Raw genomic sequence first — 72,089 nt, 5'->3', positions numbered from 1 at the left:
ATAATCCAAGAGGTAAAATGTAACACCCACAGTTTTCGCATGACGCGTGCTCAAAGATACGTCTTTGAATGAGATGAAGCTTTATCTCAAAGCTTGTGTTGCAAGTGCATGGCGTGTTGGATCATTACATAAGTTGCACCACAATAGTACATCACGCCAGTGTGAGGCTGGCCAAGAGCGATATTTCATCACTCTGGTGCAATACTTAATTTGGGCATCGGGCCAGAATTTGTTATGTACCACTATGATGCAATTTTCGGAACTTGTTATCGTGAAAGCAGGTGAACTTGGTACATGTCCATTCGATCCCTTTTTTCTAGTTGCAAAAATGTCAATAAGACATACGAGTATATATGGTAAGGGGTGTTGGTTGAAGGTACATTAATCGGAGATGCATTCTTAAGCAAAAATCTTGGACGTTAGAGAATACTTGATGCGAAAATATCACTATGCAGTGTTACTAAACCAAGATTGCATCAGAATGATGCAAAATGAAAGAAAGGTGAACGTTGCAGTAATTTTCATGACCAGAGCTAGAAAACGCATACTTACGAACTAAGTGACCCAATAATGCACATTGTGTATCATTTGCGAATGACCCTTTGGTCTAAGAACTATGCTTTGTTTAGTTTTAGCATTGCAACATAAGTTAGCTTTAGTGGTTAGTCTCGTTGACGATGAATTATGGTCAGTGTTTGATCCCTTTAAGGTATGTAAAAGGGTATGTAGGTAGACACAACGGGTTGCAGCATTGGCGGTCCAACACTTTGTCGCTTATATCATCTAATTACTATGTGATTGTGATATTATGGTAACTCATATCATCTGGATATGCAAAGCAAGGAAAGAGATGATTGTAGTCATACTTGATGATGTAAGTTACAATCCATTCTTTGGATGCTCATACTTCCTATCAAGTAATTCGAGGTAGGCATGCAACAATTGTGAATTGGTCATTGCAAAGGAAAAGAATCCAAATCGGTACGCAAGTTAGGGGAGCTTTCATAAGCCACTTGTATCACAAAGAATGATGCAAGGCATGAACGACATGAGACTGACTGATGTACCCATGGCACGAGCAAGATCAGTGCATGCTTTCAGCTTAATATCAAATCTAGGTAAGGAAGCTGGGAACATGCTTGAAATGACATATGTTTGAGCCCAAGGCATGCTTATGTCTAGACAGGACTCGGAAGTTAGGGATGCATGCATGGTACATCAGCATTAGCCTTTATGGCCTTGTACTCTTCGCATAACAAGGGTGAATAGGAAAGGTGTGAAAGATACATTTAAGGCATCACGCTTGCAAACATGCTTTCAGTGGTAAATGAACATGCATTTTTAAAGCGAGACTTGAAATTTTAAGCCCGATCACTACGTTACAAGTAACACACCGTAAAGTTTTGACCTGCCGTGTATTATACCGGAGGTGTAATATTCAAGTCCGCCACATAAAAGGTTTAATTTTTCTTTTCTATCAATTATACACTTCAAGCCAAAAAAATCAATTTTGGGATAGGTAGCATTTAGGAAATCACAGCTCGGAATGTTAATTGTGATACAAGCGCTAAGACTCTATCTCCCAAACGTTTGTTATAGATATTAATAATATCGCTAAGACTTTATACAGTTTAAAAATCAGTAATGTCACCAAGTAAAATTATATATTTTTCAAAGTTAATAGCCAGAGTCTCAAGTTAATGGCCGATATAGTTCCAAACTTTATCGAGTTCAATGTAGTTAATATCGCGTATCAGACTCATATAGGTAAGGTGGGATACACCTAGACATGAGATTATCGGTTTTTATTGAGGATATTTATAATTTAGAGGTATTTATGTATTTCTACTCAAAAGTTTCAGTATAAGGTATTAAAATGACGAAGGTACCGAGTACACTACAATCTTTTCGATATCAACCTAACCAGACACACCTCGTATAATCTTACAAAAATAATAACTTCCAAAAGATTGATTCAATAAGGTGTAACTTGGTAAATAGTCAGAGTTCAAGACGAACTGACTATGAGATCGTTACCATATGGATTAATGTACAAGTCACCTTAACAATAAGTACAATGCAAAAAGTAAAGTAATGGCAAGACACACAATATTTCGTTGACGAGGAAAACTGCCTGAAATAAAAACCCAAACACCTAGTCCAGTTTTGCATAATCTCATAATTAAGTCGCCATACAAATTGACTATCGATTTAATATAGTTGAGACCAAGTAAACACTTCTCCGTTACTTATTTCCTTAAGTATCCCTACGTCTACAACCAATTTGGTCTACACACTTAAATTCCAAGACAAAGTCCGCTATCTTGAGTTGCTTCACCACTATGAAGACTTCCGATCTCAAATCTTTTGGATCATAACCCTAAATAACAAAGGACTAAACATATTTACGTAACCAACTCATTTATTAATCTTCCAAATCAATTTTTAGATCAGAGATAAAATAGAGTAAAGGATATTTAGTTTAATTAATATAAACTAATTTAGTCAAAGATCAAATCAAGACTAAGATTATCAAAATAATCAAGTCGTGTTTTTCTCCTCGTGGGAAAGAATATGTTTCTTCTGTTTGATTTTTTCTTGCAACTCTCAAAGCCTTGACGGTTACAATGTTGAAGTCGGAGGTTGCGTCAATCAGCGTGCTGTCAAACTCGACATCCTTCAAGTGAACAGTGGTTAGGAGTCCCCAGTTCCATCTATCAATCGTGTTTTCCAGGAGAGGTTGGGGTTTGGGAACGGCTTCCCTGGATGGAAAAAGCTGCTTTCCTGATGCAGTGCGGTTGAGGGCTGCAAATATGTCTTAACACTGCTCCTTGGAGAAATACAGAATCTCACATAAATGTTTCATCATGGACTGCACGATTTTGTGGGTGAAGTGCCCAGAAATCATCCAGCTCCTGACGGGAAGAGGGTCTCTGTGAACTCAGGAGGTTTGCTGATTTTCTTTGCCTCGATTTTGGAGAAGTCGTTCCCGATCTTCACGTCTGATGATTGTTGATTCCCTTCTACTTGGAGTTCAAGAGCAACGCGAGCCTCTTCATCTATAAACGCGCATCCTGCTGAAGTGCCCGTGCTGGATGTTAAAAGTAATCCTTGTCAGCTCCATCTGGGGTTGACGTGACTCTTGTGGTGGCTGTTCTGTTAGTGTCTTAAGGAAAATAGGTATTTCTTTCTGAGTTGTAGCTATCTCTGTCTGATCCTTACGAGAACATTTTGTCTTTCCATCAAATCAACAGTGGTAAGAGGAGATCGACTTCTTCTGGATCCTCCAGTTTCTCGTCCTGACGGTGGAGTAGCAGCGGCTCTGGTGACGGTTGGAGCTGTCATACTTGAAGAAACGTTGGGGGTGGCGGCAACAGCTCTGGCTCTGGTGATCGTAGGTGTAACGCCTGAAGGAACACTTTCCGCGCCACTGGTGTTGGTAGGTGGCGTATTAATGCCACTGGAAGGAGTGTTAGTACTGGGGATGATTTCAGTGCTAGCATTCTCAGGGTTTGTTGCTGATCCGGACCTGAGTTCTACCATCTTAAGATCGGGGTTAAAAAATGAAATTGGAAATTGATATTGTAACCGAGATATTAACCTCCCACTGTGGTCGCCAATTGTTTGTGGGTGAAAACGGTTTCTGCTGGTTTTGGTAAATTCGTGTGTGTGGATGAGAAAGGAGTCTATATCCTAAACAATGTACTGCACGGGAGTACTTTTTATTTGAGAGATTAATCTGTACAACCCTAGCCTAAACCAAGAAATGTCCGTTCCAGGCTTGCTTCGGTCACAAAGTGAAGGAGAAGGGTTGTCCTAGGGAGGGAAGCGAAGAAAGTGTTGAGACCATAATAGTTGATTCTGAAGGTGTGGTTGTTTACAACTTGTATCAGAAAGTAGAACTGGATAGCAGAATGGAAAGCTACCAGGTGATTTCTGGATACTGTGTTGTTCTCTGACCAAAACTTGTTGTTTGGTGGAAATAGGTGAGACCTATTTATACAAGTCGTAATAAAACGTACCCTGGTCTCGTAGGAAGTGGAAACGACTGAGTAATGGAAGAGTGGATTATATGTGGAACACCAGGATTTTATGTTTTCATAATGAAGGATCCATTTACACCATTACTTCTTTCCATTACTAACCGCCCCGCTTTATGACACTTTCTTGTAACGGGCGTATTGCACGCCGCACGCTGTAAACCGCCAGACCAATACCCTGATGAGTATCCCCCGGTTTGTGACATGTTTGATGTCTCGAGTGTTTTTGTGGAAAACATGTAGCGCTTTGCTACGTGTGGCAAGTTAAAATCAAGAGGCTTGCCGCAGGTAAGTAGCATGTGGTGCTAGTAGGCTCGCCTTGGTTGGTCGCCTGGAACTTGCCACAATCCTACCTGCTCGGTGGCGAGCTTTGATGGCTGAGATTGCATCTCATAATGAATGGTAGCCGTTGATTGTTGCTATCTTGTGTTGGCGCCTGATAATGGCGCAGTGGCGTTTTGGTGTACGCCAGTGGCATTGCGGCATGGCTGGCATGGCTCGTGCATGCCAGTGGCACGGTGGTACAAGTGGCACCTGGCGTAGCCATGACCACTGGATTTAGGCGGCTGGTTTCCTAAAAATTGCCACAAGTCTGTCAGTTCGGTGGCAAACTTGGATGGATGAGATCGCATCTCATGAGGAAGGGTAGCCTTTGATTATGGCTACCTTCTGTTGGCGCCAGGTAATGGAGCAGTGGCACCTTTGGTGTATGCCGGTGGCGTTGCAGCATAGATGGCATGGCTCGTGCATGCCAGTGGCGCGGTGGTACAAGTGGCGCCTGGCATAGCCATGTCCAATGGATTTAGGCGGTTGGTCGCCTAAAAGTTGCCACAATTCTGTCAGTTCGGTGGCAAACTTGGATGGATAAGATCGCATCTCATGAGGAAGGGTAGTCGTTGATTATGGCTACCTTCTGTTGGCGCCTGGTAATGGCGCAGTGGCGCCTTTGGTGTATGCCAGTGGCATTGCAGCATGGCTGGCATGGCTCGTGCATTCCAATGGCACGGTGGTGCAAGTGGCGCCTGACGTAGACATGTCCACTGGACTTAGGCGGCTGGTCGCCTAAAATTTGCCACAAGTCTGTCAGTTCTGTGACAAACTTGGATGGCTGAGATCACATATCATGAGGAAGGGTAGCGGTTGATTATGGCTACCTTATGTTGGCACCTGGTAATGGCGCAATGTCACCTTTAGTGCATGCCACCGACATTGCAGCATGGCTGGCATGGCTCGTGCATGCCAGTGGTACGGTGGTGCAGGTGGCGCCTGGCGTAGCCATGACCACTAAATTTTTGGCACGTTGGTGTTAGACTCGAACGTGGTGTGGCAACATTGGTTTCAATGGCATATTGATCCCAGTGTTCTGTGGAACATTGTTTGGCTCGGTTGGTGCGGCAACTTTGCCTAAATTAGGGTTTGGCATGTCGAAACCCTAATTAGCATATATGACATATAGCATTCGGCATGTTTGGCATGTGCGATTGGCATGCTTTTCGCATGTTTGGCATCCCGTTTGGCATGCGCGTTTTGGCATGTTTGGCATGCCGTTTGGGAAGCCAACTTAGTATGATAACCTATTGACACAATTTCGACCATTTTTAGAGCCGTGGCAGGTTTAGAGCAACCTGATTGGTCAATGAAAGTAGGGAGCCGGCCAAGCATGGGCGTGGCTACCCTTTTGGTGCGCGTGGCAGGTTTAATGCGACCTGATTGGTCGATGGGGAATAGGGCCGAAAAGTGTGGGCCCAGCCACAATTCATGGGAGTGTGGCAGGTTTAAGGCGACCTGATTGGTCGGCAAAGGAGTAGGGCCAGTTAGGCAACATGGGGGCGTGGCCAAGTGGCGTCGGCGGCCTGTGGCATGCCATGCTTCATTGTTAGTCCTTCTCTGCGGCTCCGCTACTTTTTTCTGATTTTGGGCAGGACTCTGCACCTATTAATCCGTGGTGGATCAATTGCTTAGTTTCTTAAGCGTAATTTCGACCAACAGGGTCTAATATACTGCGCAGGGCGCAAAACCCTAATTTTGCAAACTAGTGAGGTTCATGAGTTTTTTTGTGAGTTATCACAATAATTGATTGGATTTTGCGTGCTGCCACAAAATTCCTTATTTACAGAGTGCAGTGTGCTTTCTGTCTGAGCGTTTTGTGCAATGGCCTTAACTTTGGTACTTGGAGATTCGTGCTACTCTGCTGCGAGTGAACACAAATCCGTAATGCCATATCGATATTAAGGGATCTGTCGGGGAACATAGCACGGGAAAAGCACTCAGTGAGTCTTATATAGGCGAGGCACCGAAATTTACAGAGTGTTTGGGATGGTTGCTACATCCGCCAGCCTGGGTAAATTTCATGTATATATATTGAACGGCTCAATAAATATGATAGTGGAGAGGTTTACACTCATGGTTCTGTTTCCTTGCAGAGTGACGTCATATCCGATGCAAGGTTTTACAACTTTAACCCTAAGATAAAAACCACCATCAACAGCCTTATATCAGAAAAGAATGATAAGAGAATAAACAAGTTTGATTCAATAATAATTATATTGTTACCTCTTAATCAGATCAATTAATCATAAAACTAAGATAACAACACGATTTAATTTCCCACTAACGGTACTACTTAAAGCTTTTTGTGTTGCACTGTACTCTACGCTAATTTGAGTGATATTGGTACATGGGATGATGGTTTAACCTACATTTGAGGATGAAAGGTTAGGTATACATTTGCATGATTTGGGTGTCCTAAAACTTACTTAGGTTGTTCTTGAGACATTGGATTTGGAATGAATCCATGGCTTACTTCGATGATTTATGATACTCGTTTGAGTTGAACGATGATATAGAAGAATCATTTTTGATTAACTGTTATGTATATATTTATTTACTGCGGAAGTGTGGTTTATGTTCTTTTGTGTCGATCTGTGTTGAGTTTATTGTAACTAAGTCGATGCTAAGTATTCTCTTTTTTATATACGGAGATGTCTGAGGTTTAGTTTGGGAGAACGACGAGGATTTAATGGGTTTAATCTGTTTCTAGTAAGGCTAGTCGTTGTTATGTTTGACCTACTCATCAATAAAAACAATAATGATAGGAATGATTTGTTAAAATGTGTGATCGTAATCGTTGGAGAAAATGTTATCTTGGAATGATATAGTATAGATATTTTAACGAGGTCATCTTTTCCCCTTATATATTAGATAGATTATTTGGATAGTAATTGTGTTAGTCACTTTGTTTTTCCTTTGTTTTTTACACCCTACATGTCGGAAACAAGAATTTTGAAATGTCAAGCCCATCAATAACCTGGTGGGAAGGGATTAGACAACACTGTGTTTGACCAAATTTATTGCATCAGGTGCACAGTCAGAGACATCGCGAGGGGGTGAAGTCCAGGTATATTCTGAATGCTACCAGTACATGTAGAACCCACAAAGGTGTTTGTGGCTCCTGGTTTTGACAGACTTGCTTAGAAGAATCCTCTGCAGTAATGTTTAATTTGTTGTTGCTTTTCCAGCCAACCAATTCATCCTCACGTTTGTTAATTAACAAAGGATGCATATTACGAACTCTAATGTTATAGAAAATAAACTCAATCAATTTAATGTAAGTTATGCAATTGCCTTAATTCAAAAGGATTGGAATTTATTTTTCTTCCATTTTACTCAAGTTGTTCAATTTTACTAGAATTCATTAAAATTTGTTCATTACGTATATTACAAGAATATCTTGTGAATGATTATATTGTTAGCCGCTTTTGTGTACTGATAGAATGAGTGAACCAAGCAAAAACGTAAGTAGTCGAAGTAACAATCTTCGAGTAGTGTAAATATGGTACTACTCCAGCACCAGCTCTATAGAACATTGATGAAAGAAAATCCATCGTAAAAGTTCACTGTAAGATATGATCTTTTGGAATAAATTCACTTCTTCTATCAAAAATTAGATTATTTTGTAGATATATCATAGGTGCATATGCTCATCGCTCCCAACCAGATTTCCCTATTTTAAATTCTAGATTCTTTATCTTGGAATGAATTATTTTTCTGTCCACCGATCTCTATAAGTCACGTACACTTTAGGGTTTTTGTGATTTGGAAACTGGGTTTGCAAAATAGGAAAGTTCAAGATGTCGACATGATGAGTAATCTGAATATGTGATGAAATCTTATTTCTTAATTGTCCAAAGATATTCCTTGATACTCAAGGTGGGATCCCAAACCGAAAGTAGTAGAGAATCTTTTTGAGATTTTCGAAGTTAATACGTTTTGTTTTACTAACAACCAAAATATATATCTGGAAATATATATTAGTTAATTGTTGGCTAATATTGAGTTTTCCATTGAGATTTCAGTTATATAGTTGGATATTGGTTGGAATTCCTAAAATCGATTTTAGGTGCTTTATTGGATATATTTTGAATATATCCGGTTATGAAAATTCCCTGGTGTCCAAACTACCTTGGTCTATAAATAGTGAATTTTTTTCTTCTTACAGACTTATCCTGAGCCAGGCAGATTTCATATTTGATTTTTTCATGTGTAGCCGACTAATAATATTCTTGTAATACTATCTTGAAGAGGAGAGTAACCTAATTAAGCGAAATATCTTATGTTCGCTAGTTTAAAGACTTCTTTGGGATCAAGAAGCGTCTACTAGTACCGTTGGTGGGAAACTAGAATCGTATTGTTATTTTAGTTTCCGACTTTGATTTGATTGACTAACGGTAGTTATATCTTGATTTGCACCTAGTTTGATTATTCTTGAGAGCCTTCTCTTCTGACATAAGGTCACTCAAACTAGATCAAGAGTTTAACATTTGAATTGTGATCATCCATTGTTAACAGACAACGTTCTGTGCGTGATCGATCATAAGTCAGGAATCAAGTTTGTTATTTTGAAGGTACAGAAGACTATTGAATACTGAATACAATAAGATTTTTCTTATTGGTTCTGTATCTTCGTAATTTGCTTCGTGCACAAACTTGATCGACTGGGATCCGACTAGATCTGGTTTTTCTTTGATAGACTGATTATTGGCTAGTCGTATTAAGATCAAACAAGTTATCATTTATTAGTACTCTTTAGTATCTGAATCTGGTAGTTCAGTTTGACTTGATCTGGTTAACTTGTTTAATCCAGATCTTGGAAGATCTAAAACCCGACAAAGGAGTTTAATCATTTTAAACAGAAAAGCCTTTGTCATACTCAACAAGATATATCTATGCTTTACTTCTTGAGATAGAAGAGTGGTTACCTAACAAATTAGTCCCTTACTGTTTGGAATATGATCCAAAGGGTTGAGTGCTTAAAGTCTTCAGAGAGACCGCATAAAATTAAGATATGGATTATATCTTAGGACTCACGTGTGTTGGCCAGATTGGTTGTAGGCGCAGGGATACTGAGGAAACTAGGTAACTGGGGGTAGTTTACTTGGTATCAACTATACGAAGTTGGCAGTGTCTTTGTATATCGGCTTAATTATAGAAGTATTCAAAACTGGACTAGGTCACAGGGTTTTCTGCATTTTCGATTTCCTCGTTAATAAAATCTTGTTGTGTCTTTACTTTTACTTTCCGCAATTATAATTATTGGTTTAGTTATGGTTAAAAGTAAATACATTGTACGTTAATCCGAAGAACTTGGTATTGATCCTATAGTATATCGGTCTTGTACCATAACTATTACTAAGTGATTACCTTGTTGTTGTATTGTCTCAACCTTTTCCATAGACGATTACACATGTATCATGCTTATAGGTTGATATCGAGAATATTTTGGTGTACTTGGTACCCTCGTCATTTCACTATACTTCGTAATTCCACATATTCAAGTTGTAGAACTACTTAATCATAGTGAAATGACCAAGTCATCAATACTGAAGTCATTGTAAAAATTTTACTTCGTATGTTATGTTTTCAATAAATATTGACTTGAAAAAACAAATGATATAAATGGAACAAGCCAAATCTGTGATTAGTAACCTCAAACTGAAGGATGATGTCTTCCTCGTTGCCGATACATCTTGAGGCTCTTCATGAGTAACAAGAACAAGTTTTTACATTTCTATGCTCCGAGTATTATCTAACGAAGTTTAATTTGGTAATAAAGTCAAGCGATTCCGAGTTTTGTAACTCAACTTGATAGCCAAACTTGACATACCAATGGTTGGTGGGTTCAACTAAGCGATGCTCTAGCAAGTATTTTCAGTATAATAATATCAATCAAGCGAGAGCACATATTATATATTCGCACAACTTAGTTCACCTTCGTAATTAATTAACCTAAACATGGGATTATATGGGAAAATAATTAAAAACAACATAAACAAAACCAAACTTTATTAATAACCTAACCATTTTTATCAGCCAATATACCGACCGACATATTGGGCCGATACGATTGATATAATCAAACTTTTTTTTATGATAGATATTACATTATCGTCTCGATCAAGGACCGATACACATTATATCGGCCGATCAAGACAATATTAAGTGCATTGCTTGAGACTAGATAATATCTAATTTTGATAATTCTTTATCGTAGCAAAACAAAACTCAATAACAACAGTAAACATAAAACTTTCATCATTCGAAATCAAGTAAGATGTACTAAAGTTTTGGTTAGAGAAGCTTTCACACGATAGATGGTACCGAACGACTCAAGATGTTCAGGTACCTTTTCCATGCGGGCATCAAAATTCTCACTTGTAATATAATTTTCCATCTGTTTTGCAAGCGTTTTGTTTCTCACGGGTTTGCTTATGATGCCCCTTTCATAAAACCCATGATATTGTTGTCGTGATGAATGGCCAAATCGAAGCACCTGAGTGATAAGCCTTTAGTTTTCCAACAACACAAAAGCTGAAGCATGGATTGAAATAACATCAATCAGCTAGATTTTTTTAAATGCGATAAGACATGATCATTGGATACTTCCGCAGTGTCTACAAAGAATGCAACATGTGGAGGTGGGTACCTAATTTGTGCACTGATGGATTGGATGCGAGTACGAAGTTAAAAATCTGGTGGACATCCGCACGAGTTAATAGTTTTTCTTTCTGGGTATGTGTTTATTTGTTTACTCATGTTGACATCAGTTGCCTAGTTAAAAGTATCAGTATATACATTTTTCAACATTGTTATGTTAGATATTACAAACGTTATTACTATTACTATCAAATTAAATGAAATTGATGAGTTTCTTTACTAATATTTAATGGGGGTAAAAAAACATAAATAAAGGTTGTGCGCAATATATTAGATCATGGTATGATAATGAAAACTTCAACCACATTTCTTAATTTTGTCCTATGTTTTTTAAATATCAATTATAAAAATACTCTCTGAATCATTTGTATCGGATCTGTCTGATGTTGAATCGGATACAAATGTATATATATTGGATTGGATGTGGACGTGGCGAAGACCGAATTAACCCGAATCATGCTCACCCCTAGTGCCACGCCGTGGACAAATGCATTCCCTCGTTGAAAACCCTATCGATAGTGACAGTGTTAGGGCTTTCATGGACAGTACCCATGGAAAAACTAATCTCTCTCTTCCTATCCACCTTCTTAATAAGTTGGAATCTAAAATGTGGTGAACTTGTCCTCTGTCTATCTCAACTATGGTTAAAGAGACAAATAGTGAGTTAAAAAGGTAGAGAGAGCGTTGGGAATGATGGACGACTATTTCCCACATTCTATGCACCGGCAGGTCGTCACCCTTTTTTGGTAGAGAGACACGCCAGGGAGATATAAATATTGCAAGGGGACATTAGCGAAAATTTGATCTCTGATTGCACATTGATCCCCACCCACATAAAAGCATATGCAATTTGCCTCTAGTGGTCCATACATACTCCATGGTACAATTGTAAATAGCTGTGAAGGGTGTTAATGTCAGCTTTCTGAACACATACTGTGGTCATATAAGTAATCATGTGTTGTTTAGTGGATTTGATCTGATTTGGTTCTTAATTGATTATTAACTAATCAGTTCAACTTGGCTTGTACGCAATTCCACGGTTTCTAAAGACTCGCGTTTGTGCTAGTTCGGGTGGGTTTTTTTTTTTTTTTTTTGACCAAGAGAACAGTAAAGAAATGTACAGATTTTTGAATAAAGGTCCCGTTAACATATGCATGGGTGAAGAGGTTAAGTTATCATTAAATGATTTTTTTACCTTGAAATATCCGTAGCATTAAATGATATTGATTTAATAAATAATTTGAGGATTCCGTTAGTACCCCTAAAATAAAAAGATAACAGCTACATTTAAGGGTAATTCTGAAATTACCTAAAAAGTATTATGTTGCCAATACAATATTCATTAGTCCAAGTACATTTAATGCTTGCTTAACATTTGCTTATAAATTTCTTCAAGATGCTAATGAGTCTCAAAGATCAAATTGTGCTTGCAAAAAGGAAAATAGTTGGTACATACGCATTGATTCCAAGTGGCATGACTCTTGACAATTCTGAAGACAGTGACTTTCTAACCATAGGAAATTGTTATAGCTGAAAAATAATAATTCAAGTTCCATATTGCATGCCACCTCGCCAACTGGAATAAATTTCAGAAGAGAAAGTCTAATGGTGAGCTCTCCCTCCATTTCAGTGCTAATTAAGCGTAATTAGTTGTGATTTCAAGATTGTTGGTTCTCATTATGAAGACAAAGTTCCTCTGTGTCGTTATTTGTCCGTAAAACGGAAATTTTGGATAGCCATTGTTAGTCTAGATTCTCTAGAATGTTCAGATTTAAGGTTGGTTCTTTTTGACAGTTCTCAGCTCCATCATGCATTTAAAGGAAAAAGTGGTCAGGAATCTATGTGTTCCACTTTACACTACCATGCGAACTGCCATTCTTCGGCAATTAGAAGACAGATATTTTTCTTCGAGAATGCTCGTTGCCCCACAAATTTTGCTCTCAATTTTATTTTCCTAGCAAGTGTTAGTAAGGGAATCCTACTGGGGCTGCATCCATTTGGGTTTGGAGGTTGCATAGGGGGTCATTCATAGTAATCCCAATTAACTTCGTTATAAGTTTTATTTTATATATATACATAACTATATATAATGGTTAGATCTTGAACAAACATGATAATCATATCATAAGCATAGTTGTGTTAAAAATTAAGAGTATCCGAGGATGCCATTGATTGAATCCAATATGTCCTCTAAGAACACCCCTAGCACAGAATAGTTGTGGAACTTTTGGTTTCTCCTTCTTGACCCTTTTTTGTGTAATGAAATAATAATAATTCATAAAAACTATTATGATGGTAATAGAGTTCCTTTTATAGGTAGAAGGAGGACCAAGGTTCATAGGATTAAAATTAACATTCAATCTCATCCGTCCATCAAGGAAGAGGGAATATGAAAGGATCCCAAAATATTCTTACATTAATATTTAGCATCAAGAATATATTTATATATGTATAAATATTCTCACATTACATATTTAGCATAATTCATAATTAACCAAGTTATTGCATGGACCAAGAGTATATTTATATGTGTATAAATATTCTTACATTCTCCCACTGGTCCATGTGATAATCTATTTAACGGTTAATCGTAAAAAAACATAAGCGCGCATAATTGCTAAACAAATATAATGGCTAAACGTAATACCTCAACCAAGTAAATTACTTATGCGAGTCATGGCGGTGGCACGTTGTCTTGTTATCAACATGTTCCCTTCCATGTACCACAACACAAGAAAATTACTTAATCAGGCCTTAAATAAGGATATCATAATGGTCCAGTAATGTCTTCAAAAGAAAACAATTTCTGTAACATTCATCCAATAACATAAAAGTATACTAAAATGGATACAGAAATAAGTTCAGAATAATAACAATAATAAGATCTCAATAAGTGTTCAAACATAAGCAAAAGTCTAAGTGAAACTAATTATTTGTTACTCCATCAAGACCCATGTTTCCAACATGTTCCAGAAAAGTCTTGGGAGGTAACGCCTTCGTAAATGCATCTGCAATCATAAGTTTTGTGCCTATGTGTTCAATGAACAACTTTTTTATCTGAACAGCTTGCTTCACGCATAGGTACTTTAGATCCATGTGTCTTGAACCCTTAGTATATCTAGCGTGCTTTGAAAAAAATACTGCTGCGGCATTATCACAGTAAAGTTTCACAGGTGCGGAGGCAAAATTTAGGTCTCCAAACATTGAGATGAAATTCCGCAGCCATGAACAGTGATTTGTAGCCTCATAACATGCTACAAATTCAGCTTCCATTGTTGAGCCAGTGAGAATAGACTCTTTTGCACTTTTCCATGATATTGCTCCTCCAGCTAATAGAAAAAGATATCCAAAAGTGCTCTTTCGAGTATCATTACATCCCATGAAATCGGAATCTGAATAGCCAACCAACTCAAACTGATCTGACTTCGTAAATGTGAGACGATGATCCTTCGTTCCTTGTAGGTACCTTAAAACTTTCTTTGCAGCTTTCCAGTGTTCCATTCCAGGATTCACAAGGTATCTTCCCAGCATACCAACTATATAGCTGATATCTGGTCGTGTTCAAACTTGAGCATACATTAAACTTCCCACCACAGAAGCATAAGGGATTTTATCCATTTGCTTACGTTCCAGTTCATTCTTAGGACAAAGATTGAGGCCAAAATTGTCTCCTTTAGAAACCGGAACTATACTTGGCTTACATGCACTCATCTCAAATCTCTCTAGAATTCTTTCGGTATATGCTTTCTGTGAGATTGATAATGTTCCAAGTGATCTATCACGAGATATTTCTATCCCAATCACATAAGAAGCTTCACCCATATCTTTCATTTCAAAATTATTTGATAGATATTCCTTAGTTTCATGCATAAGGCCAAGATCACTACTCGCAAGTAGTATGTCATCTACATACAATACCAAAAATATGAACTTCCTCCCACTGATCTTGAGGTATATGCATGGATCTACAGCATTTTCTTCAAAACCAAATTTTCGAATGGTTTCGTTGAATTTTAGATACCACTGCCTGGAGGCTTGCTTAAGTCCATAAATTGATTTCTTAAGTTTGCAGACCATGTGTTCCTGTCCTTCTAAGACAAAACCTTCAGGTTGACACATGTAAATATCTTCCTCAAGCTCACCATTAAGAAAAGCTGTTTTCACATCCATTTGATGTAACTCAAGGTCATATTGAGCTACTAATGCCAGAATAATTCTGAGAGAGTCTTTCTTTGACACGGGAGAAAAAGTCTCTTTGTAATCAATGCCATCTTTCTGAGTGAAACCTTTGGCTACAAGTCTAGCTTTATAACATTGAATATTTCCATTAGCATCGCGTTTGGTCTTAAAGACCCATTTACAGCCGATTGCTTTGTGCCCTTCAGGCAATTCAACGTATTCCCAGACTCCGTTATCATCCATCGATTTTTTCTCTACTTTCGTAGCATTAATCCATTTATAAGAATTACTACACTTGATAGCTTGTGAATAAGAAACTGGATCTTTCATAATCCCTAAATCAAAATCCGATTCTTGTAGATAAACCACATAATCATCAGAAATGGCCCTTTTCCGTTCTCTATGAGATCTTCTTAAGGCTGGTTCTTCTGATTGTTATACAATATCTTCGTTGGCAATAGTTTCATCATGAAGCTCCGGTACCGTTATTTGTGTTGCTCCCTCATTAATCGGTTCAACAACCGGAGGAGTCACAATATCTGTAGAAACCTGAGGTAAAGGGATTATTACTCTGATTTCTTGAACAGATTTTTCTTGCACCGGTGTACTCACACTAACTTCGCCATCCTTAATGAATTTTGCATTTCCAGTTTCAATAATTCTCATACTATGGTTAGGACAATAAATAATATACCTCTTGGATTTTTCAGGTAAACCAATAAAGTGACCGCTAACAGTTTTCATATCCAATTTCTTTTCTTTGGGATTATAAACTTTCGCTTCTGCTGAACAACCCAAACTTGCAGGTGTTTTAAACTAGGTTTCCAGCCCTTCCACATTTCAAAAGGAGTCTTTGGAACTGCTTTGCTTGGAACTCTATTTAAAATATACACATCATAACGAAGAGCATACATCCACAAACTTAAGGGTAAACTCGCATGACTAATCATGCTTCTAACCATTTCCATTATAGTACGATTTCGCCTTTCTGATACACCATTCTGCCAAGGTGAACCTGGCGTTGTGTATTGAGCAACAATTCCAAGCTTTTGAAGAAGTAAAGCGAAAGGTCCGGGATGTTGTCCTGTTTCGTCATACCTTCCATAATATTCTCCACCCCTATCAGACCTAATGATTTTCACCTTCTTTTCTAATTGCCTCTCAACTTCGGTAATGAATTGCTCTACAGCATTCACAGCTTGAGATTTATCATGCAATAAGTAAAGATAACAATAACGTGAAAAATCATCAATAAAGGTGATAAAATATTTTTCTCCTCTAAAAGTTGGAACGTCGAAGGGTCCACAAATATCTGTATGTATTATTTCAAGGAGTTCTGAACTTCTTGTGGCACCTTTCTTTGTGTGTTTTGTCATCTTGCCTTTAATACAATCCACACAACTTTTATAATCGGTAAAATCAAGGTTATGTAGAATCCCATCTTTTACCAATCGTTGAAGCTTTTCACGAGATATATGTCCCAACTTCTTATGCCACAAGAATGAGGAATTACCCTCAACATGTTCAGTTCTATCATTATGATGCATGGTTAAATAGGTTCCAGGTATTGATGATGAAGATAAATTTAACTTATAAAGACCATCAGAAAGATAACCAGAACCAATAACTTTAAAATCTTTAAACAAACTAAAACATCCATTGGCAATTTGAAATTGAAAACCTTGTCTATCTAGTTGAGAAACTGAAATTAAATTGCGAGAAATAGTTCGAACATAAAGAGTGTTTCCCAAATCAAGAAAGTATCCATGATCTAGAATCAAACGGTAAGTGCCTATAGCATTAACTGGGGCTTTATTGCCATTTCCCATAAAAAGGAAGTTTTCATTCTGGTTTGTGATTTGGGTTGAAAGGTATCCCTGCATCGAATTAGAAACATGAACATTAGCACCAGAATCAAACCACCATTATAAAGATGATTCTTTAATAGTCAAATTTGTTTCAAAATAACTTACGAATCCAAAAGGATTACCTTTCTTTTCGAACCATTTTTGACGCTTAGTGCAATCTTTATGAAAATGACCAGGTTTCTTACAGAAACGACACTTATTGTCATCTTGTTTTGCCTTCTTCTTTTCAGGTTGACCAGAATTACTCTGTGGTGCTCCCTTATTGCCCTTTGCAGACTTACGCTTATTGTTCATTCCTCGGTTGACAAAATGCGCTTGATTAAGACCTTGCTGGTTTAGCCTAGCTTCCTCTTGAACCAACATGTTTGCCAATTCATTTGCAGTCCACTTTTCCTTAATAGTGTTGTAATGCACTTGAAAAGCAGCATATTGGGGTGGGAGCGAGTTGAGAATGAATTGGACAAGAAAGTTCTCATCCACAATTAATTTCATCTCAGTAAGCTTAGCAGCAATGCTACGCATTTCTATCACGTGCTGGTGCATTGACCTGACACCGGTATACTTCATGGTTGTCAGATCAGCCATCAACTTCCCAGCTAGAGACTTGTCCGCTGTCTTAAAGCGTTCCTTTACGATTTCCATAAAGTCCTTAGCATTTTTAGGTTCGGGAAGCGATCCTTTAATGTTTGCATCAATGTGCATTCGCATCAGCTGTATGCTCAGCCTGTCACTTCTCTCCCACTTTTTCAAGAGATCCTTATCTTCAGGGGTACTCTTATCATTCATAATTGGCTTTTCAATTAGGAGAGCAAGGTCAATATCCTGCACACCCAAAGTAAACTCAACATTCTCTTTCCATTCTGAGAAGTTGGTGCCATTGAAGAATGGGATAGAAGAAGTATACGAATGCAAAGACTTAGAACTAGAAGCTGTAAAACATGACAAAGATACACAAAGTCAAATTCACACATATACAAATTAAGAAACCCCTGTGAGTAGAATCTTAAATAAAACAACAATCATGTCATAAAGTCATAAAACATTCGCACATATATAAGCAAGCAAAGACAAACATCTGTGGACATTATGCCTTTCATGGTTACTTACATAATCATAATATTTATTCAAACATGTGAATTAGAGTTACCTGTGGGTAACTTTTCATTCTAATATGTATGACTAAATAGCTAATTTCTTTATGTTTATATATACAAACACTTGAACAAACATCTCCTGTGGGTGATAGTTATTCTTATGTGATTGCACAAAACGATGTTGACTTACAATGACATGTTAATACAGCATAATACTTTAGTATCACTGTGGCGATAGCTAAAGAGCATACAATTCATACACTTTGGTGATCTAAAACATGTTATAGTTATTATCACATAAGGGCTATACATGTTCATATCAAAAAACCAAAATAAAAAAAAAAGTCAAAAGTCAAAGTCAACATGCGAAAGTCAGCAGTCAAAGTCAATGACGAAAGTCAACATTTGAAGGTCAAAAGTCAAACATTCAAGTCAACAATAAAAGTCAAACACTCAGTCAAAGTCAAACAGCCAGTCAAAGTACAGTCAAGTCAACGACGGAAGTCAAGCAGTCAGTCAAGGTCGGACAGTCAAACAGTCAAAGTCAGACATTATGGTCAACAGTTTTCTTAATGTCAAACCAAGAAGATTTAAAAAAAAAACAAAAAAACTTATGGGCTTGTCCAAAACAAAACCCAACATACATTTCATGTTTATGTTATAGTTAAGAAATATTAAACCAAGCCCAATAAACTTTCATAAACATCATAGTGAGCCCATACACATAAACTTTCATTTTTCATAAACGTTTCATCTTCACATACCCGTAGCCGCATACTTCGCATATTAAACAAACGTTTTGAATACTTTACGCATGAAGCAAACAAAACAGACTTTTATTCATGAACTAATCACATCATCATGTTATATCACGTCAAGCAAAAAATCATACGAGATCATATCATCTTCAATCGGATGAAACAACACATCAAATCTTTCTTATATGTTATAAATCCAATAATCATAGAAATATATCAAGCTATTACAGGTGAGCCCATATTATAATTAACAGATTCTTAAAATAAATAAATAAATAAATATATATATATATATATATATAACCGCATGATTTATTTGCTCAATCAATCAAAATTGAATATCAATTAAGTAAGACAAAATATTCATATTTATAAATGGTATATAAACATAAATATGAGTAATCAAACAGACATACTATTGATTGATATAAACACAACAATTACACACAAACATCAAGGAAAATCATGGAGTTCTAAACCAGGCTCGATGCCAAATATAAGTTTTATTTTATATATATACATAACTATATATAATGGTTAGATCTTGAACAAACATGATAATCACATCATAAGCATAGTTGTGTTAAAAATTAAGAGTACCTGAGGATGCCATTGATTGAATCCAATATGTCCTCTAAGAACACCCCTAGCACAGAATAGTTGTGGAACTTTTGGTTTCTCCTTCTTGACCCTTTTTTGTGTAATGAAATAATAATAATTCATAAAAACTATTCTGATGGTAATAGAGTTCCTTTTATAGGTAGAAGGAGGACCAAAGTTCATAGGATTAAAATTAACATTCAATCTCATCCGTCCATCAAGGAAGAGGGAATATGAAAGGATCCCAAAATATTCTTACATTAATATTTAGCATCAAGAATATATTTATATATGTATAAATATTCTCACATTATATATTTAGCATAATTCATAATTAACCAAGTTATTGCATGGACCAAGAGTATATTTATATGTGTATAAATATTCTTACATTCGTATCCAACTATATTTTCTATAATGACAAAAGTGTTTCTAATTTGATTAGCGTTAATTATAGTGATTAACTAAATTAATAATGATTAGTGTATATGTTAAGATTAATCATTCAAATGGAAAAGATGAATAAAAGGAGGGGAAGAAAAATAATAAATTTTTGGCTTTTGTATGATCATCATCTTCATCACGATGCAATGGAGAAACACTATGTGATGGAGAAGAAGAAGAAAAGAGAAAGAAGAATCATAGATTTAAGTTTTTTTAGTGATCATAATTTCATCAATAATTAGAATATAATATCTATTACTATATATAAAGGGAACTCCCTTTGTTACAGTACATGAACAGTACATGAAGCTGTAAAATTTCAAAATCCAATATTGCCCTTAATTTTAAAGCTTTATCAAAAATGCTTTCAAAATAAAATGAGGCTAAAATGGTAAAACTAAAAAATGAATATAGACCTAGAGTCTAGGACTAAAAACCGATTATAACAGATTGTAAAAAACAGTGGGTCACGCCGAGAGATTGTCATCAAGGCAATATTGATTTTTATGCATAGTGTGGCCGCAAGGGGAAGCACGTGCATAGCACGTGCGGGATACTTGTAATTATAAGGTAAGGGTAAATTTGACTTTCCAACTACATTAGGTCCCTCTATCCGCTTTTTGGATATAAACATCCATTGCAACCCCAACAATAGGATTCTCGTAACGGGTTGCTTTTTCTTAGAAAAATAGAAGTGGTAACAACATTGGCGGGTACAACTTGTTTTTGTTCGCCTCCAAAAAATAGGAAACTCATTCTTGCAAATATCTCTTCATGCTATCTTTCTTTTTTCATTATTTTGTGTTAAAAACTTGGATACCGGTACACAGTGAATGCATTACAAATCCTAAGATCCTTTCGAACAAACTGGTTGCATTGACCTCTGAGAGAGATGAATTAATGGGAAATGGACAATATTCATAACAAAATTCGAATCTTCCTTTTTTAGTGGTGGTTGAGTCAGGAATTTCCTCAACCTCTTCAATGTAGAATTCACAGAAAAATTCACCACTTTATTCTCCATTTTTAATAAAAAGGAATAGTATGAAGCTCTCTGAATAAGGATCGAAATCTACATGAGTTAATCATAACCGAAATTTCTTTTCTTAAATCTTCCACATACTCCTCCTTCTTACAAGGTGACATTGTGAACAACAACTTGAGCATACAAGAGGTTTCTCTTAAAGAATATACTCGAGCTTGTACGTAAAATATAGTACCGAAACTATCAATATAAATAGTTTTCTGAGTGGTTTAAATAAGGAAGCTTATAAAATTTCGAATTATTCCCAAAATAGGAAATCAACACGAAAAAAGTAAATATTTTTCTTTTAGAATAAACGTAATTATTCTTTTATTAAAATATGACCTTTTTTTTTGTAGTCATACTAAAAAAATAATGAATGGACATAAAAAGATAAATTCTAGAAGCAATCAGTTATTTCTGACTGATTTTCTTTTCCTTGTCTTATGATGAGGCAAGTCATCACAAGACATACGAGTCCATGTACTACCGGTATCTCTAGGTCATTCTTGAGTCCATTAACTAAACGCTTGTAACCATTGTTATCTAAGATCAACAAATGATTGCTTGTCTTGGATTTTATGTTAGATATCTCTTTTGTGGTTTTTACTTCTGATTTTGGGATCCATTTGTAGATGGGTTTAAGATGGAAACACTATTGCGTATCCCGGGAGACCACCTTTTTCCATGTTGGAGCATCAGATCTTGTTTCATTCCTCTTTTTGTTGGATTTTCTAGAAAATGTACTTGTCAAGCTAGAGCATTATCTATGGTCATAGTAATTATTTTGCTCAGACAGTGGACAAAAACCTTTTTTCGAGTAATCTTAATTAATTCATTTGACACAAAAGATAGATCATTTTGCATATTACCAATTTTTCACCCTCTTCGCAAATGACCTCTATTTCCACAAAAATAATAATGCTTAGTAACGTACGAAGTATGAATTTTAATGTTATCTTTTTGTGGATGCACCTTTTTTAAGCTTTATATTTACCCATAAAATGTCATTCCAAAAGGAACAACAAGAGCGACTTGCTTTTACAAGAAAAGAATGATTTCTTTGGACATTAACAAATCTCATGAAACATTAATTTTGTATCCAAAATACTCAATTAAATTAACCACAAGAGAATCCATGATTAATTTAACCGGAAATGCTCACATAAAAAAACATACGGCACAGTATTTACACAAAGATGTGGATCAGGGAAATACCAATACTGCGGAATATTCAAAGATTCATTCTATTTTTCATCAATATTTGCGTAGAGACATATAATAGACTTAATCTTTGTAAACAAATGTTCATCCTATCTTCCATCAATATTTTCATAATGTCATAATAGGCTTAACTTTTGTTTGTCAAAAGTTCATTCAATCTTTTATCAATATTCGCATAAAGACATATGAAAGACTTTAACTTTTGACCAAATATGTGACAATCATAATTCACGGACGCAAACACACATATCCCATAACAAGTTGAAATATATAATATCATAAAGATCTATCTTACAAAAACAAATGGTTTTTGCTTGATCTGATGGTTATGGATGCGCCTTTCACACCGATCGACGGCTTCCATTCCTCGGAAATTCAAAACATAAATCAATCGTGGCTGAGAATTAACCCTCCTTTTTAGCCCTAATCCAACGTCCCGTATTTTTTCTTGCATTTAATCTCCTCTTCCATTACGACACCCATTATCACCAGACATGAATTAGGGTATTTTTTTCCTCATCGTTCTCCCGATTGTTAGCAAGCGTTGCAGAAGCCATTCAATCCTTTTGATTCATACCCGGATGCGTTACGCTAGAACAAAACATAAACCTTAACAAAGGTTATCATCTTCCCAAGTTCTCCATTTCTTTCTTGAGCATATTCTCTCCAGTCTCGAGAGTCGAGACTACCAGGTGAGTACTATCTTATAATGTTTCTTTAGATTTGATTAGTTTCTTCAATTGGATTTCTGTTTCTTCCCTATCTTCATGACCAAATTAAATTAGTACTGTCTCTTAATTTTTCTTTGAATATTCTTCAACCTGCCTACATATGGATTCATATCTTTATTTTTGTCTTTGCCTTTGTTGCCTAAAATTAGGACTTTTCTTCCCTACTCGATCATTAACTTCTTTTTTTTCTTTTTTCTTTTGATAGAATACAAGATCATTAAGTGGGTAACTTGATTTTGTGTTTATGCCAAGACGTTACAAAAATAAAAGATACCCATTAACAACACTATTATTTCTGCTTCCCTAACCTCAGAAAAGTTACCTTACAATGGTTCTCAGTGCATGCGTATTTTTTTTGGTACTGTTGTAGGTTTTTGTTGGTTTAAATTTTCTCTGATTCTGATTTTGCTGTTGCATATTTTGTGAGTGCATGATATATTTGGAGACAAACCAGTATCAATCTCAGGTGTGTATCTGTATCTATATGGTAAATGTCAATTGAATTCCCCTTTATTTTATTACGATGTATTCGGTTTGGTCTAAGATATAAGAATTAAAACATACATGAACTTTTGTTTCACCAAAATATTGAACACCCAAAAATGAAAACCATTAGCAGAAAAAAGTAGTCATAAAAATTCCCTAATTGTCAATGTAAGATGTTGTATATGTGTGATTCAGATGGTTGTGAGTGGTTGTGCAGGGTCAATTGCAATTCAACTTCGTTTAACCATTGGCATTACAACCTCCGTGGAGAAGACCCTTCAACTCTATAAAAAGAAGAACAACTTTATGTGCAATCACAAATGCTACTCTATCCTCTACCTGGAATTGCAATTCACTGTTTTTTTTTTGGTCTAGCACGCGAAGCTCAAGCTATGCTAATTTGTAAGTTGAAATCATTTTTTTCTTCGCAATTCTTGAGTTTCACAAATCCAATATCAATTATTGATTGAATTCAACTTTAAGTTTTTAAGAAAAACAAGAGGAAGCAAACGCCTTTGCCATTAACAAAGTTCAGTGTCCTTCATTTATTATTTATAACATTTCCATTAACGATTTATTTGCCAGTTTAACATTCTAGGATGATTAGTGAGAGAAAGAGACAAAAAGTACAGAGCGGCTTACAAATCCCAGGTCCGTAATTTCGTCAAGCTTTTCTCCCGTCGTTGCTTTTATTAGTTTAAGTTTTGCTTCCATTTAGTTGTAAATTTGTTTTTCCTTGGCACTTTTTTTTGACATTGATTTGAAGTAACTCACTGCTGATAGAGAAAGTTTTGACGATGAGAAACTGCCTATTTTTGTAGTTTTGATGTGTTTTCTTTTCTTATTATCGTCAAGCTTCCCACAAGCTACTCTATCATGACAACAAAGCCCAATTAAACGAGTTCAAGAGTTTTATCGCGTTTTTTTCTTCGTATATACAATATTTCGTTATAACTCTATACAATCTCATTTTTCCCGCATAATAAATTAAAATGATAGTTTTTGTGCATATGTGAACCATTTCTATTCATAATCATGAAAGTTTTGCCAATGATGTTCGTCATGAATGGATGAAAAAAAAGTAAAACTCAAGGAAATCATAATGATTTTTTATATGACAGAAAGAGTACGGAAGATTTGAGACCAGGCACAATATAGTCTTGGATGCATGTTTTACGCAACATGTTCTGAGGCTTACTTGCAAATCTATATCATCCCAAGCTTCCCCAATGGTGATGTGCATGTCAAACCATGACCTTTATTAGTAATTAATGAGTCGCCACGCCTAACGCAGTTGTACGTTTTACTGTTATTTATCAGTCAGAAATACTTTTTTGATCTCCAGGGATTGATTAGCAGACTTAATAGAGCTGTTAATAGGGATCCTTTTCGGTAACGTATAATCAAATAAAAATTGATTATCAGAAATTATGGTGCCGGTCATGGGAGAATTGATTGTATAGCATATGAAAATTGAAGGGAGAAGCAGTCAAGGTGAAAGGTGGGTTCATTCACAACCACGATTTATCTTTCCCACTTCTAGAAGAATGGAAGCCTTCCATTTAACACCCAACCATTTAAGAATATTTTCATGTCTTGATGGTAACACCCAACCAACCATTTAAGATTTGATCTAGTATTGGAGGTTCAGTTGAGCTTATAATTTGAACCTGTGTTCACATTTGGCAACTATATCTACTCTTTTGGTCGAGCTGTTCAATCATTGATTTAACTCTCAACAGCATATTTCCAGGTTTTCGCTGATTTTATTACTACAACAGATGTGGTGGGTGTGCTAATCAGTTGGATAAATTTACAGGAAATGAAAGAGAGCCAATGGTTAACCTTGCATGATGCGCGACCTTACTCTTCAGAATCTTAGGTATACATATATAAAACTTTATACGATTTCATTGTTTCTATCCCAACAATGTAAAGTCCATTTCTGACCTGATGGCCCAATGGAACCCACTAAAGTACATCTGTAACTATCCTGAGTTGTTGGCTATCTCTATGTTGTCACCTATAAATTAACTACTCACAACACAGATGGCTAACCAACTCTTGCATACAGGTACATTACCGAATTATTGTCAAAGCCAGTGCCACTCGAATTTTGGCTACCACCAAGTGGTAATATTTGGGCTGCAACAAGTGCGCACCACTACAGTGGTAGGTGAAGTCGAGAACCATGAATGCACTAAATGTGAAAACAAGGTCGAGGAACCTGTAACGCGGTGCGTTACTGTGGGATATAATTCCCATTAGTTTCAGTATAAATTTTAAATTTCCTTTCCCCACATTTTTCATGTTATACGCAAATATTGACCATATAAAGATTAACTTGGTTGCAGGTACCTTCTTCGTTTCAAAGTGACAAACTATATCGGCAGGACCATATTTGCGTCGGTGGACAGTGAAGTCTGATGGTTCATCCACCCCACTGCCTTGGACATAGTCAGGAGGTACCCAGCCATTTGTTTATCTTTACTTAATTAGGCATCCTTCAATCATTATAATTATGTACACATTTAGGTTTCAAAGTATATATATTCTTTCTTCATGTAATCCGAATTTCATGTTTTTCTGGCACCAGGAAGAGGAAAGTGAAAGGTGGTTGCATCTTTTGATAAGATCCTCCTGAATGTTGAGCTACCAAATTGTGCTTGCAGTGTATAACGTGAAAAAGCAAACCACCCCCATGAAGCCCAACCTCCCTTCCATCTACTACTGCACCTGCATATAACGTGACCTTGATGCGGATGATTAAACACTAACTGCAAAGACCCGGTTGTCCCCTAAACGCCACCTCCACTTTGGTTTATATAGCGATGAAGACTAGCTTTGTAATTCCATTCAAAAAAATCATACTTCTCTGCCATACACACAGGGTCAATGTTAATCAATAACGGGCACTACGGTAGGTGATTAAAGTTAAGGAGGGATGACTTTAACAAAATATCAATAAATGGTAGAATCTGTCTTCGCAAGGTTGGTAACTCACCTCTTCAAGGTTAATAACTTGGATCGCAATGTTGTGAATTGGGTTATACGATTATCTGGATATGAAATTTAAGAATTATTGTTTTTGTTCTTTCAGTGGATAACCATAACAATGAAACCAAGTGTTGTTGTCCAGGAATGTTTGTCTATGCCCGTCAACATTCTGAATCATTACCGTGGGTAATTTTATAGTTCAAAATTATAAGAAACTTATACTTGCATTCTACTAAGTTGGAATTTCATATTAGTGGGCAATGGTAGAAGTCATTGTGCAATAGTTAGTGTTGGGAACAGGCGTAAAAAGATAAAATAAAATCGCGATTTCAAATTTCATCTACATGTAGCTTATTGTAGGCTAGCCATACCATGAACTAAAACCTTATGGCATTAATTCCGGTTGATAATCAATGCTGGCAATATTTAACCTTCTTACAAAAATATTACTTTCGGGTATTGATTAAACCAGTTTGGTTATAGAACTTAGTATCAAGTTTGTTGCACGGTGTGAACTCCTACATATTAAAGAACCCTTAGGATGTGTATTACGGGGGTGGAGGTCAATATGCATCAAGTGATATACAAGAATACTTAACCTTGGTACCCTAAACTACTGTGTATGGGATGGCTGGGAATATACTTCCTAATGGAAATGGGTTGAGAGGATTTAAAATCATATTGGTGACGTGTGCTCTCCTGTTAACTTAATAATGTTTATGTGGATCCGTTAGATAAACTATTTGACACTTCCTTTTTTCTCTCATTTTTTCTTTCCCCGGTCAACTGTATAATGTAACGTTGATGGAAGAATGTGGCAGGTCGTCCACTACATGAAATACTACAAATTTTTTTCATTTTTCATTTTTTTCCTCCTGCTATATTATATTACCTCTGTCTTAGGAAAAGTGATATACTTCCTAGGACAGAGGGAGTATAATTTTTTTCGTCAATTTCGGTCATCCGAACATACCATTTGTTAATGAAAATAAATTTAGGATTTTGTTGTGTGCTAATAATAATACATCTAAATTGATAGTGATAAAAGAAATAGATTTTTTCTACTTATCCCCTTATAGTCTTTTTTATCGACTCTTAAGTTATGGAAAAAACTGGGATCTACGTACATAAAATTATTTGAAATTAAATGAATTACTAATTTCTTAAATCTCAGCTCATTTTATTGCTTATAGGAACTATAAAAATTCTACGGAAGCAATATCTTATAAAGTAACTTATTGATTAACAAACCCTTCTAAAGTAACTTATTCTTTGTACATTACTAGAGATTAATTGGATAAATAGGAGAGTTATTAGATATGATATTGATCTTACTCTTTCTATAATAATCACTTCTTATTCAAAATGAGATTTATTTATTTGTATTTAGGTTGTGTTTGATAGGAATTAATTCCATGGAATTAGCCATCTTTATATGGAAATAACATGTTTTCCATCGTTTGGTCAAAAAACTATTTCCATGGAATTGTAAAACATGCATGACCTATTTGGTTTATTTGTTTATTTTCTTGACAGGTTGCAGATTTCTTTTACTTGTGATAGCTCTATTTGGTTTTGATGACCCACAGATATTTCGGCTATTACTTTATGATTTTATAAGGTGACTAATCCTTTCTTAGTCTGGCTGAAGACATTAAACTTAGCACTTCTTGGGAGGTAACCCAATATTCATGCGACACGGTAATATCTTTCCTTATCTCTTTTGCTTCAAATGGTAACAGTTTCTCCTTGTTCATGCTTTTAATTTCACCTTTGGAACATTGAGGACAATGTTAGATTTAAGTTTGGGGGTATATGAGAAATTTCTTAGTTGCATAATTAAACTCCAGATCCTAGAAATTTATGCCTATTAAGGATGGCACTAACCAATCTAAGTGGATGGAAGCATTTTGGTTGTAGGAGTTGAGGAACGAATCTGACTAGATGGCAACATCTAAAGAGTCTATTCATAAAAGCACAGAGCTCAGGTGTTAGAAATAACATGATAGTTTCACCATATCTCGTTGAGTCTTTTTCATTTCTGTTTTTATTTTGTTTTGTTTTTAAACTATGTTTCTCTAAGTGATTAGGTGGGGCTCACGATTCAAGTTGTTACCAATGATAGGGTGAATTAGAGTGATTGAAAAAAAAAAAAAAACTGTGACCAGACCATCAGACCAACTGGAATAAATTCAATAAAGTCGACCGCTGGAACCCTTATATATGCCAGTTGTGTTGACCTAGAGTTAGGATTATCGACCACCGGTACCCTTGTATATGCCAGTGTGTTGATATTAGTCAGACTAGTATCTCAGTCCATTAGGATAGGTTCATTTTGGCGGAGGCCTTCAGACAGATATGAGAAACACCGTTCACCTAGTAAACATCAAAACCATCTATGTTTTTCTCTATATCCATCTTCTTGATCTATCCATGTGATTAGTTTTGACTCCGGATATTGATGTCCATAGTGCGACTATCTAAATAGAGCTCTGTCACTTATATATGAATTTTAGTATGCTTGAGTGCAAACTCGTGTACAACAATTGGAATTTCGCATCAGGGTACTTCCTCCTGTAGTCAATAAGTATGCCAACCAAGGAGATTCTTTAGTGCCTTCCAAGGTTCTGTGTAGATAGCTAGGGTCTGGAGTAAAGGTTTTATGGGTATATCTCTGGTAAGCCCTCCGGAGACAACACTCCGCCACTAGAGACACCTAGGGGTTTAAAGGCTTATTGCATACGCTAAATGCAATCGACGATGCCTGCGACAGTGACTTAGGATTTTATTTTTGATTTACTCGAGGACGAGCAAATAATAAGTTTGGGGGTATTTGATAGACACATTTTCGTGTCTGATATGATCTCAATTCTATGTATTTTTAATGCTCAATTTTGTGTTTATTATAGTATTTTATGTCTTTGTAGGTGTTTTTGAAGGAATAAGCATTTGCGGTGAAATTGGCTCGAAAAGTAGTATTTGAGCTCGTGGGAGAAAATCACTAAAGGCACCCCTCATTTGGATAAGGGGCACTCACTTACTAAGGGGAAACCACTTGCTATTTACACCCAGGACACCCCAAGTCTTAAAGGCACCCGGGATTTGGATAGGGGCACTTCATCTTTTCCCATTTGAAATTTGGCGGGAAAATATAACTTCACCTGCATAAACCATACAGTCACTGTGTGTTACTTTGGAAGGATTTTGGGTCAATATTTTCTTGGATTTGAACCCGGATATGGACTGGTATTAATACTAGACCTCAAAGCAAGTTTGGTAACTCTCTTGGATTCGTAAAAACAGGGATAAGTTTACCGATTTGATAAAACAGGGAAGAAACGAAGTTGACGGGATTTTATTTGTATTTTTGGAAGTTACGTGAAAATATAGGAAAGATTACGCTATGTTGATTTAGTTTTATCCTTGAGAGATTCAGGGACGTCAGATTGGACTAAAAAGACTCGTAAATAAAACTTGGAGAGGATTACTCGCAACTTGGCAGCGAATAAAAGAAGAGAAGAAACAAAAGATTTACGGGAGGTTTTATTGGTCCTGAGGTGTATATAAGAGCGGCTGGAAGTTCAGAGAGGGGGTCGAGTAGTTTGGGGGCCTTTACGTAGTTTAGGGGAAGCTCTGGTACGAAGAAATTACGCTGCAGAGAAAGTTGCAGCAGCAGGAGGAAGAAGACGAAGCTGAAGAACATTAGACGACCCAAGTCAGCCGCAGAAAAGTGTGGTTTATCCACGACACACATAGTATCGTTCCCAGCAGTCTTACATCTTCTGTATCGTTAGTAACAGTCGATCTGCCACGCATATAAACGTTGCAATTGATCTGTTTTATCTTTTTCTTGTATTTTCACTCTCTTCAAACACTTTGGAGCCATGAATAAATATTTTGAGCATGTTTTTGATATGAGGAGCTGAACCCAACACTGGGACGACGGAGAAATCCCTTTTTACATCATTGTGGTAATTCTATTAATTCTTTATATGACTTTTTGCTCTAAAATTGAATTGATATATGATTTCTCTTGAATGGTTGTGATTTCAATTGACGGGTCATGCTTAGCTTAAGTGTTTTGATGTCCCATGCTTTAGATTTATAGTCATTACTTTAGGAATCTACTTTGGCAAAAAATAAGAGTCAATAATCTTTATCATATGAGCTATAATTGTGTAGAATTGATTTTTGAACCACATGAGTATGAAAATTGGTGAAATCCCGAGTCTCAGTACCTCTCGTTATTGTGACAATTTTTTTTGTGTATATATTTTCTTTATTATTAAGTCTGAAATCGAGTCTACACAAGTCCGAGTTGAACGAACTTTATTTATCACTATAAAACTACATCACATATCCCCAGTCTTCTCCATATTTTTCATTTCTTTTTTCTTTAAGTTTGCTATATTTTTAGTCTTAAAATTAAATCTAGAATCTTTTGCTTTCACAAGTCTCAACGAACCTATTTATATAACAACTCAATTGAAAGAACCATCAGTCAGCTTGATGGTCTTTGTCCTACTAATCTTAGATACATAGAAGCTTTCCACAGAAGTTTTGTAGTCCAAACCAAGCAAATTTTTAGTAAGCCCGTGCAACTTCGTCCATTCTATCTCAAACAAATGATTATATCCTTCTACAATTGATTTGCCGGTAACACTCAATCCTAGAATATTTTCAACCAAAGGATATAGACCAGAATCCTTAACTATTGCTTGAACCTCTTCATGCTCCTTAGACAAATTCCAATGAGCCGCGGCTTGGTTTCGGCAAACACGCACAACCTTCGTATGATCCTACAATTAGGAGATAATACGATTAAGAGATTTTGTATAAATATAAAACAATACATATGCACGAGATAGAAATTCTTACAGAGGTTTGATATATAGTACGAGCCCATGAGTCCCATCCTTTAGGTTTGATATATAGGTTGTATTTATATAAAGTGAAAAAGCAAACTACCAAAGAAATTCATAGAAATGCTTGCAGTATAAAGATTAAATACTGCAAAATCATCTTCTAAATAAACTTTAGCATTTAAATAAATAAATCTAAAAACATTGCAAGATGAAAATCGTTGGAAATATCTATGTGTACTCACAATAATTTCTATTCCAAACCCTAAATATCCTTCTTAAAACACAAGAATAAATTCTCATATGAAGTTTCCTAGACATTAAAAATATCAAGTTTATTTGATAACATCATACCTTTGAAAGGGTCCATCATAAAATGTATCACTGATATCCTTGATTCTTTTGACCGTAGAGACACCATGTTCATGGGTGAGAACATTGATGCCTAGCTTTAACACAGTCCATGATGAGTTTCTTCTGATTTCTGATCAAGGTGTTTTGATTTTCAAGGATTTTGGCCTGACCATCAATAAGCTGATTTATTTGTAGTTGAAGATTTGCAAACTCGACCATAGAGTCATTCTGTAAAAGAATTAAATCCTTGGCAGATTCTCCAACCCAGGAGTTGTACTCTTTCCTTTCAATCATCCTTTTCAAAACAAGTTCTTGAACAGAATCGCATCCTTTAGAGTCTTCTTCCATCTCAAGATTCACAACTTCTTGAGGTCTTGAGGAGTTTTCCATACCTTTTTTTTATTAGGGAGGGAAAAAAATATAATATATATATATATGTTTTCAAACAAGATAGGGACACCCTTGTTCTGGAAACCCCGAAACTCCCAAGAGATACACGGACGTTCGTGGACTAGTCTAAAATAACAGATCAGTAGAGAACCAAGAAGAATAAAATACTCTCTGTTTTCATATATCCCTCATCATCATGACTCAATAATTAAAAATTTAATCAGAGCATAAGAAGGGGATACAGAGCAACAAGGAGTCACTAAGTGACCCTACTTTTAAAATAAAAGAAAATAGTATAGTCAAAGACAATACAACTGGAAAACTACAGTAGATTTGAGTATCTCCCAAATGTCATTCTTGCATCTCTCAAGTTAGATACAAGAATGAAATTGCCTACGATTAGGTAGTCAAGTGAGATGTAATCCCACTATGAGTATTGAGAGATGAGTAGTGAATTCCATCTGAAGGTTTGAACCTTGTATTCTTTACCTTCTTTCGGTTATTTCTTATTCCATAAGAATTTATCATAACCTTGTTAGGTGATCCATCAGAGAAATTTTTACGAGGATTAAGTCTAGGACCTGTAGAAATTGGTTCCAAAGGATTAGAAGAGACATGTCTCCACCATCTAGACTTAGATTTACCAGAGTTATTCTCATAAATACTGGGAATATGTTGTTTTAGTGGTGTAAGAGTTTGTACCATACGGAGGGACACGATTCCTGTGGGGATTTCGAGATGAGTGACCATTGAAATCCATTTTACGAGAGTCCTGTTTTACTGCAAGAATGAAATCCATTGTAGTGGTCCGTAGAGAGTTTACTCTGTCGACAATGAACATAAGTAGATTTTGAAGATCAGAAATCTGTTTCTTTCTAGCAAAACAACGTAAACATGGTAATTCTTTTTCCCACAGAAGGAACAAGTTCGTGGAAGAGAGACATTGGTAGGCAATTGTTTTAAGTTTATATCCCTATTAGAAGATTGCAAGAAACACGAATATTTCTTAGCAGAAACTTCCTTTGGAGAACTTCTCTTCGTGTAATGCAATTTCACTTGAGGATTAATGATTGGCATAGAAGAGCATTTTCTCATGCAAACAGAGTTTTCCCTTTCCAGGGAATTGCAATGTTCCTGGGCTAAGAGAAGAGACGCAACCTGTCCTTCTTTTTCAACACGAAGACTGTTCAGATCAGATGAATGAGTCTCGATCAAACATTTTTCTCTGACTGAATTGTCTTTAACAATATTCTCAAGAGTACTAATCCTTTCACGCTGTATAGCAGTTTATTGAACGAGTTTCTCTATATTGTTAGAGAAGGTCAGTAATATAGTAGAGTTCCCGTTCTCGACCAAGAGACTTTTCAAATTCATTCAGGAGTTGAGCATGATTGTTAAAATCAATCGACTCGGCCGAATTTTTTTGAGTTCTGGTGAAATTCTTTTCAACTTCAGTCATAACGTCAACTGTCTTGCTTTTTCCTCGGGATTCGGAAGAATCAACTAAGGAGTTATTCTTTGAGGGAAGCCCAAGACATTTGACATAGTTAAAAGCATTAGAAGACATACTGCGTATGCGTAACACAGAGATAAACTTCTATCCACAAAGTCAGATCGCTACAAACATCAGATCGCTACAAACACAGACTTATGAGGTATTTAACGTGTTTGCCTGCTCTGATACCAATTGAAAAAGCGGGGGTCTAACAACACCACCCAATAATTCGATTAGCAATCTGTATGGACTAACTCCGAAATACTTTCAAGAGAATCAACTAGACAGTCAGACTCAATCATAAGAAAAACTATATCAAAGAGTTATATCTTAATTTCTCAATTCAATCCGCAATCAAACAAATAGTAATTTGGGATCCTGATTGAATATAAGAGAAATAACTTGAACGGTACCAAAGACCAATGTTCAAAGATCAATCAATTTCAATCAACAACCAAAGGTTGTATTTACCAATTGATCGATTCAACGCACAACCTATGATATTTCAATTATATAACAAAATATAATGCGGAACAGAAATAACACAGATACCAGAAGTTTTGTTAACGAGGAAACCGCAAATGCAGAAAAACCTCGGGACCTAGTCCAGATTTGAACACCACACTGTATTAAGCCGTTACAGACACTAACCTACTACTAATGAACTTCGGACTGGAATGTAGGTGAGCCTTAATCAATCTCACACTGATCAAGGTACAATTACGTTCTTTATGCCTCAATAACCACGCCTGATTTTGCGCACTTGATTCTCTTAGCTGATCTCACCCACAACTAAGAGTTGATACGACCCAAAGTCGAAGACTTGATAAAAAAATCTGTATCACACACAAAAGTCTATTGAATAGATAAATCTGTTTCCCACAGAAATACCTACAAGTTTTGTTACATCTTTTGATAAATCAAGGTGAACAAGAACCAATTGATAAACCAGACTTATATTTCCGAAGAACAACCTAGTTTTATGAATCACCTCACAATAATATTAATCGATTAACGAAATAAGATATTGTGGAATCACAAACGATGAGACAAAGATGTTTGTGACTACTTTTGAATCTTGCCTATCAGAGATAAAATCTCGAGAAAATCTTAAAGAAGATAGTACTCAATCACGATAGAAAAAAGCAAGATCAGAACACGTAACTACAGAGAAAATAGTTGGGGCTGGCTTCTCAATCCCAATGAAGTCTTTAAGTCTTTAACCTACAGGGTTTCGTGAAAAACCTAAGGTTAAAGGAGAATCGACTCTAGATTATGCAACTAGTATCACACATGAGGTGTGGGGATTAGATTTCCCAGTTGATAGAGTTCTCCTTTATATAGATTTCAAATCAGGTTTGCAATCTAAGTTACTTTGGTAATAAAGAATTCAATATTCACCGTTAGATGAAAACCTGATTAGATTCAAGCTAATATCTTTCAACCGTTAGATCGAACTTAGCTTGTTATACACAAATGAAATGTACCTTCATTTAGGTTGGAGTAACCGTACCTAAACTTGTACACTTAGTCGGTTCAACAATAGTTAACCAATGGTTAGCCATATGAGCACTTTCATATCAACCTTATTCATCTTTACCATAACTAGTTCAAATGACTTAAATGAAACTAGTTAGAGAGTTGTTCAATTGCTTAGATCTCATAGAAGTATACAAGATACAATTGAAGCAAAATCGATTTTGATTCACTCGAATCAATTCATGAACATCATAGCCACGGTTTGCAAAAGATTGTGTTCCTTATTATATAAATGTTTTAGTTCATGAACAAATCGATTTTATAAAGTAACCTACTTAAGTATGCAAACTGGTACGCATACCTAAGTAGCCGGACCGAGTTTGGTTACGCCAATACGCGTACGGGTACGCATACCAATTCACACTTCCAAACTCCAGCAGAAATTCACGGAACCCAAACTTCCGCCAGTACGCGTACGGGTACGCATACCTTAGTTTCGTACTTCCAACAACCAGCTAGTACGTGTACGGGTACGCATACTTAGGTTCCCGGTTTTGGATTTTACACACTATGTTTATATCCAAACATGGTTACTTGTTCTAAACTCTCATTTCAATCATTGAAACTTTTTTAGAGCACGACAATAGTTGTTATGCACAAACTAAAGCATCAAAGCGATTTTCAAGTTATTGAAATAATCAATATGATTTTCGTCAAGAGTAAAGATGAACTTGGTTAAAGCGAAAGCATACTAACACATATTTCGAGAAATTGATAAGTGAGTTAAACTCAGCTCGAAATAGCAAATGTGTATAATTGAAGTCTATATAGCAATACGACTATTGTCTCAAATAGGAGATAAAATAGTTATAATTTTGAGTGATAGATAAGTTTAAGTCTCCACATACCTTTTGTTGATGAAGTTCCACAAGTTCACTTGAGTAGTTCTTCGTCTTCATTCGATGAACGCCATGGAGTCTAAAGCTCAAATACACTTACTATCTTAATCCGAGACATAGCTATAAGTAGACTAGAAATCAAGACTTATAGTTTTAGTAAACAAGCTTGAGATAACAACGCTTGCGAGTTCGACCGATCAGTTCTCTAACAGTAGTGTTTGGTTTCCTATAATCAGTACTCCCTGTAACCGGATACCCCATGTGGTAGTTATGATATCCAAACATGACTATTCATTTAGCCAAATACCCAGAACCTTGAATTGCTTGTGACCTGAATTTGATAGTGGATTAGTATTGAGCATGATTGGAGAATGGTCTGAACCCACTGCTAACAGGTGTTTGATGCCATTCTTGTTTTGACCAAAAAATCTCGCACTTGCCAGTCCCCTATCCAGTTTCGCTTCCGTCAACCCACTACCCTGTTTTCTATTAGACCACGTGAATTTATACCCCATACACCCTAGGTCTTCAAGATTTGCAAGTTCTAAAAGTTGTTTAATCTTTTCAGCTTCAGAATTATTGAAACACCCAACCCTTTTTTTCTCCTAGGCATTTAGAGTAAGATTAAGATCGCACATCTTTATCCATTCCCCACTAAAAGAATTGGCCAAACTCGATATGTACTTCCGGAAAGATATCTTTTGTGGCCAGTTGGAGGGGCCATAATTACGAGACAGAACACATTCCTTACTTGTAGCATTATCTAGAACATGGCAGTTTATTAAATTGTCACAAAACAGACCCATTTCAATGCGGATTCCTACTTCTTTTTTTTTTGATGCAAAGAAGAATTGTATTACTAACTGAGTTGAGTTACAAAGTTTCCATCTTCTTCCAAAGCAGAAGCAATAAAAGTTGGAGGACTTATCAACCAAATACTAGAATTTTTAAAAACTCTCGCATGCCTAGCCAATTTGTCAGCTGGCTTATTACATTCCCTACTAATAGACTTGCAGGACCATAATGGTTGTCTGCTTAACATAAACTTAATGTCTATGATAACTGATTGGTTTTCCCAAGCCACAGCGTGATGGTCTCCATTGACTGCATCGACTACAACCTTCGCATCCAGTTCGAAACAAGCTTGTTGTATGCCTATTTCTTGTGCCCATTCCATAGCCATCAGAAGACCTCCACACTCAGCCTGTTCTGCACTCACATATTGATTTGCATAGGCGCATCTCCCACGGTCAAAGAAACCTGCAAAATTACGTAATATTAGTCCTATTCCAGTATGATGAGTATTATGCAATTTCTTATAAGAAGCATCACAGCAAATTGAAATACAAGGAGCATTAGGGGGGTTCCAAGACAAGGGGGTTCTGTTTATTTGTTGAGTGTGTGTATCCTTCTTGTGCTTTAATCTCATGGCCTTTCCTGTCCCCAAATTCAGCAATTGAGCACACTTTACTACACCCACTGCATTTGGTTGAATGTCTTGGAAGGTATGACAACATCTAGCCTTCCAAATTTCCCATGCCGTGTTTGCCATTCTCACTATCCAATCATCAACGAGATCAACCATTGTATCCTTAAACCAACTTTTGATCCACTCTGCAACATTCCCATTACTTCTTTGTATGATGTGTAATCCACCTGGAACAGTGAGCCATACAGCCCTAGAGAAACTGCATTCCATAAGAATATGGCTTGTGGTTTCTATCCCTTGGTTGCATATGTTGCAGATGTTCCCTCTACAACCCATAACTCTAGCCATTCTTTCGTTTGAAGGGATAATATCAGTTAAACACTTCCAAAGGAAATGTTTAACCCTCGGCAAAGTATCAATACTCCAGAATTTCTTCCAGAATCTTGCTATATTCGCATCATAAGTAACAACACCACTATTTTTGATGTCTAACAACTTACGATATGCAGACTTGACAGTGAATTGTCCATCCCTTGTAAGAGTCCAAATTAGTCTGTCCTCGCAACTCCAGGGAATACGAATGTTGAGAATTATATCAGAATCATCTTGGTTGAAGAGGCGCTGTATAAGTTGAATATTCCAGGACTTAAGACTGTTGATCAATTAATTCTGACACATATCTGTAGTTGCTTGCTTTTACTGGTGACATTGGTGATGGTGGTTTGTTAGTGCCTGGCAACCAAATATCTTCCCACATTAAAATTTTATTTCCATTGCCAACAATCCACAAACTAAACTCCTTGATAAAACCCATCATATTATAGACACTTTGCCAAGCCCACGAAGCATTTTTCTTCTTTTTTGCGTGCAGTGCATTTGCGTCTGCGAAGTAACATTGTTCCATAACATTTGACCAGAGATGATCTTCTTTATTGCATAACCTCCATGCTGTTTTGGTAAGTAAAGCTTTGTTGAATACTGAGAGATCACGGAAACCCATACCCCCTTGTATTATATTCTTTCCAACTGAAGGCCAAGACATAAAGTAGAAACCCTTTCCATCTTCTTTTTTCCACCAGAAGGATCTTTGGACTTTTTCCATTTCCTTAATAGTGGTTTCTGGTAACTTAAAGACGCCCATGTGATGAGACGGCATAGTACTGAGAACACTTCTAATCATAACAGATCTGCCTACTTTACTTGGTTTATGAACTTTCCATTCCATTTAGACAGTCTTGCTGTCATTGTTTCCACTAACCTTAAGAAGGAACTTGTTTTCTTTCGGTTTAAGAATAAGGGAATTCCAAGGTACTTTTCATCTAGTGTCATCTTCTTCATTTTCAGCCTTCTCAGCAACATACGGCAGTGTCTTGGATGGATGTGTTTCGAGAAGAACACAGCAGACTTTTGAAAATTTATCTGTTGTCCCGATATCTCACTGAATTTGTCAACTACATCAAACAATGTGTTAACATTTTGAATATCTGCCTTTGCAAACAACAATGCGGATTCCTACTTTCCAAGCAACAACTAGTCCTCTCGCAAACCCAATGGGTTCACTATGAATAAAACTTATAATTTAGACCCAATATGACTCTACTCACAAATTATCTTTTGTTCTTAGTTTCACTTAAGAATGTAATGTCAGGGTCATGGTCATGGTCATGGTAGTTAACCATATCTTTTTAAGTGTGATTGGGCAGCATCATTACCCAATCCTTGACAATTCCAACTAAGCACTTTAAGGTTACCAACATAATGCATATAATGATTGTTAAACAAATGGAATTTGAAGCACACTATAAGATTATGATTGGAGTTACGGTATGCACTGAGATTACCAAAGTGATTTAGATAATTGGGATAAAAAAACATGCATTGTAGAGTATTTAGGATGAGAAACATTTTGTACCTGAATACCATGGCCGGTGGGAATATTCTGGTGTGTCAGTTGTGAGCCTTTCATCCCATCAGTTGCTTTGTCCACCATAGTACTCTGAGACCGGATAATGGTTCCACCCATCGGAGAAATTGTAACACCCGCAGAGGAATTAAGATCAAAAGAAGCTTTTTCTGGTTGTATGGCTTTTTTGTATGTCTGTGGTAACTGATTTGTGGTTGTTCCAATGTTAAACAGGTTTCCATCTTGAATAGGAAGCTGACCATCTCATTCCATATTGTTGCATCTTCAGAGAATTTACCACATTCCGTGGTTCATCCTGATCCATCTTCCTCTTTGCTAGAGAAAGTTTAGTTCCATGCACATTTCTTATTACAGATATCGTCTTAGACTGTGATCCTCCTTTTTTCTTTTATAACTCGTGTTAGTTTTTCTAGCATATTTCCTCCTCACCTCAAAATGCTTCGCCGTACTATCTGGCACTCTTTCAGTAGAAGTTACCTGACAGTCAGTAGCACTGGTTGACACTTTGCATTCTTCCTTCTTGTCTTCCATTTGCACCTTGTTCTGTTTTTCCCTAATTATGGATTTTTCTGCTCCTTTCTCCACAATTAGGTGTGCGCTCTCATAGTTTACTCTATTCCACTTTCCAACATCAAGATATCCTGGCTTAAGGAGCCAGAGTTCTGTTTTTCCTGCCTCCCTTTCCACCCAAATGATTTCATGCTGAGAGAATACAGCTCCAACACTTCTTCCTTCGATTTCAGCCCCTCTTTTTAGCATCGTTGCATCACTACTTGGAGGGACAAAATTCTATTTTTCCTGACCCCCTCACTCACTATTTCATTGATTTTTTAACTAATTCTATCAGTAGACCACTCTTGTAGTTCTTTTCTTTGCAGACGCTTGCGTTCTATAGACGCATAACATCCTAGTCCAGAACGTAACGTCTATGAATGCTAAGATTTTTCGCATCGTAGTTCACTCGTGTAAAAATGTATTCAGAGTGGGGATGAATGCATATCTATTTTCCCTGGAGCTCAAAACGTACGGATTCACAGTGTTGCATGTAGTCGACATGGTATAAGGCAATGCTTTCTTCTAATTGCAAAGCGTTACGCATACGACCAAGTAGGGGTGTTTTAACTGCACTAAAAGGTCCAAAACATTCCCATGTAAAGACATTAAAGTTCCAGAAATTAAACTCACTTATCAAGAACAAAAAGAGCAACAGTTACAGGGACCGGCAGAATCCTTTTGTAAGAATGTGCTAGAAGTTGCTCTTGGTCCAGTACTCCCTCCAACTTGTTTATAGAAATTGCAATACTTAAAAGAGGAAGGATCCCCTTACACTTTTATTATCACACTATCTCATACGTCGGGCGATATCTTTGCAAACCAAAATCAAACCGTAACGGATTTGAAGCTAATATTTTGGGGATATGTTCCTTTTACCAAGTTATACATGCCTACCAAAAATAAGCTCATTTCGAAATATAAAACTATTCACAATCTACCGGTCTTAATTTCGACGGCTAGAAATCTGTTGGTTTTCAACGGCTCATTTTCAAAGTAGTAGATGGCGGTGTTATGTCTCGGAATACGCTCATTTTTGGTCAGTAATCAGTATGTAGAATTTGGTAAGAGGAACATATCCCCAAAATATTAGCTTCAAATCCGTTACGGTTTGGTTTTTATTCGCAAAAATGACGCCCAACGTGTAAGATAGTCTGATAATAAAAGTTTGAGGGGATCCCTCCTCATACTTAAATCTTAGACATACAAAACATAACTTGATCACTACTAAGCCGGTTGGCATATGCTTTCAAGTGCTTGCTCAAAAGGCGATTTAATTCAGATAATGCAATTACATTTGCTTCTAACCCGAGGAGGGTATGTTACAGATTTACAGAAAAAGGAAAATTCATAATGATAATAATTTTTTCTTTTTTTTTTGATCGGTAAAGAATTTGATGCCGGCGAGTTTCGAACTCTGATCATTGGTTTCATCATCCAATAATTTTACCACTGTACTACAGTGACACCGGCCATAATGGTGATAATTACATGGAGAGTTAGACATAACCGTAGATGATCATTACTTATGGATCATTTTGAGAGAGCTGAAAGGATGATATCTTGGTTTTCTTGTTATTGGTTGAGTTTAGTAGTTATCTCTCAGCTGAATGGTCTAATAATTAGAGTTTATATTTTACAATAATTAACTGAAATAAAATTCTTAAACAGTTATTAGCAATTTAGCTCAAGCCACCACATCCTACATGAATTCTTTATTACTTTCATGATCATTCCATAGAAAATCTCTAATTGCTCTATCAATTTGATCTATGACTGACATAATGTATAGAGCCATTAAAATGGACTTGATGACATCCACTTGATTCGGCCCTTTGTACAATTAGCATCCACTTGATTTACTCAGATACATGTCACCCAAAAGCATCCAGAGTGTTTGGGCGTCCGATAATTTTTCCTTTAAAATATGGCAATCCTTGACATGCCGTGAGAAATCCGTTGAGACATGTCAAAACATTGAGTCCGATTTGGTGCGCACTCTCTTACGAGTGGTCGCTTGGAGCATTTTGTCGGATGACTGGAAGAAATCCTGGCATAGTAAACAGTTAGCAAAGTTTTCCCTTTCTTCTGGTGGGATAAGCAGATGCGTATCCTGCTGCTCACTGAGGTTGACTCTAGTGTATTTTTGCAACACTTTACTACCATAATCGTTTCATTAGAACTTCTCGTCTTTTTCACGGTATCTTTTCTTAAGCCGCAAGAGAGTGCAAAAAACTTGGAGAACAATCCTCACTTCTTTTCTTGTGAAAGAGGGTTCAAACTTCAAGCCAAAACCATAAAACCCCAAACAAAATTCTACATCAAAACCTCTCTCTAATTCTTCCTTCTGAAATCAAGTCTAATTGTTAATGGCGACTTCGATTCTCCTTAGATCAGCTCGATCAGCTCTAAAATCTACTGATTTAGCTTCTAGATGTCTGCCTGCAACTGGTGCAGCAGCATGGACTGCTAGAACATTGAGTCAGAGATTGGGCAGTGTAGCTAGATTATTCAGCTCAAAACCTCTTGGTGATGATGTGATTGGTATTGATCTTGGAACTACCAACTCGTGTGTGGCAGTGATGGAAGGAAAGACCGCCAAGGTGATTGAAAATTCTGAGGGAGCACGAACCACACCTTCCGTTGTTGCCTTCACTCCCAAGGGAGAATTTCTTGTGGGTGTTCCAGCCAAGCGTCAGGCAGTGACTAACCCAACCAACACCATCTCCGCAACAAAGCGTTTGATTTCTAGTCGTTTCGATGACCCCCAGACACAGAAAGACATGAAGATGGTACCATACAAGATTGTTAAGGCTCCAAATGGTGATGCGTGGGTTGAGGCTAATGGCCAGACGTACTCACCCAGCCAAATTGGTGCTTTTGTACTTACTAAGATGAAGGAGACCGCAGAGGCCTATCTTAACAAGAGTGTCTCCAAAGCTGTCATCACAGTTCCTGCTTACTTCAATGATGCACAGAGACAAGCTACAAAGGATGCAGGGAGAATTGCTGGTTTAGATGTTCAGAGAATCATCAATGAGCCAACTGCAGCTGCTCTTTCTTATGGGCTTAACAATAAGGAGGGACTCGTAGCAGTTTTTGATCTTGGTGGTGGAACCTTTGATGTTACTATCCTTGAGATCTCCAACGGTGTTTTTGAGGTAAAAGCTACAAATGGTGATACATTCTTGGGTGGAGAAGATTTTGACAACACCCTGTTGGAGTACTTGGTCAGTGAGTTCAAGAGAACTGAGTCAATTGTTCTGTCAAAGGATAGATTGGCACTTCAGAGGCTTAGAGAGGCAGCTGAGAAAGCTAAGATTGAACTGTCATCTACCACCCAGACTGAGATCAACTTTCCTTTCATCACGGCTGATGCTTCAGGAGCTAAGCACTTGAACATCACATGACTAGGTCGAAGCTTGAGTCGCTGGTGAATCATTTGATTGAAAGAACCAAGAACCCATGCAGGAGCTGTTTGAAGGATGCGGGTGTGTCGGTGAAAGACATTGATGAGGTTCTTCTTGTTGGAGGAATGACAAGAGTACCTAAAGTGCAAGAAGTAGTGTCTGAGATCTTTGGTAAGATTCCAAGTAAAGGGGTTAATCCTGACGAGGCTGTTGCTATGGGTGCTGCCATCCAGGGCGGTATCCTACGTGGAGATGTCAAGGAACTTCTGTTGTTGGATGTCACTCCTCTGTCTCTTGGTATTGAGACTGTTGGTGGAATCTTTACTAGGTTGATCAACAGAAACACAACCATTCCAACAAAGAAGAGTCAGGTGTTTTCTACAGCAGCTGACAATCAGACTCAAGTTGGTGTACGTGTGTTGCAAGGTGAACGTCAGATGGCTTCTGACAACAAGTTACTGGGAGTATTTGAACTTATGGGTATCCCTCCTGCACCCAGAGGGTTGCCCCAGATTGAAGTCACTTTTGATATTGACGCCAACGGTATTGTAACTGTATCTGCCAAGGACAAACAATCTGGTAAAGAGCAACAGATTACCATCCAATCATCTGGAGGTCTTTCTGAGAGTGGCATTGAAAAGATGATTAGAGAGGCAGAATTAAATGCTCAAAAGGATCAAGATAGGAAGTCCTTGATAGACATGAAGAACAGTGCAGATACCAGTATCTACAGCATGGATAAGAGCTTGTGTGAATACAAAAACAAGATCCCAGCAGAGGTTGCAAAGGAGATCGAGGACGCCATATCTGACCTCAGACATGCATCTGCAGGAGATAATGTTGACGAGATCAAGGCCAAGCTTGATATTGCAAACAAGGAAATCTCTAAGATTGGTCAACACATGTCTGGCGGTTCAGGTGGTGACTCTTCTGCTTCATAAAACGGTGCCAAAGGTGGTGAGCAACCTCCAGAGGCAGAGTACGAAGAGGTGCAGAAATAAAGCTGGAAAGATTGTGCTAGAACAGTGGACGGGATTAAGTTTGGAGGTAAAGATGCAGGGGTGAGGGTATGTGATGGTGATACTTAGGTTCAAGAGTGAGTGAATCATAATAATCTAAGTTTCTTGGATACTACTTATATTTGTTGACCTTGTTTTTTATTCAGGTACTATGTTAGGCTAGGTTCCATTTAAACATTGCGCAGAGATCTACATTGTTTCTTTTTCTTACTTTTGATATTGCGGATGCAATTAAAACTTCCAAAGGGAGTAAATATGTTTAAACTGGTAACTTAAAAGGGAATGAATATTAAATATAGTTTACTTGGCAAGCCTTTAAAGAAAGATATATTCTGAACATAAATTGTGGGGCATTACAAACCCTACAGTCATACTCTCTAGTCCTACTCCTACAGGTTTAGAGCTGTATCCTACTTTGGTTTCCTTCTGTTTTATAAAATGCCACAGTGCTTAAAAACGAAACGCTCCATAACATACTAATCCCTGCTCTTAGAGTTTTCCTTTACTTGCTCTAAGCTTTCTATTTCCATTTATGTGCCTATAACATTAAAGACGTTTTACGACAAACAAGTAACCGTGTTGATTTCCTTGTCAACTCAATTCAAGATCCACTTATTAATTTACAGGGTCATAATATAAACAATTGACAGTGGAAATGGGCTTCTTACTAGGAAGTGTTCGGCGAAGAAGACATCTTTGAAAAATCTTCAGTCTCTGGCTCAAAATGGTCTTGCAGCTTCTTCCATCATCTTCTTCACTCTTGTTAGTTTCTCAATCTCCTTTAGCACCTGCAAATGTAAAAAGACAGTGAAGAAGAAGCTCCAACTGAAACATTGTTTACTCATTGTTCATTCAATACAAAACTTTTGTAGATACCTCTAGCGCAACATCCTCTGTAGTCACATTGTTTGTGTCCTCGTATCCTAATTTATAAGCCAGATCTGCCATATCAAAGGAATGCCCTTATAAAATCTTACTGTCTAACATCAAACAAATAACTTTAAACTATACGTAGTACAAATTATTACACCAAGAAAATACTTTACTTTGGAGTGAGATCCTTCCGTCTGCTGTTGCATATCCATCTTTCATTTCCTTGTACAGTTGATTTAGCTTCATCATCACCTGTTAATTACAGAGGATCCAAAATTGTAGACCATATTACAAGTGAGTTGACAGTAACAAAATTTGGCTTGATAGTAACAAACGAATTTAGAAGTTGATTTGCCTCCAGTCAATGTTCTAAAATCATGGGGCACATACTCAATGCGACATAGTATGCGAACACAGAGAGAGTTACAAAAAGAAGACAATAGAGGGGAAAGAATTGACCTCGTCTGAAGTGAAAGGACCCTTATCACCACTTTCAATCACTTCTGCAGCTAGAGTTTCCAAGGGAACATCTATCCAAATTGAAATTCCATACCTCACTAGTGAACTGCATTAGTTTGAACAAGAAGCGTGATTACTGCAAGTGGATTAAAGTAACCATTGATAAGATTTTTTTCAAATTCTTACAGATTAGTTGAGCTCTGTACTGCACCATCTCCAGCGCAAACCACCAAACGGCCCATGGATGATAATTGCTTGAGTACTTCAGTCTATCATTAAAAATCGCACACTGTTAGATATGAAGTAACCAATTTAGCTTTCACCATGAAATCTAATAGAATCTGTGATAGTACTGCATTCTAATGATAAGAAACCAGTGGTGAAAATAGTTAGACCTCGGATTCACGGTATCCTTTCTCATCACTCTCTTTAAAATCCCTGGCAGCTTGTTCACCACCAGCCACTTCCTCAACCAAGCTATCACTACATACACGCAATTAGAACAGACTTCTCTCAGGTTGAAACTCCACAGAGTTTTACCACATTAAGTAGATATACAATCAGAAGTAGGAAATCCATATGGCTATACCTATCAAAGTAGTAATATCTCAATGCATCTGCTAATACTTTTCCCAAGTTGGTTTTCATAGTGCTTTTCATGCCTGGTAATAAACGCAGTAAATGCATAATTTTATCGGTTTCATTGTGTATACTTTTACCGCATGCAGTAATAGGCCAGTGGCACTTACCAAGTAGAAATATTATAGTTCCTTTTAGCCCAGGTGCCACCTCCACCGCCTTATTCTGCAGTAGCACAATGACACCCAACCAAAAAAGATGTATATGCTTGGTCATAAACTAAAATGTCAAAAACTAAAAGAACAAACCAATTCGACACTATATTCAGGTAGGTATCGTATTATTACCTTCAACTCGAGTGATTGGTTACTCTCTGTAGTGGTACCTACAAATTGTAATTCAAGATGGAATTAACATAATTGAGATTAATGTTCCAATATAAGATATCTAGAGCAAAGGGACTGAGAAATAAACCAAGGGAGATAAATTTAAACTTGGCTGTGCTCCCCCTAGGTCCATTTTAAGAGTCTGTACAAAAGCATTGGTCGACACAAAAAGGCCACACATATCAAGTCTAGAAAGCAACTCAAAAACACAACTGAAGTTAACTCTAAATGTAGTCTCTACTCTGGATGATGAATGGATTAGTAAAGATTAGTAGCCGAATTCATAAAGATTTATAGATTCCAAAAGAGAAAGAAAGGGTTTTCTTCAAGCCTACAGGGTTTGAAGTAGTTGCAAGTCTACAGGGTTTGAAGTAGCTGAATTCATAAAGATTTATAGATTCCAAAACAAAAAAAAGAAAGGGTTTTCTTCAAACACCTTCAGATCACCACACTAAATTTACAGTCATAGTAACCAGTCCATGCCAATAAGCAAATGATTAACCAGAAAGGGGAGATGAAAAAGAAAACCAACCTGAGACTTCATTAGTAGAGCTAAGAGAGCAGACTTTTGTGGATGAAGAGTGTAAGTGTATTTTTGCAGAGTTTGAAGCTTTATGAAATCCATTGTAGTAATTCCTTGTTAAGGAAATTACAGAATTGGAAGAAGAAGATGAAGATGAAGAAAAAGAAAAAGAATGAGAAAATGGTGGAAGAGATGAGAATTGAAGATATCTAGTTGAATTGATAAGACTCGTCATCTCTCTCTCCCACTCTAACTGAAAACTTAAAATGTGAAATGAAGAAGAATGAAAGAGAAATAGAGAAATGGACTTTTAACGGGTACTTCGGCCCAATACTTTTTAATTGCTTAACAAATAACAATGAAATACAGTACTTTTGGGCTCCTTGAATTTTAGGAAGTGAAAACTACAGAGAGACCCATTCTCCTAGACTTTTCTACTATGAAACCCACGCTCAGAAAAACACAGGCGCGCACCCATTTTCTGGAAGAAAATTATTCTCAAACCCATAATTTCTGAAATTATGTTTCGGTCTTTTTTCTTCTTCTTCTTCTCAGATTCGTATCTCCCTACAACTTTGTTTCCTATCTATCGGCGGAGTCCAAAATCTCGATTGAGATTAGAAATTGCAGTAACCAAGTTGGGTTCGTTTGTCAACTGGATTGGCTGTATTCAAGGGTTCGTTTGTGATTCGAATCATCTACAGTTGAGGTAATGTTTGAGAGGAAGAAGTTAGGGTCTGATCTGTTGATGTAATTGATTATGAATGAAGTTTTAGAAGATCAGATAAGGAATTTGGTGAAGTTGCAAAACTGAAATCAAAAAAGAAAAGGGGATCTGGGACTGATTGATTAAATGGGTTTTGGTGGTTGTGTTCGAAGAATCGGGAGCTCGAGATGATGTAGAAGTTTGGGTTGTATTTTAACTCAAGAGAGCCAGGAAAGAAGAATTTCTTACATCCCCTCTTTTCTATGTCCAAGAGATGTTGTTGTTGTGGTTGATTGTGACAGTAAATGATGATGAATGAGTCTAGTTTATAATTCCTGGAAGAAGTGGAGTTATTGGGCTGTGTTGAATGTGAAATTGCAGGAATTGGAGAGCTGAAGGAGATGGTTTCTCAACATACACCAACACCATCAGGTAGCGTATATCAACTATTCGACAGAAAAGCTGAACCACCATCTTATTACCACCTAGTTCGCAGCTGTTACAATGGTTGCTGCTATGGACATTGTTGATTATCTGGGTCGTGAAAGAAGAGGAGAAGAAACAAATGCTGCTGCAGATGTTTGTGTGGGTGCTGTGTGTTGTTGCCGTAGGTTTGAAACCATCAAGATATCGAAGGATACATGTTGTCTATGGTGAGGGTTTGGTACAGTTCTGGCATCGAGAAAAGAAGGAAGAAAAGGGTTCATAATGATTCGCAAATTTGGTTAGTGCTGTGGAAGATTTGGTCAAGGCTAAACAACAAGAACATAACCAGCTGCAGCTGCTTGACCGCACCGTTTCCTTGCTAGTTTGTTGTGCGTTTGTGGGATGAGTACAAGGGTTGTTTGCAGCGGATGTGGCGTTAATTAGAAGCCAGTAGGGTGAGCTAACTTGGGTACCAATTTGTTTCAGCATCGGATAGAGTTTGGGTCCTTGAAAATAGCTTAGAAAGAGTGTAGCTGCCGTCAGTTTTATGAGATGAATGGCCGCAGATTGGTGTTGTTTAGTGTTTGTACCGAACAAGGATTGTTGGAGGCGGTTTATGGTGTGACATTACAGGGTTTAGCACATCAGGTTTTGACATAAGAAGCATTATCAACGACAGCTTGGTTTGCTGCCAGGATTTGACTTGAATCTATGATGTTTTATTCTACGTCTGCAACAATGGATATGAGGGTGTGCTTGTTGTCCGAGATTGAAGAGTCTGATTTTTGTCGAGATATAGATGGGGAGCTGTGAAGTTGGTGGCTAGTTATGCATGACACGTTGTTATGACTGCATAACATGTCAAGATCAGATTTGGTTTTTAATCTGTTGGGTGTTGTTTTAAGTTGTTATGCAGCTATGAAAATGGATGCATAACCTGTTATGCATCTACAAAATTTGTTGCATAACTTGTTATGCAGTCCAGAAAACGGTTACATAGCACGTTATGCATCAACTTTTTCGTCACTATTGAAACCAACAAAAACAAAGACTGCACAACTTGTCATGCACCTACAATAATATCTGCATAACATGTTATGCAGTCGTGAAAATTGATGCATAACCTGTTATGCATCCGAAAATATGGCTGCAAAATGCATTATGCATCGAGAAATTTGTTGCACGATCTTTTATGCATCGAGAAAATAGATGCATAACCTGTTATGCATCCGAAAATATGTTTGCATAATGCATTATGCATCAATTTTTTATGTACGCACTAAAATCAACCAAAACAATGGCTACATAACTTGTTATAGATGCATAACTTTGTTATGCAAATGCATAATTTTTTATGTAGTCGAGAAAATGGTTGCATAATTCGTTATGCGTCTGCAGAATGTGTTATGCATCTTTTTTGGTGGCTGCATAATAGTTATGTAGTCAGTTTTCGAAATTTTTCCTAAAATGATGATCACCTCCGATTTTTTCGTGAATTTTTTTTTTAATATTGTTGTTTGTACTCGTTGCGTAGCTCTCTTAAAAGGATTTCCAACGATATAAAATTTGTAAAATTCCAAGGCGCGGATTTTTAGATATGTTATATCCAAGTTGCGTTGCCAATTATACCCCTGATGCATAACTCGTCATGCGGATGCATAATCCGTCATGCATACATTTTTAATAATTTCATATAATTATGGGTGTCACGGTACCTAAAATTAATTGTGGGCCTGAGAATGAGAATATTTTTTTTTGGTCTCCCCCTAATTTCCCCTTTTAGGAAACCTGTTTTGAGGCGAGCTACATTTTTTTGAGGCATACTAAATAATGCCAAAATAGGATCACTAAATAAAAAACAACATCACCTCTTATCCATCCTTTTTGATAATGGCATAACTATCCTTACATAATTAATGTTAATGATTATGGTTAGATTTGGTTAATTAGGAATTTTAAGGATTGATTAAAAATTAAATTATTAGTGTTAAATTAGTAAAGAAATCAAATTTATGTGAGAGAATTAAAATTTTTGAGAGGAAGAAAAAGTGAAAAAAAAACTTGGATTTTGAGATCTTAGTGATTCGAAGTGACCAAAATGTGTGATTCAAATCAGGGGCAGACTTCTATACGAGGTTTAATGTCCTTTTTATAAGTTGAATCTATCAAAAATTTGAATTTTAAAACCCAGATCTACTGATCAGATGAACAGTTCGACTGACAAGTTATCAGCCGAACTTTACTCTGTAACTCATGAATTTAGGTTCGGCTGATTCGAACAAAATCGTTGTTAGCCGAACCTAGGTGTATTTCCAAAAAACAGAGGTTCGGCTGATATCTTGTCAGCCGAACTTCACTCTGTAACTGACGAATTTAGGTTCGGTTGATTCGAACAAAATCTAGCAAAATCGCATTAGCCGAACATAGTGTTTCTCTAAATCATATACTAGATTCGGCTCAAAATTGATATTCCAAGATCAGCCGAACTGACCTTCTGAAAACCCTAATTTCATCTTTGAAATCATATTTTATCGATCAAACAAAATAAAATCGTTCAAAAACAAGATGGGTTTGTTACAAATGCATTCTAAAATACGTATAAGAGCAATTGAGATTTGGATTTCGCACTCCAACATCGCTCACTTCGATTCGTGTATCCTTTGATTGATTGATTGCTTGATCGAATTAGAGTCCAAAATGTTTAAGTTTAAAGGTTATTTTGATTTTTGATTTTAGGTTTATGAGGATAAGGGCGCTCTAGTAATTAGATTTTTTAAGGATATATAAGTAATTGCATTACCTTTAGACACCCCTTATAAAACCACTCTAGATGGGATAATAAATAAGTATGCCTCAAAAAAAATCAGTATGCCTCAAAACAGGTTTCAATTTTAGAGGAGGGACTCCTTTATTTTATTTTGGGAAAATTAGGGGCAGGCCCAAAAAAAATAATATTCTCATTGTCAGGCCCACAATTAATTTTTAGTTCCCTGACACCCATAATTATATGAAATTATTAAAAGTGTCTGCATGACGGGTTATGCATCAGGGGTATAATTGATAATGCAACTTGGATATAACATATCTAAAAATAGGCGCCTTGGAATTTTACAAATTTTATATAGTTGGAAATCTTTTTAAGAGAGCTACGCAACGAGTACAAACAACAATATCAATTTTTTGTTTTTCACGAAAAAATCGGAGGTGATCATCGTTTTAGGGAAAATTTTCGAAAACTGACTACATATTCATTATGCATCCTCCAAAAAAAGATGCATAACACATTATGCAGACGCATAAAGAATTATGCAACCATTTTCTCGACTGCATAACAAAGTTATGCATCTATAACGAGTTATGTAGCCATTGTTTTGTTGATTTTAGTGCGTACATAAAAAATTGATGCATAATTGGTTATGCAGCCATATTTAAGGATACATATCAGGTTATGCATCCATTTTCTCGATGCATAAAAGATTATGCAACAAATTTCTCGACTGCATGATGCACTATGCATCAATTTCAATTTCACACAAAATAACAAAGATGACGGATAATGTGTTACACATCCATTTTTTCGACTGCATGACATGTTATGCACTCATAACAGCATCATCTTCTTCTTCTTCGTTGTTCATCGTCCCAGCTCAAATAAGCTTTATTATTATTCCCTGTATTTTCTAAATCTCAAGTCAAATTTTCTTCTTGTTCTACTTGATTGAAACAATTACAAACCCTATCTCCATCTCAAAACACATCTCAGATCTATCTTCTCAATTATAATACCTAATTAAAAAAAAAACCATTCATACTTCTTTCGAAAATAACAAAACAGCAAGATCTCGATTCATCTCAGAACATCACCTCAAACCCTAACTTTCGATTTCATTCATCTATTGTTTCCAATCTTCATGTGATTATATTGTCTATCAATATTATTGATCGTAAGTCACAGTTGGGAGGAAAAACAGAAAAATAATTGAAGAAGAAATTCCCGTGAAGAAGAAGAAAAAAAAATGATACGAAGAAATCAAATTTTATAAATTGTGGGTTTGGGAGAAATTTTCTCACGAAAATTGGGTGCGCGCGTAAACTTTTCTGCCCGTGGGTTTCACGGTGTAGAAAATCTGTAGATGGGTCTCCCTGTAGTATTCACTTTTATTTTTTGTGAATAAGACGTTTTAGCTAAGACTCAGAATGAGTCTGAATTACATCAATAGTAGAGCTATATAATATGGAGATATGAGATAGGCCTCTCCGGATATTAGAATTATCTACTGACAATTTGTGTTGAATACGTTGTAGCGGAGTATCATCCTAATCCATGAATTCCTATCGTCTCTGCTTCTTGAGGATCTGGGCTGATAGAGGGTCCTGCTCTTCCTCCTTCAAAAGTTCTTGCGTCGCTTCCTATCGGATCGATGGAGGAGATAATGAGAAAGATAGGGATACGATTCTTTTCCTTTACATTTTCCTTTCAAATTTGACCCATATTGATCGATTGGTAGTGCGATTCCTTTTTCAGATAAGATATGGAAACAATTTTCCGAAGAGGGTGATAATACAAAATCAGGTATTGAAACTTTGAAAGCAGGTTCAGAAAGAGTTACTGGCGATTCAAAATTTTAAATAATTTTATTCGAGGCAGGAGTAAAGACAGTTGGATTTGAAATTTTGAGTAAAGAAGAAATAGAGGAAACAAAAATTGGGCATTAAAATGAATCCCCAGCATTTTCATAAGAGGAAAAAGACGATTCAAAATCCGAATTAAAAGAAGCATTTTCGGCCTTTACTGGATTAGTAATATCCTGTAGCAAACCGGTACCGAGCAACGATTCGGATTCAATAACTCTGACCGTTTCAATGACTCGGTATGTATCCGAGTTAATGGAACGGACTGATTCAGAAGAAGGCTGAGGAGACAAATTATAGTTCCCAGGCACACTGAGAGGAATTGTGTGTTTTCCTAATATGGAATCAGATACTAGGTAGCTAGGGGCATATCAAAGTCCAATTCTTCAGCAAGATTTGGAGCCGAAATAGTCTCGGTATCTTCAGAAATTTCATATTCCGACTGAATAGACTGACTGAGAGGTATCATGAGCATCGAAGATGGATAAGATAGAATCCAATGAAGAAGATTCACCACTATGATTAACATCTTTTGGGTTCCAAATCTGCATCAGAGAATCATTAAGGAAAAAAATATCATCATTAGGATATGGAGAACCTATTGTCATGTCATATATATCTTCTAGATTTTTATTCTCGAGAATGGCGCAACTTCCCTTCTTATTCCAAACTTAAGCCAGTAATCCCAAAATTTTAAAGGATATTCGGATAGTTGAAGTACAGGTCAGTGACCGGAAAATTCCCTACTTTGACTAACATATGATCTATCAATAGTTTTTCGATATTTACCCATACAAGGACTCTTGGAAAGAAATCTGGAAAAGAAACATAACTATCTACACATACTTTCCTAATTTACTAGCAATCATACCTATCATTTGTCTGCTTCTACGCTCATGCTTAGCATTTAGAATGCTATCCCAAATTGAAATATCCTTAACATAATTTGTGGATATGTTCATTCAAAGATAAGCAAATGTATCTGCCATTACATTTCCGAAGGGGTACCATGGACCATTTTAAATAATCGTATGATAATCCCCTTGATATTGAAAACAAGGGATGAAAAAGATTAGGGTCAACTTCTCTAATTTGATAGGTTATATTTGGACCCAAAAAATGAGATAAAGCTCCTCTTATCTCCCAATGGTTGTAAAGCTCAGTTGAGAAAATTCTTGCAAGAGTACTATAATCTTTTACACCATAGTCTCAGATGAATTCAGAAGGAGCTGGATGAAGACCAATATTAATATGATTCACATAACGTTGGGCTAAAGATAAACCACTAAGATGTATATATAGATCATGGGCATTAGACATGATGAAAAACTAAAAAGAAAAAAGAAACATAATAGCTTAAGAGAAAGTTGAAAACCAGTTTTATGCTTGTTCAGAGAGGTTTAGGGGTATATATCTAGGAAAGAGTGAGGGATATTAACTACTAAAATTTAAATAGGTCCTCTGAGCTGTATCAGACCCGTGACTAAAATAAATCAACCAAGAGTTGGATACTTAAAAATTTTGCACCAATTAGCAAGCCACAAGTGATAAGCATGTAAATGTTACATTTTGTACCCATATTCATATTAGCCAGGATACAATATTTTAGTTGCTAATACTATTTTAGTGCTTTTGTAGAAAGTACAAGTGAATTCGATCATCAGGCGAATAAACAGCAAAATGTGAGACTTAATGGTGTTTGCGACGAAAATTGCGAAATGTGGTTGGCCTGATATTTCCATATATCAGCAACCACAATGATGAAATGTGGTTGGCCTGATATTTTCATATATCACCAACCACAATGATGAAATGTGGTTGGCCTGATATTTTCATATATCAGCAACCACAATGATTAAACGGGGTTGGCTTGGTATTTCTATATATCAGCAACACTTATTATGCTGGCCTGATATTTCTATATATCAACAACACTTATTATGCTGGCCTGGTATCTCCACATATCAGCAACATGGAATCATTTCACGGCTAGAGAAAAATTGAATGAAAGTATTCCTTGTACGTGTATTTCACTGGCAGTCTCAACGCCACGTGCTTGCTATCTTGGCTTCAAGCAGAAAGAAATCTGAAGACAAAAGAAATATTATTTTAAAAGATGTTACCGAGTGTTATCTCTTCTCACTGGTTTAACTAAGGGAGGATGGTGCTCACTAGAGCAGCAGTTCTTTGTGAAGGGTTATTATGGAGCTGTATCATCGAGTCTTGGTGGATGAATTAAATGTGGCAGTTCTCCAACACATGTCGTCTCTTTATGGAGAAAGGTGCTGTGTTGGTTAGCTAGGGTTTGTGGTAAATCGAGTATACAGCAAGGACGTGAATGAAGATGGAGTCGAGCTGGTGGTGTATGCAGTTGCTGAGATGGAGACTCCGGAGATGAACTGGAAAGCTGAGATGTGAATGGAGAAAATAAATTGCGAAGAAGTAAAGAAGCTCGTCTGTTGAATGCGACTGAACTTGGTCGAGCTGTGGCCGAGAAGTTGAGATGTTGTGCTGGCTGGTTACGCTGGTAACTTGTGGAAGTTTTGAGTCGTGAAAATGAGGTGCAGTGACCTGAATTGATGGCTGCAATCGATGATTGGTTGACTTGTTTTCCACCAGCTGACTACGATGGATTTCTGGAGTTGGACGGGCAGAAAGAGTATAAAAAGTGGCGATGTATGGTTCTACTGTGGGGTTTATTGAGATGGAAATGATAGACGAAACAAGGAAGATACTGGTTGAGTTGGATTTTCCGAGTGGAAGAAGATAGCAGGCAATGAAGCTGAATATACATTGGGTTTGGTCGGAAACTGGTTTCGGTGGTACTGAGATTGGTTTATACCAACAAATGGTAATTCCAGAAGATGCCAAGACCGAGAAAGCTGTGGCCGGAGTTCCGTGGAGAGAACTCAGGGAAGAAGATATTTCCGCTGCCAGAAACAAGAATAACTGATGGAGTTCGATGGAGCAAAGAAGCTAAGTGATGATTGTTTGTGTCAGGAGTGTTGGAGACGTTGAGTACAACAACATTAATGGGTTCTCGGTTTGAACTGAACTGGTATTGGGTTTATAGAAGTTAAATGAATTGAGAGGCTGGTGTTGTCCTGACATGAGAGATCAGTAGACGGACTGAAAATCGAGAAAGATTGAATTGGTTGCTTCACAGCCGGTGGGTTCAGTTTGAGCTGCCTGTAGCCGCGGGAGGAAAGTGTTGGCCGATCAGATAATAGAAGTGGTAACTGGGTCTAAATTTTGGATATCGGTTCCACCTTTGGATGGGCCTGGGCTGTTATCTGCTAGGTCTTAGAATCTTCGCAGCATACCATAAAGAATAGAAAGGAACAGACGGGGGAGAGGCGGCTGCACAGCCGAAACAGTGAAGGAAAGGATTGCGATTCTGGGGTTTTATGGTTTGGAACTCTTGTGTTTCCCTCCATTTTAATTAGCAATTGATTTCTCTTTTAACATGTTTATGGCTTTTGAGAAAGCCGTGTCTTGCTGATAGTTTTGTAACTAAGATTCTTATGGTTGAAGCTACTTTTTAATTGAATTGAATAATGAAGCAAGGGACCATTATGATTTGAGTTGATTGATTTTTGATTATTGTTTATTGATTAATTGGAAAATGAGTTGTTGCATTGCCGGTTCTAGAAACTTATGCTCGTAATCGATAGATTTACAAATATTTTTGGTCTTATTGTTTGATAGTCCATATTTGGGGTAAATTCTTTGATGGGTTATGCTTAGAATAGTCAAATAATATTTGTGAATTAATATTTAGTTTCGTATCATTTTCTCGCTGATGCAATTTGATGGTGTATGCTTGGATTTATTCTTTTGATGCACCATGCTTAGGTATACCAGTAACATTTGCGACTATGCTTATAATAGGTGATGTCAATAGAACGAAAGATAAACATATATTCATAATCATGTTTCATTTCAGTAATTGAATAGAAATAGTGGTGGATTCCATAAACCTCTGGTTACTTCCTTTCACATTTTGGTTACGCCTTTATTATTTATTGATTCATTTCGTATCAAACTTCTGAAAAATCGTTAAACATCATCTTGTTGATTGCTTAGTTTTTGGTATTAGTTGGTAGAGTATTTCACACTCGTCGTGGAAACGACCTGTACTTGCCATTGTCTACTAGTTAGACGATGTTCACTTGCAGTAATATTATTGTAGGTTTTCGAGCCTACCAAATTTTTGGCGCCGCCGACGCGGACTTGTTTTTAGGGTTTTAGATTTTTTTTTTTTTTTTTATTATTTTTGTCTTTTTTTTTATGTTTTTGGGTATTTATCTTGTGTCTACAGGTTCTGGATCATAAAGAAAATTGAGCCAAAGAGTTTGGTGATTTCATAAAGACTTGGAGCTAAAGATTAAAGTAAAAAGAACAGAAAAGAAGAAAATTTTATTTTTATTTTATTTTTATACAATTTTAGTTTAGGGTTTGTTTATTTTATTTAAAAAAAAAACTGTATTAGGGTTTATTATTTTTGTAATTTTTCTTTATTTTTTGGGACTTTTGGACTTTTGGACATTATTTTTTTATTACCCTACGGAAGGGTACTTTAAATATAAACGGTTTGCAGAGAAGGAGGACAAATACGATATTGTCTTTGCACCTTGGGTTCGTACACTAGACATCGGAGTCAGTGGCCCGAGTCGACTACAACCGATTCATCTCCCGTCTGGAACGGGAGGTAAGATTCTAAACACTCGCGAATCCCCTGTCAGCGAGTTACTGGACTCCTTCGTATGCATATATGTAGAGGACTAAATACAAACATTTATTTTTCTAGTAAAGGGCAAGGCCTGGACATACAAGATAAGGGTTCGGATTTCATCACCGTTCTCTTCTTGCCCGCTTTAGGAACACGTAACCTACGCGAACCTAAGCCTAAAATTTTGACTAGAACGAGACCGATAGGGTAACGAGCTTAACAGGAAAGTCATTCGAAAAATATTGGTTACTCTTTTAAGCATACTTCGAAGTTCTTGACGGTTTCTGTAAGTTGAATGCGTGACTGCGCCGCCTTGTAATACCGGTGAGGCCTTGGGTATCAAAACTCCACCGAGCTTCCCTCGCCTCTATTCAACTTACGTTAACTCGGACTGATTCCAGAGGGGTTTGCTTAAATTGTAATGAATTCCCGTTCGAAGGATTAGAAGCTGGTCTAGAAACAATCTAAGTGGAGCCATCATGCTTTTTGTTTGCTAGAAATCAATAGGTTTGATTTGGTTGAGTCGGCCTTGATATGTGTTTGCTTACCCTTCCAATTTAGAAAATTCTATTGTATGCCTGAACGTAAAAGAGACACACTAGGTAGATTTGTTAAAGAGAAACCTAGTAGTTCGAAGCGTCTCGATTACCTTAATCTAGAAAGTCCGGCTTTTGAAGAGTCTGTTTTTGAACGTTCTTTGACTGAGGAGAGAATCAATGTTGCTCCGCTAGCGCCAAAAATGACAACTTTGAAAGCTTTGTTGAATCCAACTAGGACTACCCGTCCTTCGTGTATTAAGTTAGCTGAAACGGAGGCACCCTATGAACTGAAACCTGGGACCTTACAGATGCTCCCAACATTTTTAGGGAAAGAAAATGAAAACCCTTATTACCATGTTAGGGATTTTGAGGAAATTTTTAGTACTCTAAGAATTAGAGGCTTAGATGATGATACTTTTAAACTTAGGTTATTCCCATTTTCCCTGAAAAATAATGCCAAGTCGTGGCTGTATAGTTTGGACTCCGAGTCAATTGAGACATATGAACAACTTACATCTGCCTTTTTCAATAAGTTTTTCCCTAGGCACAAAACATCGTCTATTAGGACGCAAATATGCACATTTTCACAACAAGAGGGAGAATCTCTATATAGGTATTTGGAAAGGTTCAATGATTTATTATCCCAGTGTCCTCATCATGATTTTGAAAAGGTTAGGCTAGTTCAAATCCTTTATGAGGGTTTAGATTATTCCACAACGACCATGGTTGAGTCTTTATGCACTGGTGGATTTGAAAACCAAACTGTTGATGCGGCGATGGAATTTTTTAATGAAATCGCCGAAAAAACCCAGCAATGGGAAAATAGTAGGGCACCCCAGAAAAAAATTCTTTTAAGTAGAGGAAACTTTAATAGGGTAGAAGGAGGCTATGAATCAGATGCCAAAATTGCTGCTATAGCAAAAAGGTTAGAAGCCTTAGAAGTGGGCCAGACTAGTGGTAGAGTGGAGCCTTTTTGGGAAGGCCAGAATATTGAAGAGCATGCCAATGCTCTTTATAATAACACTAGATTTGATAACCGTCAAAAGATTGACCCATATTCAGAAACCTATAATCCTGGTTGGAGAAACCATCCGAACCTTTCGTGGTCTAAGGGCCAAAGTCAAGGTCAGTTTAGTAATTCTAATGCTCCCCCAGGTTTTGGCTATACTAAGAATCCTTCAGGACTAGCTCAGTTTCAGAATCAGTCAGATAAGAAAATCCTAAGTTTAGAGGAATCTCTCGCCTTGTTAACTCAGCAAACTGCAAAATTCCAGTTATCCGTAGAACAGAGTCTACAAGCTAGTAACAGGATAGGACAAGAAAATAGTCAGGCTATTTCCGAGTTAAAAACCCAGGTTGGTCTGATAAGTGATTCTTTGAGAGAAAAAGGTAAGTTTCCTAGTCAAACACAACCCAACCCTAGAGGAGTTCATGAATTAGGTGCAAAACCATCGAATCAATTGAATGCTGTTAGAACCCTTAGAAGTGGTAGAGTTGTAGACAATAAGGTAACCATGCCCGATAGTGAACATACTGTAGTTCACCCCTCAGGATCTCACCTCTCAGGACCAGTAGCTGAAGAGACTGATAAAGTTTCTGATGATGTGAATTCGGTTCCTGAAAGGTCTGATTTTAGGCCTAGAGCCCCATTTCCTCAGCTATTAGTACCAACAAAGAAGGAATCGAACTTTAATGACATAGTGGAGGTTTTTAAGCAAGTTACCATAAACCTTCCCTTATTAGATGCAATTAGGAAATTCCTGCTTATGCCAAGTTCCTTAAGGATATGTGTACGCGAAAGCGAAAACTTAGCGTCCATAAGAAAGCCTTTTTAGCTAGTCACGTAAGTTCAATCATTCAGAACACCACAACTCCAAAGTACAAAGACCCAGGTTCTCCTACCATTGCTTGCACAATAGGTAACTTCCGGGTAGAAAAAGCTTTACTTGACTTAGGAGCCAGTGTGAACTTACTGCCATTCCATGTATACTTACAGCTAGGACTTGGTGAAATGAAACCTACTCAGATGACACTGCAGTTAGCTGATAGGTCTGTTAAAATCCCTCGAGGTGTTATCGAGGATGTTCTTATTGAGGTCGACAAGTTTATTTATCCAGTGGATTTCGTGGTCCTAGATACCCAACCTGTCCCTGACCCAGAGAACCAGATACCTGTGATTTTAGGTCGCCCATTTTTAGCTACGTCTAATGCGATCATTAACTGTCGAAATGGTGTGATGAGTTTATCTTTTGGTAATATGACTATGGAGATGAACATTTTTAATGTCAGTAAGCAACCTCATGAGCTAGATGACACATGTGTTGAGGAGGTGAACATGATAGAAGCCTTAGTTCAGGAGTCATTACCAAACATCTTGTCTGAAGACCCATTAGAAAGTTGTCTATCCCATTTTGGTTTAGATTTTGACGACGATAGCACTATTGAACAGGTGAATGCTCTATTAGATTCTACCCCTGTGTTAGACACTGATAGATGGAAAGCTAGGTTCGAACCGTTACCAGTTTCTGAGACTACCCTAATTCCTTCTTTAGAAGAGCCCCCAAAGTTGGACCTTAAACCACTACCCGATACTCTAAAGTATGTGTTTTTAGGCCCATCTGAGACTTTACCTGTGATTGTAGCTTCCATTTGGATAGTGATCAGGAAAGTAGGCTAGTAAATGTACTTCAAGACAATAAGGAAGCTTTAGGGTGGACTATAGCAGACATTAAGGGTATAAGTCCTACTGTGTGTATGCATCAGATTCATTTAGAGGAAGACTCCAAACCTTCTAGGGAGATGCAACGTCGACTGAACCCTAACATGAAAGAGGTAGTTCGAAAAGAGGTGCTTAAGTTGTTAGATGCGGGTATTATTTACCCAATTTCAGACAGTAAGTGGGTCAGCCCTGTTCAGGTTGTCCCCAAGAAATCAGGTATCACTGTAGTCCAGAATGATAATAATGAATTAATCCCAACCCGAGTGACCACGGGATGGCGTGTGTGTATTGACTATAGGAAATTGAACAAGGTCACAAGGAAGGATCACTTTCCCCTTCCTTTTATCGACCAAATGCTAGAGCGATTAGCTGGACATAGTCACTATTGCTTCTTAGATGGCTACTCCGGTTATAATCAGATCGTTATTGCCCCAGAAGACCAAGAGAAAACCACTTTTACTTCCCTTTTTGGTACCTTTGCGTATAGACGCATGCCTTTCGTATGTAATGCCCCTGCAACTTTTCAGCGTTGTATGATGAGCATATTTTCTGATATGGTAGAACGGTTCTTAGAGGTCTTTATGGATGATTTTTCAGTGTTTGGTTCATCTTTCGATGAGTGCTGCATGCATTTGACATTAGTGTTGACTAGGTGTAAGGAAAAAAATTTAGTGCTTAATTGGGAAAAATGCCATTTCATGGTTAAATCAGGAATTGTTTAGGGCACATCGTCTCTTCAAAGGGTATAGAGGTAGACAAAGCCAAAGTTGACCTTATTAAGACTTTACAGGTCCCAAAAACCGTAAAAGATATTAGGTCATTCCTAGGGCATGCAGGTTTTTACCGTCGATTCATTAAGGATTTTAGCTTGATTTCTAGACCTCTTTGCAATTTGCTTGCAAAAGATGTTAAGTTTGTCTTTGATGATGCTTGTTTAGAGGCTTTTGAGAAGCTTAAAACTTTACTCACTACTGCCCATAGTCCAGGCACCTAACTGGAACCTACCCTTTGAGATTATGTGTGATTCTTCAGATTATGCTATAGGCGTCGTTTTAGGACAACGAGAAAACAAATTACTTCATGTGATTTATTATGCTAGCAAAACTCTGAATGATGCCCAAATGAACTACACAACTACCGAGAAGGAACTTTTAGCCATCGTGTTTGCCTTGGATAAGTTTAGGTCCTACCTATTAGGTTCTAAGATCATAATCTATACAGATCATGCTGCTTTGAAATACCTTTTATCTAAGAAGGATACCAAACCTAGATTGATTAGATGGATCCTATTGTTACAGGAATTTTCCCCAAACATTAGAGACAAAAAGGGTGCATAAAATGTAGTACCAGATCACTTGTCTAGGCTAGTTGTTAGTTCCCCTAGTGATTCCCTTCCTATAAGGGATAACTTTCCTGATGAACAATTGTTCTCTGTTTCCCAATCACCTTGGTATGCAAATATAGTGAATTATCTTGTTACTGGTCGAACCCCTCTACATTGGGGTAAGAAAGATCGTTCTAGGTTTTTAGCCGAGGTTAAGCATTTCTTTTGGGACGATCCTTATATGTTTAAGTATTGTCCGGACCAGATTATTAGGAGATGTGTATCTGAGAGTGACCAGTCTAGTGTTATCTCCTTTTGTCATGAACATGCATGTGGGGGTCATTTTAGTGCTAAGAAGACTGCTGCTAAGATTTTGCAGTGTGGATTTTACTGGCCTTCGTTGTTTAAAGATTCCCATAGTCATTGTGTTTCTTGTGAGTGTTGCCAGAAGTTAGGAACCATTTCCAGTAGAAATATGATGCCTTTGAACCCTATATTAGTGATTGGGGTCTTTGATGTGTGGGGCATTGATTTTATGGGTCCATTTCCTATTTCGTTTGGTTATCTTTACATACTTGTCGCTGTAGACTATGTGTCTAAGTGGGTTGAGGCGGTTCCGTGTAGAACGAATGACCACAGGGTCGTAGTCCAGTTTTTGAAAGAGAATATACTTACACGTTTTGGTACGCCGCGAGCTATAATTAGTGATGGAGGTTCACACTTTTTTAATAGACCGTTTTCTCTTTTAATGAAACAATACGGTATTACCCATAAAGTAGCAACCCCATATCACCCTCAGGATAGTGGTCAAGTAGAGGTTTCCAATAGGGAAATTAAACGTATTCTAGATAAAATAGTTAATCCAAATAGGAAAGACTGGTCGTCGAGGCTTACTGATGCTTTATGGGCTTACCATACTGCGTTTAAGACACCCATTAGAATGTCACCTTATCGTTTAGTGTTTGGCAAGGCATGTCACCTGCCTGTTGAGTTAGAGCATCGAGCCTATTGGGCTATTAAGAAATTAAACTTTTCACTTGACAAGGCAGGAGCTCAAAGAAAGCTCCAGCTCAATGATTTGGACAAGATTCTTAGAGATGCATACGATAGTGCTAAGGAGTATAAGAACAAAATGAAACTTGTGCATGATAGGAATATTTTACGAAAGTCATTTTCTCCAGGTCAAAAAGTTCTTCTGTATGACACTCGTTTGCATCTATTCCCCGGGAAGTTGCGCTCTCGGTGGACCGGTCCTTTTGTGGTCCGTACTGTTTTTCCTCATGGCGCTGTTGAGATTGAGATACCAGATGGTAGTAGTAGTTCTTCGAATGTTAAAGGTCAGCGATTGAAGCCCTTTTTAGAGCCTTTTCCTACAGGTGATGTTGAGGAGGTCCCTCTGGAGGACCCTGTTTACCTTGATTGACCATCGAGGCGATTTTGTATGTTGTATAATATTTTTGTAGGTTTTTGGTTACACTTCACCAAGGTACTATCTTTCCGACTTCTCTCTTTACTATTTCCTCATGTTACTTATATTTTTGGTACTGTTCTTTGATTAGAAACATTGAGCACAATGTTAGATTTAAGTTTAGGGGTGGGGTAGAACTTTTTGTTACCTTTTCGTTTCAATAATTAAACTCCAGAGCCTAGAAATTTATCCATATTAAGGATGGCACTAACCAATCTAAGTGGATGGAAGCATTTTGGTTGTAGGAGTTGAGGAACCAATCTGACTAGATGGCAACATCTAAAGAGTCTATTCATAAAAGCACAGAGCTCGGGTGTTAGAAATAACATGATAGTTTCACCATATCTCGTTGAGTCCTTTTCACTTCTGTTTTTATTTTGTTTTGTTTTTAAACTATGTTTCTCTAAGTGATTAGGTGGGGCTCACGATTCAAGTTGTTACCAATGCTAGGGTGAATTAGAGTGATTGAGATACCAAAAATTGATGTGATTTGTAGATAGTGGTAAAAGTGGTTCGATTCTCAGACTTGTGAAGGATATTAATTAGACTTAAATCCTAATATTAAAATAGAAAACTCACTAAAAATTATAGAAAACTCAATCAAAGATGATATCAATACTAAAAGAAACACTGAGGCTAAGATTCCACTATTTTCCAAGTTCAAAGTGATTAAACCAATACTTATATTTATGCAATTTTCTTGTTTAATTTGATTCTAAAATATTGCAACAAGTAGATTTTCAAAAATAATAATTGTAAATACCAAGTATGAAGCATCAAAAGTATTAAAACTAAGCATACTCCATCAAAATAGATCACAATCACTCAAATAAAAATCATATTCAATAATATTTCAAGGCAAATAATCATATAATTATTGCAAATAAAAAGATAAAATAGGATATACCATTTTTTGTTGGAAAAATAACTTCCTCTATGGCCTCAGCAATGGGGTTTAGCTCCTCATATTAATCATGATCTCAAAATATATGTTTGTTGCTCAAAAGATGATTAAAAGAGTGAAAAGTAATAACACAGACTATTTGCAACAGTGTATTGGTGTTGCAAAACAGCTGTTACAATGGAACTGTTACAGAAAAAATGTTGCTTTGTCGCTGATTTTAAGTCCCTAGAATAAGACTGCCCTGAACAGCTTAATGTTCTTCAGCCGTTAAACATCGACACTTTTCTGCGACTGTCTATCGAGGGTCAATGTTCTTCGCGTTCTTCTTCTTCAACAGCAGCAGCAACAGAAACAGAGTTTGGTAAAGCTCTGATTTATTCTTCTCTAGCTCTCCTTAGGTTCCCAAACTCTCGACACCTATTCTATATGACCCAAGACATCTATTTATATCAAAAATACCGATTAAATGTCTCCCAAATCTTCCAAAATCTCTTTCCTTCTCTTCACGGCCAAGTTGCAACAATTTCTTGTTTTAGGATTTCTACGCGTTTCTGAGCTTTCATTTTTATTCTAAACTCTTCCTTAGATAGATACAAATCTTTGGGAAGGTTTACAGCGTTTTAATCACTCTAAAATTCCCTAAAACAGGTCACACACGTGACTTTCCATATTTTCGTGTTATGAGAAAAATCCGTCGTTTGAGCCCATTCTAATCGATTTAAACACCCATATCATATTCCTAGACCCATAAGGAGTCTATCCTATGAAAATCATAGGTTTAATCGACCTCAAACTCCTTCAAATCACGATTGCCAAAACTGCTCTTTAACTGCATTTTTTCCCGCCAAAATCTTTTTTTTTTTAATGTTGAAGATGGTTGCCCCTTATCCAGAGTAGGGGTGCGATTAGAAACTGCCTGGAAATGGGATGCCCCTTAGTAATTAGGTTACCCCTTATCCAAAGTGAGAGTCTGAATAGCAAACGTCCTCCGAGTGCTTTCCGACAACTTTTCGAGCCAATTTTTTCCAAAAATGTTTATTAGCCAAAAATACCTACAAATAAATAAAACACCATAATAAGTACGAAAATGAGCCCTAACAATATATAGAATCGAGACAAATTGGACACAAAAATGTGTCTATCAAATACCCCCAAACCTATTATTTGTTAGTCCTCGGGCAAAAATAAAATATAAATAAAATCATAACTCCCCGTCGCAGGCATCGTCGATTGCATTTAGCGTATGCAATAAGCCTTTAAACCCCTAGGTGTCCCTAGTGGCGGAGTGTTGTCTCCGGGGGGATTACCAGAGGTATACCCACAAAACCTTTTTACTCCAGACCCTAGCTATCTACACAGAACCTTGGAAGGCACTAAAGAATCTCCTTGGCTGACATACTTATTGACTACAGGAGGAAGTACCCTGATGCGAAATTCCAATTGTTGTACACGAGTTTTCACTCAAGCATACTAAAATTCATATGAAGTGACGGAGCTCTACTCAGATAGTTGCACTATGGACATCAATATCCGGAGTCAAAACTAATCACATGGATAGATCAAGAAGATGGATATAGAAAAACATAGATGGTTTTGATGTTTACTAGGTGAACGGTGTTTCTCATATCTGTCTGAAGGCCTCCGCCAAAATGAACCTATCCTAATGGACTGAGATACTAATCTGACTAATATCAACACACTGGCATATACAAGGGAACCAGTGATTGATAATCCTAACTCTAGGTCAAAACAACTGGCATATACAAGGGTTCCAGTGGTCGACTTTATTGAATTTATTCCAGTTGATCTGATGGTCTGGTCTTTTTTTTTTTTTTTTGGTATTGGTAACAACTTGAATCGTGAGCCCCACCTAATCACTTAGAGAAACATAGTTTAAAAACAAAACAAAATAAAAACAGAAGTGAAAAGGACTCAACGAGATATGGTGAAACTATCATGTTATTTCTAACACCTGAGCTCTGTGCTTTTATGAATAGACTTTTAGGTGTTGCTATCTAGTCAGATTGGTTCCTCAACTCCTACAACCAAAATGTTTCAATCCACTTAGATTGGTTAGTGTCATCCTTAATAGGGATAAATTTCTAGGCTCTGGAATTTAATTATTGCAACAAAAGGTAACAAAAAATTTTAGGAAAGAGCGAGGGATATTAACTATTAAAATTTAAATAGGTACTCTGAGTTGTATCAGACCCGTGACTAAAATAAATCAGCCAAAAGTTGGATACTTAAAATTTTTGCACCAATTAGCAAGCCACAAGCAACGCCTAGACAGCTCATGTTTCAACAAAGGTACGAGGCCGGAAGGGACTAAACATACATGATAGGGAAAAGAAAACTAGATTTTAATTACTGGAACATAGACCGACGGGTTAGGAACTTTGGGAGACTACAGTTGACTAGGAATAACCTATACCATTTTAAATAGTTGGTTTTTTATTTAGGAATAAATACTTAGAAACTAAGTGGATGAAGTGTTTCAGTTACTTATGCGAAAGGATTTGCAACGCCGAGTTATAAGGCTAGGAATGAACAAGGTAGACTAGAATTATGCCACGAAATGAGCTGTAATGATATTAGGAGGATGCTTAAATATAATTGTTTATGAATATAAGTTAGGTGATGCACACAATAAGAGTAAATGGAATACACGATGAGAGGTTGGAATAATGAATGTTAGACTAAATACTATAAATTTTAGAAATGCATTTAAATAAACACGGAGACTCAAGGGATCAAAACATTCATGGAAAGGAAATGGCTTGCAATCAAGAAGAAATTCCAGGCAATGTTTTGGTATCTTCTACTAGAGTTATGCAATGCCTGAAATGGTAACTACATCGAATTCAGCATTATACCTGTCCTGATTGTTTGATAGAATTTTTCATGCATCCAAAGCAAGGTAAGGAGTTACTGTTTTGCAATTTTCATCCTAAGTATAAAGAAAAACTATCATAGGAAATGAAGGCTAGGATTCGAGTCAAATTGGAGAAACCAGGCCCAATTGAAGTTCTCATTTTTAATGAGGAGATTCCCCTGGGATGGACTTTGCATGTGTTGGAATAAAAGGAGGGACTACTTTAAGATTAATATGTGTAGGTAGAGGAATGTGGGGTATCTTGCTACGTAGAAAATGACCAAGTTACCGCTGAATCAACTATATTATCATATTACCCTTCCACTATAAACATATATCCAAAATAATACAAAACAAAATCAAAATCTCTTTGCAATCAATCAACAAGATATCGATTGACTACAACAACAAAATGATGAAAAAATCAATTAAGAATTTCAAACACCCCAACAAACAGTTCATCTTTCAGGCATGGTTTTCCGTATATAAAAATCGATAAACCAACTATTTTTTGTTGTCTATGATCACTGATATTGGTTGGATTCGTTATAATTATTACCCAGTTTGCAGTTTCAGAGAAGTATTTGTCTAGGTAATAGTTGATTTTTCTAGCCGTGAACACCTCAAAGACTAGAATATAACGAACCTCTAGCCGCATATTAGCATCTACTGAACTTTATGGCTATTAAAGAACGAGCTTCTAGTAGTAATTGGGTTTTCAAAATATAGTTTTTCGTCACAAAAAATCTAGTCGTAGGTGTTAATTCCTAGTCGTGGAAATGTTTAAGGTTAGGAATCCACCTCCGTAACCTTGTCGTAAATTACCATGTAGATTCAAATTTTCTTGCAAGTATTATTACAGCTAGGTCGTACTGTTCAAAATCTAGTTGTAGGCAGTTATTTGATAACATACACTAGTTTTTTTATTACCAAAACATAGACCTAGAAGGAAATTCAAGAAAAGTACGTAAAAGAAAACCTGTTAGAGGACTACTTGGTTGAACCCATCAAGGTGTTGATATGTCAAGTTTGGCAGGGGAGTTTAGTTCCAAAACTCTTGAGTCGATTAATAAAGTCAACTTCATTAGGTTAGACTAGGAACATAAAAATGTTGAGATATGCTCTAGTTACTCATGAAGACCTGAATACATATTGAATATAACGAAGACGTCATCCTCCAACTCGAGATTAGTAACTACAGACTTGACTTGTTCCATTTCCATCGTTTGTTCTTCGAGTCCTTATTTATTTTGAAAATATAACATAACATGCGAAGTCAAGTTTGTCACAATGACTTTAGCAATTGTTACTTGATCGTTATAATATGATCAAAGTATCTTAGAAAATGATATTCAATAGTTATTTCTGCAGTTTAAGTATATGGAGTTCCAAAATATTATTTATGGACTTCATGTTCTCGACACTACAATAATTGCTAACTTGTTATTATTTAGTGTGTTGAACTTCCGGGTGAATCAACACCTTCGTAACTATTTCTTAAATAAATTTCAGAAATGTGGCTTAAGGAAGTATCCATGGGAAACTTGTTTCATAGTTGAAAACTGGATTGACATACCTCGGGACCGATCCTATTATAGGATCGATACCTTGTGGCAAGGATCAATCCCATGACCGATCCTGACTAGGTCGGTTTGTTTTTACATTTTCGATATGTTTGTTATCTTCGGGTTTCAGCAACATCAAGATGTACTAAAGTTAACCTGGGAATGTTCATAAGCGACGACATAATGTTTGAACATGTTCTAAATTATAATATCTTATATTTCAAGTATATTCCTTTGATACTCAAGGCAAGACCTTGAAAATCGATTTGTCACTACCTATTTTTGTATCGAATTATATGCTTACCAAATCCTAAAGGTTTTCATATATCTAGTTGCTATGTTAGTCAAGTACATGGATGTGGGATAGGTAATCTTAGTTGTCATACTATAAGAAAAATTGGTTTATGAGCTGGAATATAATTGTATTTGTTAATTTCATAAATAAAATATATAATTTCGAAATTGGTAGATCTTGTTTCCAAACAAATCTTGGTCATAACTCTATAAATAGTGTGATGACCTGACCCTCCACCGATATTGTCTCCACTTAGCCACTGTACTTATCCAACAATGTGGAATTTTCTACGGGTATCACTGTAGTCCTCCTGTTTTAACTTCCCGAGAGGTCACCCATCGTAGGATTACTCCCGTCCGATCATGCTTAAATTTCGGAGCTTTTTGCCAACTCTGGATCCAACTAAGATGAAAATTTCTCAGTGTTAGTTTTGGGTACATAATTATTTATATTTCAATTATAAAATCCTACCTGATGAATTGAGGTATTACAATACCACCACCTTAATTGAACTCTTCCTCAGATCTGGAATATATACAAGCCCAGATCTCCGACGTTCCATGTCCATCATGAGACAATTACCTGACTTATCCCTCTCGCATACTCTCTTGCCCCTAACAGGTGACCCATTTTCAGTTATGTTTCCATTTGTAATGACCCTACCCTGCACTGATACTTTCCCGACTTGGCCACGACGGTTATCCAACAGTGTGGGATTCTCTAGGGACATTATTCCGGTCATCCAGCGGTAACTTCCCGGGAGGTCAGCTATCCATGGATTACTCCTTTCTGAGCACGCTTAACTATAAAGATTTTTGCAAACTTTGGAGCCAAATGTGCTGAAAAGACCTCGGTGTTAATTTAGAATAATATCATTGCTTATATTCCAATCAACAACCCTTACCTGCCAAATCGGTGTATTACAAATATGGAGTCATGTTTCCTTACAAAATCATACTGAAAAAACGGGGGTCTAACAACCACACCCAATATTTCGTTTAGGCGATCTGTATGGACTAACTCCAATATAATTCCAAGAGAATTAACTAGACAGTCAGACTCAATCAAGAAAAATATATCCAAGAGTTATATCTCAATTTATCAAATCAATCTGTAATCGAACAAATAGAAATTTGTGAGCTAGATTAATATGAGAAATAACTTGGATGGTACCAAAGACCAATATCCAAGCTTCAATCAATTTCAATCAACAACCAAAGGTTGGATTCACCAATTGATTGAACTACGCACAACCTGTGATATTTCAATTATTTAGAGAATATAATGCGGAAAAGAAATAACACAAATACCAAAAGTTTTGTTAACGAGGAAACCGAAAATACAGAAAACCCCTGGGACTTAGTCCAAATTTGAACACCACATTATATTAAGTCGCTACAGACTCTAGCCTACTACAAGTTAACTTCGGACTGGAATGTAGTTGAGCCATAACCAGTCTCACACTGATTAAGGTATAGTCGCGTTCCTTACGTCTCTGAATCCCAGCAGGACTCTACGCACTTGATTCTATTATTTGATCTCACCACAACTAAGAGTTGCTACGACCCAAAGTCGAAGACTTGATAAAAAAAAATTTGTCTCACACAGAAAAGTCTATTGAATAGATAAATCTGTCTGATTATTATTTTTGTTTGTGGGTTGTAGTAATGAGGTTCAAACACTCGGACTTGTGAAGGATAATTTTTGTAGACTTAATAGAAAATAAATATATACAAAAAATATTAACAATATGGGCAAGAGTACTGGGATTAAAGATTCGGCCTTTTTATTTATTTTCAAATGGTTCAGAAATTAATTCTAGCAATTATAGTTCAAAAACAAAACAAATATTAACTCTAGTTTATTGCCAAGATAGATTTTATAAAATATTACTTGTATTTCTTAAGCATGGCATATCATAAATCCCTAGGACTAAGCATACTCCATCAAATGAAATCACAAGTAATTAATTTAAAATCTTAATTCAATTAAAATTAGTGAAAAAAGTAAATAAAAGAATTAATGAAATTACCACATGGATGAAATTCGACCTCCTCCGTCATCCCAGTGTTGGGTTTTAGATCCTCATGATGAAAACACGCTCAAAATATATTTTTATAGCTCAAATGGTGTTTACAATGGAGAGAAAAGGAGAAAATGGTGTAAAACTGTAATCTGCGACGCACAAAAAGCGTCACAGATAAAACACAAGTGTTGCTGATGTTTAGACTGCACTGCGACCCACTGTTGTGCGTCTAGACACTGTTGATAAACCACTGTCCTTGCAAGCCTGTTCTTCGTGGTCTTGGTGTTCTTCATCATGAGCAGCAGCAGAAACAGAGTTTCATCAACTCTTGATTTCTACTTCTCTGGACCTTCTCTCGACCCCAAACTGTCGACCACCCTCTCTTGTACCTTGATAAATATATTTATACTCCTAACCTCATTTAATCACGCCATATCTCCCAAATAATCTTCATTTATCAATATTATTCTCCACGGCCAAAGTTTCCATTTTTAGATCTTCCACGCGCATGCAGCTGTATTTATTTCCCTATATACCTTCTTCACGCTACATAATATCGATTAACTCTTCCAAACACGTGCAGTACACGTTTAAATTCCTCACAACCCGTGCAAGCTCATGTTTTTTCCTCTAACTCCCTGTTTGGATTAAAACCAAGTTATCTAGCCAAATTAGATCGAAACAAACACTCATAATAGCTTTTTTAGGACATATCACAACTACCCATGAAGTTTCAGCCCTTTAGTCTACCCATAACTCCTTCAAACTTTGATCCAAAAATCACACAGTAGATGAGAACCGTTTTCC

At 36.8% G+C, this 72,089-nt stretch overlaps 1 protein-coding gene, 1 long non-coding RNA gene and 1 pseudogene across 8 annotated transcripts; 2 read left to right on the top strand and 1 right to left on the bottom strand.

The window, feature by feature from the left end:
• Nucleotides 1-22,719: 22,719 nt before the first annotated feature.
• On the top strand, nucleotides 22,720-26,670 carry LOC113271559. 7 transcript variants are annotated; one of them, XR_003322196.1, is made up of 10 exons: nucleotides 22,720-22,916; nucleotides 23,383-23,421; nucleotides 23,659-23,843; nucleotides 24,027-24,092; nucleotides 24,563-24,673; nucleotides 24,787-24,942; nucleotides 25,261-25,323; nucleotides 25,516-25,678; nucleotides 25,796-25,906; nucleotides 26,038-26,670. It is a non-coding gene; the product is annotated as an uncharacterized LOC113271559 (long non-coding RNA). The 7 variants fall into 7 exon arrangements; XR_003322195.1 differs by having other exon boundaries at nucleotides 23,326-23,421; XR_003322193.1 differs by having other exon boundaries at nucleotides 22,720-23,421.
• Nucleotides 26,671-41,519: 14,849 nt separating this feature from the next.
• Nucleotides 41,520-44,523, top strand: LOC113271557 (annotated as a pseudogene).
• A 234-nt stretch (nucleotides 44,524-44,757) lies between these two features.
• Nucleotides 44,758-47,337, bottom strand: LOC113271558 (probable inactive shikimate kinase like 1, chloroplastic). Its single transcript, XM_026521456.1, has 10 exons — nucleotides 47,081-47,337; nucleotides 46,510-46,547; nucleotides 46,333-46,387; nucleotides 46,173-46,245; nucleotides 45,979-46,066; nucleotides 45,770-45,852; nucleotides 45,584-45,689; nucleotides 45,298-45,376; nucleotides 45,128-45,192; nucleotides 44,758-45,039 (listed from the first exon to the last, which is right to left on the bottom strand). The coding sequence occupies exons 1-10, from the start codon at nucleotides 47,304-47,306 to the stop codon at nucleotides 44,971-44,973; spliced, it is 882 nt and encodes a 293-aa protein (XP_026377241.1). The 5' UTR covers nucleotides 47,307-47,337; the 3' UTR covers nucleotides 44,758-44,970.
• Between the last annotated feature and the right edge of the window lie 24,752 nt (nucleotides 47,338-72,089).

Source organism: Papaver somniferum, chromosome 4 (assembly GCF_003573695.1).
Source record: "Papaver somniferum cultivar HN1 chromosome 4, ASM357369v1, whole genome shotgun sequence".
Lineage (NCBI taxonomy): Eukaryota > Viridiplantae > Streptophyta > Magnoliopsida > Ranunculales > Papaveraceae > Papaver > Papaver somniferum.
The sequence above is the reverse complement of the archived record's forward strand: the minus strand, read 5'-3'. Positions and strand labels throughout refer to the sequence as shown.

What these genes read in the sequence shown, in the direction of transcription:
- LOC113271558 (XM_026521456.1), bottom strand. Translation starts at nt 47,306, where the DNA reads ATGACGAGTCTTATCAATTCAACTAGATATCTTCAATTCTCATCTCTT. An exon ending in ACCAATCACTCGAGTTGAAG is followed by an intron (nt 46,388 to 46,509) that starts GTAATAATACGA and finishes GTGCTACTGCAG; the next exon opens with AATAAGGCGGTGGAGGTGGC. An exon ending in AACTATAATATTTCTACTTG is followed by an intron (nt 46,246 to 46,332) that starts GTAAGTGCCACT and finishes GTTTATTACCAG; the next exon opens with GCATGAAAAGCACTATGAAA.